General features: G+C 33.2%; 1 protein-coding gene across 1 annotated transcript; it reads left to right on the top strand.

Moving 5' to 3' along the window:
* Positions 1-11799: 11799 nt before the first annotated feature.
* Positions 11800-39224, top strand: LOC118183333 (phospholipid phosphatase 1-like). The gene is made up of 6 exons (XM_035352837.2): positions 11800-12097; positions 12239-12396; positions 14252-14451; positions 18367-18487; positions 24113-24301; positions 34460-39224. Exons 1-6 carry the CDS (start codon positions 12052-12054, stop codon positions 34514-34516), a joined length of 771 nt encoding a protein of 256 aa, XP_035208728.1. The 5' UTR covers positions 11800-12051; the 3' UTR covers positions 34517-39224.
* Positions 39225-64038: the final 24814 nt, after the last annotated feature.

The following is a 64038-nucleotide window of genomic DNA, read 5'->3' as shown; positions in this document are numbered from 1 at the left end:
CTTAAAGGGAAAGGTTTCCGCATGTGATTGAGGAGACTTTATTTGGACGTCTCATGTTTTCATGAGTTCGTATTTCTAGGGAAATAGAGTATTGCAAAGTCTGCTTATTGTTAAACTAAAACTTTAGGAATTCTAAATTTTTTCCCTTTAAATTGTGGTGCAGTTTTATAAATATAAGTACCGGAGCTCATCTTATTTAGGGCTCCGGTGCGCTCTGGCTAAAATTGTAATTTATCTTATCAGGGTCAATGTTCCTTCTAACCTTCTTCGGGAACATGCAAGGACCTGACTCGGAACAGAGAGCTTACTAAAGCTATGTTCAAAACTGTGGGAAGTAAACAGGATACACAAGAAGGGTATACAAAACCCTTTATTTTTCTCTATTTACAATGACTTCCGTACTTCGGAATACACCGACCCGCTACTTGGGGTCAAAACGTAAAAGTATAAAAATAAAACTAAACTCTAATTTAACTTTAGAATAATAAACGTGGAAGATTGGCCTTATAATAACAGGAAGCGTATGTAGTACAGAGAACTGTGAACAACACTACAATACGTTTAAAATTTATCAAGAGGATTAAAACCTCTGGCCTGGAAGGCAACAAGCAACTGCATAACTTCTAAGGCAAGCGGCCTGCTTCGACACACTGATTCCTCTCTCTCGCTTGGCAAAAAGCCACACTTAAATACTTGGCGTTCGCCAGACAAACTTTGCATAAATACCTTCACGCTTATAATTCTGGCCGGAAGTAGAAAATAAGAAGTGATAGTAAAGATTTAAAATAAAATAAACGTTAGTAAAACTTAAGATCCTTACATACTTCCCGCCAGAGTTAATTAGTTTGAAACTGAGGTCTAAAACGACCTTGTTGAAAACTTTTAGCTCTAGAATCTAACGCGAGGCCAATCTTTTACAAATATTTTTTGCTAGAAACTAGAAATTTAAAAGAAAGAAATTTGTTTTTACAATAGCAGCTCCCAGGATACACAATTTTTTTTCATCTGTACTGCATCCAAACAGGAGCTCTTATTCAAATCTGGTTCCTTCCAGAGATCTGGAAGGAAAACTAGTTTAATGAAATGTTACACAATGAAATGGCAAGTAACATGTATAATTATACTTCTCTTAACATTCTTATTTCATTCATGACTATTTTAATTATCTCTCCCCGTGCTCTCTGACATGTGTTGTAAAAGAACACTAAACACGAATGTGTTTCTGTCTACGTGTTCCACACTTCCTCCTACAATCAAAACACTAACGTGTTAAAATTCAACATGCCAAGACCTCGTAACACACCCTAATTTCAACTCTAAACCCTGAGGTACTATTCTAAAAGTGGCTAACTCTAAAGTGTAGCGTCAGAGAGCCTAACTACATCATTCAACCTTTAACACATATTCACCATGATTTAGTCTTTTTACAGTCACACGAATAAAAAATTTTAACATTCACTTTTACCATATCACGGTATTTCTTAACATTTAAAATAACAGTTCACATTGTATATAAGAACATATCAACATGCCGTTAATTTTACACATTTGAAAACATACATTAGTAGTATTCTGTTAACTTCTATTCTTTTCAAAGCAAGTGCCAATTCTTTCTACATTGAATTACTACATTTCAAAAAGTCTTTCAGACTAAAACTTCTTTCTTGCTAGAATGATTTAAATAAAATTTATACAATAACTTTTTACAATATTTAAGTCTTTACACAACGCTATTATACATCAACTTTAGTTTTACGCGCGAGTAATTGGAAAACATAATACCAAAATCGGTAACAACTCATTTCTCGCCCTTTTGGCGATAAAGGTAGACCTCGCATGAGGTAAAACTTCTTGAAATCTGCCACTTGCAGTAAGAATGAAAGATTAACTTAAGTTTGCAAAGTAACATAAAATTTTACTTATCTTTGTGATATTCGGACATCCTTTTCTGGGCCCAGTCCTTAAAGGTATTGCAGATAGTTGTTTGATTTATCCTCCTTCTTGTACGGGCTCGTACTTCAGTGCCTTCCTATGGAAGCTTCCTTTTTTCACCAGTTCGGTCACCCTTGAATACCTTCTTCTTCTCCTCTGCTTGTGGTCTTGGCCGTTTGATGGCAGCTGGTCTTGGCGGAACCGGGAAACTTCTTTCGTGTTCCTGCTTGGACCTCGTTGCTGGCCGTTCAAATTTTCCTTGTAACTTTTCCTCCGCCGCTGATGGCCCTTCCGCAGTTCGGCGACATTTGCTGCGGAGAGTCCTGTCGGATGAGTAGATCTTCCGTTTTAGAGCCGGGTTATAGTTGCCGTCATTTCTCCTGGTTCTCTTCACATCCGTCGTCCTTCTCCTTTCTTCATTCTGGGGGTGTTCGTGAACTCTCTTTTCTGGACGGTGGAACGGCTTCTTTTTCTTGCTACCTTCAATTTTTCCGCGGGGAAATTTTCTTTTCACTTGCTCCTGCCTCTTAATGGCTTGCCCTTGTATTGTCGTTTTTCCACCTCTGGAGCTTGTGCCTGCGGTGTCTGCCGTGCCGGATCCTGCAAAAGATCTGAAAATATTCGCATTTTATTACGATCAAAGTAGGGTTTGATTTGATCAATGTTTGCGGAGCAGGTTTTACCATTTCTGGCTTTTAACACTACTACAGCGTGAGTTATTTTTTCTATAACATATGGTCCTTCAAATCGTGGAAAAAATTTGCAAGTCTTATCTTCTGGTGCTGAAGAAAGTGAATGCTTAATTTTTAAAACTTCATCCCCTACTTTATAAGTTACTCACCGTCGTTTCAAGTCGTAATATAATTTTTGTTTTCTCTGTGCTACTTCAGTATTCTTCTTTGCTTCCTTAATTAGTTTTTCTATATCACCCATTTTAAATTCTGGGGCTCTATGTTGCACATAAAATAATTTATATAACGGCGTTATAATCTTTCTGCCTAGAAATAACTCAGCTGGAGTTTTGCCCGTTGTATCATGTTTTGCGGTCCTAAGGGCGAAAGCAAATTCATTGACATAGATATCCCAGCTTTTATTAAAATTTTTAACATAACTGCGGATAATTTTCACTATATTTCTATTGACCCGTTTCGCTATATTTGATTGCGGCCGATACGAGACCATTTTTAAATGACGTATGCCCAGTTTTTGCCACATGTCTTCAAATACATTACTTACAAATTGAGGACCATTATCCGATATAACTTTTAGGGGCGCCCCGTATTTTAAAATATATTTATTTAAAATAGAATCAGTAACTAATTTCGCGGAGGCTCGTTTTAAGGGAACAATTTCGGTCCATTTACTAAAATGATCAACCATAACAAGGAGATAGCGACTTTTATTTAACTGACTTTTTGGGAAAAGGCCCAATAAATCGATGCCAATTATTTCATTTGGAAATTCGGATTTAATACTATTTAGAAACCCGGCCGGGCGGAAATTAATATAATTAACTGCTTGACATGTTGGGCAGGACTGGACATACGCCCTTGTTAACTTTTGCAGTTCAGGAAAGTAGACTGCCTCGCGTACGCGTTGGATAGTTTTTCGAATACCAGCATGAGAAGCTAAAGGGCTGTCATGGAGCTCCTGCAGGATATTTAATCTAAGACTAGCTGGGATAACAGGTCGAAATTCGTTGTTGGAATTCGTAGTTTTTGTATAGAATAATAGACCATCTATTAGTTCGTAATGGGCCGCCCTATTTCTTATCGCCACAATATCTTGGTGGCTAAAATTTTCAGGATCCTTTAAATACTCATAAATGCTTCCAAACTCAGGATCCTTACCCAGTTCGGTTATTACAGTTTCTCGGGAATTTATTGTACATGCTGTGAGCATTGCCACCTTTACGGTATTACCTTGTTCATCTATTTTAATTCTTGATAGGGCATCTGCTACGATATTTTCCTTTCCGGGGGTATGCTTGGTTACCAGATTATATTCTTGCAGCTTGAGTGCCCATCTTATTAACCTTGGGGATAAATTTTTCCCTGAGTACAATCTAGTTACCGCCACATGATCAGAGTACACTGTTATTGGCGCCTTTCCAAAATAGACTCGGAACTTTTGCACTGCTAACAGAACTGCAAGTGCCTCTCTCTCGGTCGCGGAATAGTTTCTTTGTGTTTGATTTAAAGTTCGGCTAAAAAATGCCACGGGCTGCTGATTTTGCGAAAGTACCGCTCCTACCGCATAATCCGAAGCATCCGCTGAAATTTCTAAATTCTCATCCTTTTCAGGAAATTTCAACACAGGGGCTTGCGTTAATGCTTGTTTTAATTTTTCGAAAGCACTATTGGCTTCGGCCGTCCACGAGAATCTTGCCTTTTTCCTTTTTAATTTCAACAATGGCTCAGCGATAGCTGCAAAATCTTTTATAAAGGGCCTATAATATAAACAAAGTCCTAGAAAAGAAGAGAGCTTCTTTGCCGTGTTTGGAGTCGGATATTTTTGTACAGCGATTATTTTTGATTCATCTGTCTCGATTCCATATTGAGATATTTTGTAACTTAAATATTTTAATTCAGGGGCTGCAAATTTGCACTTTTCGACATTAACTTTTAGACCGGCCTCATTTAATAAAGAAAAACCTGTCTTAAATCCTGTACATGTTGGTCGAGATTATCACTAGTAATAATGATATCGTCTAAATAGATAAATGTGGACTTTCCAAGAACAGGTCTTAACACAATGTCCATGCATCGCTGAAATGTTGCCGGGGCCCCTGAAAGGCCAAAAGGCATACGCAAAAATGCATAAGTGCCAGACTTGGTTATAAAAGCAGTCTTAGGCACGTCCTCAGGCCTAACCCCTATTTGAAAATAACCAGTCGTTAAGTCTAAAGTCGTCATGTATTTGGTGGATTTTATGTTCCTTAGAATTTCTTCAATGATCGGTAACGGATATACCGGATATTTAGTTATGGAGTTTAATTTACGGTAATCAATCGCGAATCTCCATCTTTTCGGATGTGTCAAAGGATAGTCATTATTTTTCTTACATAAAACCACCGGGCTAGCATAACTACTTGAGATGGGCGTTATGATCGTTTTACGTAGCATATCGGTGATATGCCATTCTATAATTTTTTCCTTATTCTTATCATACCGGTATGGTTTTTGGCGAACTGGCATTGCATCTCCGGTGTCAATACTATGGTTAGTAACCTGAGTAAATCCTGGAATATCACTAAATAACGAAGCAAATTCACTTACCACTTGTCGGATTCTTCTTTGCTCGTCATTAGGGAGGTGGTCAAGTTTTAACATCGGCGGTTCGGCCTTTTCTGCACGAACTGGTTTCATTGTCAGCTTAAGGAACGCTTCATTAAAATCCAGTGTTGCTTGTGCGTCTGAAAGAAAATCTATTCCTAAGATTATATGTGCTTGCAGATTCTTTACTATAAAAAACATCACCTTTACTTGTTCGTCCTTGATACGGATATACAGAGGTGCTTTACCTATGCACTTACATCTTTCTCCTTGCGCAGCTAACACTGTCGTATTATCCGAATTATATATGCGATATTTACGAAAATACTTCCTAAAAAAATCTTCTGCCACACAGGAACACTGCGCGCCTGTATCCAGGAGTGCGGTGGCTGGGATATTATTCACCAACACTTCAATCTTCGGAAGAGTCAAATTTTTCACCATTACTGTATTTAACTTGTAGGAAGAGGGGTTTTCGTGACCTTCGGATTTCCGCACCCTCTCGTCAGCAGAAATCCGTTTTAGTTTAAATTATTTTTCATTTCCGTGCTTTCCTTCTTTTTCCCCTGGCCTTGAGACTTTTTTCCTGGATTGCTATTGAACTGTCGACGTTCGCCGGCTGTTTTTGAATGCTCGGGTTTCCTTGCCCACTGATTCGCTTTGCCTCCGTAGCCGTGTGCTTGAGTTTGCTGTTGTCTTGGCGTACCAAATTGGTTTCGCTGTTGATATTGGCGTCTTCTTTCGACGTCCGCCGTTCTTCTACTTACAAACTGGATTGCTAGCTCAAATAACTTTTCCAGTGTAGTCAGATTTCTTAATTCAATAAAGTCTTGCACTTGGGGCAGTAACCTCGGCAAAATCACTTGAATTATTTCAGGATCCGGACGGTTTCCATACAAGAGTTTGAAGACGTGAATTTTTCTTAAAATAAAGCTTGAGAGATTTTCGATTTTTTGCTGATATATACTGAAAAGTTCCGTTTCTAATTTCGCACGATCCCTTACAACAGGGAAGGCTTTTAGTAGGGCAGTCTTGAAATTCTCGTAAGTATAGGTGGGACTTCCTGCTTGACCCAAGAGACTTCTGCCTATACATTTGAACCAGTTAAGCGCTTGGCCCCTCAAAGCGCTGGTAGCTAAGGTAACTTTTTGAAACTCGTGCACGGGGTAGAGCATGAAGTGGTCATCCAATTTTTCCAAAAAACTGGTTACCGGTGAGTTTCCATTAAATGTTGCTTCTGGTTTCATCGAAGCGCGCATGGTCTGGACGATGTAGCCAAATCCTTCCAGGGCGGCAGCTGGCATTTCTGGATTCTGAGCCGTTTCTGCAGGCAGCACAGGTTCTTCTTGAAACTCGGCCATGGTTATTCTTCTTCGTTGGGCGCCACTATCAGGTTCAATGTTCCTTCTAACCTTCTTCGGGAACATGCAAGGACCTAACTCGGAACAGAGAGCTTACTAAAGCTATGTTCAAAACTGTGGGAAGTAAACAGGATACACAAGAAGGGTATACAAAACCCTTTATTTTTCTCTATTTACAATGACTTCCGTACTTCGGAATACACCGACCCGCTACTTGGGGTCAAAACGTAAAAGTATAAAAATAAAACTAAACTCTAATTTAACTTTAGAATAATAAACGTGGAAGATTGGCCTTATAATAACAGGAAGCGTATGTAGTACAGAGAACTGTGAACAACACTACAATACGTTTAAAATTTATCAAGAGGATTAAAACCTCTGGCCTGGAAGGCAACAAGCAACTGCATAACTTCTAAGGCAAGCGGCCTGCTTCGACACACTGATTCCTCTCTCTCGCTTGGCAAAAAGCCACACTTAAATACTTGGCGTTCGCCAGACAAACTTTGCATAAATACCTTCACGCTTATAATTCTGGCCGGAAGTAGAAAATAAGAAGTGATAGTAAAGATTTAAAATAAAATAAACGTTAGTAAAACTTAAGATCCTTACAATCTTAAAAATTGAGAAGTACCGGAGACGGGCTCCGGTGGGCTCCGGCGCAATTTAAGCACTGCATTCAAGCAACTACGTCAATCCTTTTCCTTACTTCTGTCTTCTTTCTTTACTTTTCTTTGTGGAACCCTCTTTTTGGCGATGAAAATAATTCTTTGATGATGTGGGGATAAAGGCAATAAGCTTAAGTGCCTCATAATAGAACCCTTCCTTCGTCTACTTCTGCCATGCCACCATCACCACGCTGCTTTGCTTTCCGGTCTAAGATGCTTACGTCGTATTTTTAGAAACTGTGTACATAAAAATTATCGTATTGAACTGTGATTGGATAAATGCCTTGTCCACCAAGATGATTTGATATTTGTGAAAGTAAAGATTGGGTGATTCCTCAAAATCCAGTTTTCACATCTTCGCCATCTTGCCTTTCACTCTCAGCCACTAGGACTGTCGAATATTAAAAGTACCAGTGTCATCTGCACACTTAAAATACTACATATTACAAAATATTTTAGTAAAGATAGTTCGCTCTACAATCATTGCTCATTTTATTCTGTTTGCAGTATATTTTCATGAGTAAATTTGTAAATAAAGTGTAAAAATTCAATTTATTGAGATACTTTATTGTCGGAAATTTTGAGAAATGAGAAAATCTATAGAGATATACAGTGCTGATCCTAGACCGTCGGCGGCCGATGTGCGAATTAAAATTGGTGGGCACTTTTTAAAGAAATATAATATGTTTGACAATCACTTCGCCGCCTTAAATTTGGCCGCCCATGTGCTGTGCACTATCTTGCCCCCGCTAGTATCAGCCCTGGAGATATAAGACGAACTAGTAAGTAAAAGTCTTGCTACTTTTAGATGTGAATTTGCATAGGTTTAATTTAACAAGGGTGCATTGCCCGGATACACGCCACATGGATACATGTGGAAGAAAACTATTTTTTTGCGAATTAAGAACAGACAAATACATAATTGAATACTATATAGTATTCATAGAAGAAGAAGAAGATTAAGGCATTCCCCGTATCGAGAACTCAATCTCATTCCGGGTCCACTCCCCCTTTGGGCACGTCGTGGTGGTTCAACCTCCACTATTACCCTCCAGGAGAGCAGCGCACCACCTGGGGACGCACAGCAGGCAGCACCGGTCGTCTAATGCTCCTACCAGTCGCTTGGGCGAGCCCGTCGCAGCGGGGCATTACCCAGCGACCCCGGGGGAGAACCCCAGGTTACTAGTACCACGCCGCGCTAGGACGTGCCAGACTCCGGGGCCGGCCAATAAGTGACCTTTCCCAGAGCCTTCAGAACCACCAAGTTCATAAATTTTATACCCCCGTGGCCGAGACTGCCTAGGTACAGATCCTAGCCAGTAGCTTCGCAGAGTTCTCTACGTCGACCCCCGGGGGGGATAGTATTCATAGAAGGCAAACAAGGGAAACTAATATTACTACTTTTAAATATGTTAAGTATTGCTCTTGGATGTTTTACATTATTGTTAGGTTGTTGGTCATTATTTATAATATCTAGGGAATTAAAAACCTCTCTAAATATTGAAAAAATTGCCAACAGTTTCCAAATAGTATTTTCTGCTGCTTTACTGTCAGACATAGGTCCTGCTATTTGCTTAGTTCTATCCGATAAATTTATGCCATTGAACATGTTATTATCCCAGAAGGGCTATTACTCTCAAAACGGCATATTGAGTTCAATACTTTTCAAATTGTTGCCACCAAATATTATCGCCCTGTATTATATTAAAATCTAAATAATGAATAATCTACATGAATGTTTGTATGTTTCTCGCATTGTGAAAAAAAGGGACTTAGACTCTTCAAATTTTGAATAATATAGTCCCTCACACGAACATGGGCACGTGGAAACCCGAATTTGGAATTTGTTTTAGACTCTATTTCATATTTTATAAAACTTTAACGATTTTTTAATTAAAAAACTCAACAATTTCAAAGCTAACAGTGGCAACACGCTAGTGAATAAAACATTTTTATCTCCATCGCGCTAGACTGTATATCGGAAACTCGGAAAAATATGTTGTTTTTAAATATTTATAGTCCAAAGTGGCGTTAGCCCAAATGCTCTCTAAACGCGTATGTGTCTGTAAATGAAAAAAAGGGGGAAAGCTGTGCCACCATCTGGTGACAGAGAATGTGGAATCTCCGATTCGTGACGATTATGATATTTTTTTTCCTTTGCTGCAAAGCTGAATAATATCTTCGGTATCGTCTTGAACGAACTAATTCATGTATAGCTTTGCTGCTTTTAGGATGGTGACCAGCATTCAGAATTGATTCTGCGAATGACTGCTTTTTTTCAGGCTTTTCAATATTGAAAATACTTCTTTTATCATACTTATCCAAATTATATCAGTTGAGCTTTCTTCATTTGATTTTTATGTGGAATCTCTGAATTTCTTAGTATTTAGCTGCATTTCTTCTGTTTTGGGTGGAAGTGGTAGCTTCTGAATTTTTCGATAGTTCTCGAAAGTTTTCTTTGGTCTTCAGGATAAGGTTTACTTTTTTTTTTGTTTTTTTTTTTGTTCGTTTTTCTCACTCGGAAAGATTTCTCGCTCCCTGACTTTTATCTTCTTCACTATGGCATGTCCGCCAAATCGGTAAAATGCGTGTTGGTAGCTGCTGTATCGTTTGCCCCAGATTCAGGAAGGCTTGGGGCTTAGATGTAGTGCATAACGTTTTTTGCGGCATGGGGCACTTAAAATATACGATGAGCAGAAAGCTTTCTTGACTCGTTTAGTAGCAAGAAAAGAAGGATGGGAGATACTTGGGCTCGCCTTCCAGGGTCGTATAGTCACCGATAAGGTATCTAAGGCTTATGCCAATGACAGACGCTATCCTGGGTTCTTAGCAACAATAAATTTCATGGACGTATTCTAATGGTATTGTCAAACAAGTGAGATAAGTTGCAATAATATCCATTACCCAACTGTTAAGTCGTCATCATTTTTGGATTGACTGACTGGAAGTCCTTTCGCCTGCTGCCAATGCTGTAAATTATTACTTATTAATGGAAAAATTATTACGAGCTCTATGAAATTGTATAATTTGGTAAAGAAAGAATGAAGTGTACTAACTAGTACCAACAGTAACAAAAGCATGACTTAGAAGTTTACGATTTGTACGGAGTAATATTTAGTGATCGTTACATACTGTATACACCTACCTGAATACAGTTCCTATTTTGCTTTGTTTCACCCCATAAAAGTACACACACAGATCGTATTTTATTCTCGAGTGTCAAAATGTAGAAACATCTTTTTACTCGACCTTCTGATAAGAATCTGGAAGCAGGAGTAGTGTGGGAGGCGGAAAAGAGAGTCAGGTCCGCGCTAGCGCCGGCGAAAAGGGGGGGGTAATTAAGTTCAGTATCGTTACAAGATGTAGCAGCGGGTGACAGACCACAGAGTCAGTTAGGCGTGAATGAGTCAATTAAAGTTGTAATTCTTATGTGGGTAGGATATCACATGGGTATCGATATTTTTCACCGGGATGCGGGGAGTATCTAATAAGGCTATTACTGTGGTTTTGTACTGAATAAAAGAAGTTGACCGCTAATCGTTTAATATACTCTTGAATAAGTTCGATTTGAAGGTCTCTGTGAATGTAGATGTTTGGAATATACCAAGGAGCATTGATAATTTCTCGTAGAATTTTATTTTGCAGAATTTGTAATTCTTTAATATTGGTTTTAGCTGCATGTCCCCAGATCGGAGCTGCAAAAAGGAGAGCTGGACGAAGTATGGAGCGATATAAAATTAATTTGTTTAGTTATTAAAATTAGTTTAGTTATTATAAATTAATTTGTTAGTAGATAAGTTGCTTCTTCTATCAAGAAGAGGTCGCATAGTAGCTGTGGAGATTTAAAATTTTTGTACTACGGAGCGGAAGTGAGTTCTGAAGGTAAGTTTTTGATCAAGGGTGACTCCAAGGTATTTGGTTTCATTACTCCAGTCTATTTCTTCGTCAAATATTTCAGGGGGTGAAGGATAGTATTTCATGTTTCCCTTACGAAAAATTATTGCCTTGTTTTTATCAGGGTTAATTTTAATCCTCCAGAGGGTGAGCCATTTTTCCAGTTTTATGAGATAGTTTTGGAGTTGGTTTCTTACGGCGATTGCTGTGCAGGCTTTATTAAGTATGGCGGTGTCATCGGCAAAGAGTTAGCAAGGGATTCTATTAGCAAGAGATGTCTTGTGTATAAATATTAAAAAGGTACAGCGAAAGTGCCGACCCCTGTGGGACACCAGCTTTAATTACTCTGGTGGTTGACCAAGCAGTACCGATTTTGATTCTGAATGTTCTGTCGCTAAGAAAAGATGCTATTAAGCGAATAAAATGATCTGGAAAATTGAGAGTGATTAGTTTGTAAATAAGGCCGCGATGCCATACCCTGTCAAAAGCTTTCGCGATATCGAGGAACATGGCACCGGTCGGAGGCTTGCAGTTGTAGCCTTCAGTAGTCATGGTGATAACTCTAAACGAAGTTACAGCGCAACTTTTTGCAATTTACTGGCCACCTCTGTATTAGTTTATTTATCTCTCTTACATAATTTTAGGCCAAAAGATGCCAAGTGATGCAAAACAAGCTAACCGGAAACTTTGTGTATGCAATTCTTAATCGTTTTCCGCATTGTGTTATCTACCCGAAAATGAATAATTCAAACAGATATCAAGAAACAGTTACGCATTTGGGAGCGTGGTTAGATGCTTAAATAATTGTTTGATTTATCGTAATTTGTGATATATATATATATATATATATATTTAATGTTGCTATTTAGAACTCACTTATAATTACTATTTTCCCTGTATTCTTACACATAAATTTAAAGGAAGATGACTCTTAAGTTTACCTTAACACATTTTCCTTTCAGAATTTTTTGTAAGTTTAATGATGAAATGAGTTTTATTTTCTGACTGCTTTAGTGACTTTTTTGTTTCTTGAATTTTTCTGTTAATAAAATCCTTCCAAGTTGATATAAAAATATTTCAGTTTTTTATGCTCTGCTAATTTTATTTTTAGCCTTTTTGTTTCTAATATGGGGAAATTCTCGATATGCACCTGTTGGCAGAGGTGCAGGATTTTACTGTGATGATGAAAGTATCAAGAAACCCTACTCAGGTGATTCTATTCATTTTGTGCAGCTGCTTGCTGTTTTACTAGGAATCTGTGGTATACTTGTGAGTTCATTTTTTCATAAAATAATTTTTGATATTTTATTAATAATTTTTTCATTGTTTTGTCTCTAATTTTATGATTTTCCTGTTAATGCATGATAATATTTTTCTCTTTTTCCCTGTGTTCCTCTAAAAAAATTATGTAAAATTACTACTTGAAAACTTTTGTAATTATATTTTCAGCATAGAAGGAAAGTGAAAGCATTTTCGTAAGAGGTTATGCACTTTTTTTCTGTGACAAGAGTTTTCAAGTTGCATTGAATATTCTATTAGGTGTTGGATACATGATAGGGTCCATTTACTTCTTCCATAATTAATTAAATATCATTAAAATGACACTAAAATCAAATAAAAGTAACATAGAAAAGTTTTAAATATGCTGGAGTTTTTCAACAGAAACGTTTTAGATGTAATAGCAAATAAAAACAATTAAGAAACATCATAGTCATTTGCAAATCAAGTTATGTTTTTAAACCCCTTTTCATTGGGTGCGTCAGTTACCAAACTGCTTTCTTGGGACAGTATGCTAAGGGGATATATTGTCATGTTCTGATGGGCAGTTTGCACTGCTTAGCATAACTTTAGAAAAATTTGCATAAATTTAATCCATGGTTTAATTGCTTCAATTTTTTGGTGAACTATGAGAGGAACATTCACGTAATTGTCAGAATTAATTTGAAAATTTTATTATATTTTTCTTGTCATTTGAAATATGAAAAATGTTTCACTAAATGGTATACAAAATATTTGCCTCACTGCTAAACAGACTCTTAAGAGGAATGAATAAACTCTCTTAAGATAATAGGACACATATATCTGTATTGCCAAAAATAAAAACGAAAGTATTCAGAAGCATTGAGAACAAACCCATATATTTATGTCAACCAATGCATATTTTAAATAAATTAATATCATATCTACAACTGGTATCACTAAGATAATAAAAAATAACAATACATTTTATGTTTATAAATTTAAGAGTATGGTTATGCCATTTCTTTAAAAAATTAAAATGAATTAAAAACACATGTTTTGATTGAATTGTTGTTTGGCATTTATAGTATTAAAAAAACATGTTTTTTCCTTTTTCTGTTAACAAACATTTTAATTTTAGCTTGTAAGTGTAATAGTTTATTTTTTAAAAATTTTATCAAGATCCAAATAGTTCTAGAATTATGAAGTTATCTTAGATTTGTATGCTTTGGCCCCCCTTTTTTTAAGAAATTGCTTGTAAGGGAGAGCATTTGAAGTTATCTGAATTTTATAATTATATTTTAAGATTTTTGTTTTTCATAAATTAAAATTATAGTACTGGTCCTTTTATTCATAATTTTTCTGTGATGGTACTGATTGTTTTCTATTCGTGATCACTACGTTTTTTGCACATTATTGTTTCTTTTTAGTGTTAACTTAAAATTTTTTAATGGAATTTAAAGTAGTTATTTTTCCTTTAATAATAGTTAAGTATTTGTATGAAAATAAAATAAAAAAATGTAATAAATGATCATTTTGCAACTTGGTGATGTGACTGTTTTTGTTTGGTATTGTAATTATATAAAAAGGTATTTTAAACTACTTATTTTTTTTAACTGTGCTTAGGAATTTTATTTATGCGTGTATAAATGATGATTATGGATTAATAATATGTTGTAGTACTTTTATTATTTTTAATTACTTTATGCCTTCGAGCATTTTTTTATCATAATTTGTGTTTATAGAATTTACAATTGTATTAAATTTCGGTAAAAGGTTAAGTAAAGGTTTGATATACAGTAAAGTTTTCTTTAAATATATATATATGTGTGTGTGTGTAATCAAATTAATTTTTTCAAATTATAAATCATCAGTTTTCTTTCAGATTTCTATATCTGAAGTTCTTCTACAAAATTCTGAAGTTGGAATAAAGCCCAGACGTTGCTTATATTTGAAGTATTACTACACTGGAATTCTTTATGTTTTAGCAGTGACTGAACTCCTAAAACTCTTTTTTAGTAAACCACGTCCTCATTTTCTTGACTCGTGTGTTCCTGATATGAGTGGCATTAAGTGTTCTGATGGGTAAGCATGACAACTTTCAGATTGTTAGTTTAGTATGTACTTAATGTATATTATTTTAGTATTTAGTATGTACTTGAGCATTCATTACACTGGTTAATACCTTTTCGATACTTACGTACTATGACGACTACCTTAGCAACATTTGCCGATAAAAATGTTCATTGCCCTTTTTTGGTTTATGTTTATAAATTCTTTTAAAAATTAAAGCCCTAATTATAAAGAAATAAAAACCAAAAATACCAAATATATATATATATATATCTAAACTACATAGTAAATACAAATGAAAAAAATTAAAATTAATGGGTAGAGTTGACTTTAAGGTGCCCCTTGTATTATCGCGAAGTTGTTGTTTTGTTTATCGTCAAGTTGTTGTATCATTTGTGGTAACCTGAGTAATTGAATGTTATGGAAACCCTATTATGACATAATTGTTTGCATTATTCTGGGAAATTTTAAATCATGGGATGTTTTTCAAGGGCTTTTGTAGTGTGTATTGCTTAGGAAGTACATCGCTTGTTTTATTGTTTAGACAGTACAATGGCTGAATATAGTAGAATTAATTTGAAGTTTCTGTACGATTTGGAACGAAAGGGAAAAAGTGCATTAATTGACTGGTGTGTAAATGAAGGTTTACTTAGTATCCATAGTCCGGAACTATGTAGCATATTTTTTACTCTTATTTTTGTGAATTTCTGTGGCGACGCAGATATACGGATTGTAGTTTAGATAGTTTTATAATGCTGTTAAGGAATTTTGCGTGCCACAGACTGAAGACAAATGAATTTCTAAATAAGGTAAGGAGATATTTGCTTTGTGTAGTGCTAAAATACATAACAGTTTTTTCCTTTTTTGTATTATTTTATTATTTGGTTTAAAATGTAGTTTATTGAGATTATGTATTTTTTGTTTGCCTCTACTGTAGAATTGAGTGCTCCTTTGAGTTTTTAATTGAAAATATATTGATGTGTACATGGACAAACTCAAGGGAGTGCGTAAAGCATAGTTTGTGCAATTCGAGGATTTTTTTTTAAAGTGAAAATAGGTCGATGTGTACATGGATACCAAGTTTGTGCAGTTCTTTGACTTGTTATATTGGCTTCCATAGCGGCAATTTTGGCACCAAAAATCACCGCAACATAGGCCAAAATAGCAAATGTATCCATGTACCGCCAAGTTTCGCCAAGGAGTACCCTAAAATATACTTTTACCAAATTAATTTACTTAAAACTGGTTAAAAGAAAACATTGAAGTTAATGGTGAGGAAAGTGGTGGGAAATAGCTTTAAAAATAGCATCTGAATTTATTTGGCAGAAAATATGTTTCCTGTTTTTTCCACCAAATAAATTCAGCTAAATGATGGCAGTTTGTCCCACGTTGTCGCTTGTTCCTCCATTTTGTAGAACCCAGCATCCTTTCAATGTGTTGAATAGGAGTCTGCGTAGATGGGTCAACAAACTTGTATCCATGATTCACCTTAAAATGTTCAAAACCGGCAGCAATGAGCTCCTCTATTTGATATCTAGGCCACGAATCTGACATTATTGTTGAGCCTTCAGCAATATTATTTTAGATTTCATGCATTATTGTTGCCTTCCAGTCTAGAACTCTGACTAGAAATGTTTCTTTTTGTTTCCTGGCAAATTCCACCGAAGACCTACTGCTGTGGCAAGATACAACCATGATTATTCTTTCATTGCTTAAAAAAGGCTTTCGTCAATTTTGACAATCATTCCGGGCCCTCCAATTTTAATATTTCGATTAGCCTCCAAATCCTTCATGCATATAATCATTCCAATCAAAAACAGTCTTATCAGATAAATCCAACTGATATTAGCACCATTTATTGGACAACTGTTCATATGCCCAAAAGTAAATATATCTTAAAGCTTTTAAAAATTCACGTACCCTGTGTAATCTGGCATTATCTTGCTAAAAAATAAGGTCAAGGTACTGCAAAAGGAATGGTAGCAGAACAGATCTCAGAATGTCGTTGATGTACCGCTGTGCTGTAAGTGTGCCTCTAATGACGACCAAAGGAGTCCAGCTATCGTGGGAAATGGCATCCCAGACCATAACTCTGGTTGAGGGCTTGTGTGGCATGCAAAAGTGAAAGCAAGAATGGCACACTGCTTTGGGCGTCTCCAGACTCATCTTCGATGATCGGCCTGATGTTCTTATGTACTTGAAAACTTTTGAATTAATTTAGACTTTTTACTGTTCCAATTAATGTAAATGTTCCTTTTTTAAGAGACATTTTCTTATGAAAAGTTGAGAAACACTTTATAATAAAGAATCCCCAAATTCTCAAATAATGATTTTCAGATAAAATATGTTCTTAATTATAGTCTGAGCATAATAATAATTCACTTAATGAATAATTTATATTTTGCTTTTAATATGTATCTTGTGTTGGAAAACTTAGATGAAATTTCAGATTAAATGTTAATAAGCAATTGACAAATAATTATTTTTGTCGTTTGAATTTGACTTCTATTTTGTGATAGAAAAACTATCCAGATCTTTTTATGTTTACTTTCCTCAAGCACTTGGAATTTTATCATGTTTTTTGTTGTTTTTCTCTTTGAGATAAATAGCATAGTGCGAGTGACTATTTTGGCAATTTTATTCAAAAATTATTTTTCCTGTCCTAATTTTGTTCCAAGTTAAAACAGTCTTTAAGATGATATTTATTGGAATGTATATGTAACTTTTTAAAAATTAACAACTGTTATGAGTATTTTTGAATGTATTGTATAATTTTGAATATTCATATTTATATGCATTTACTACATCTAATTCTCACTGAAAGTTAAGCAATTTTATTAAAATATATTATAACATAAATGTCAACATAATTATAACAACATAAATGTCTTCTTTTTAAATTTTTTTTTTTCAAAAATTTCATTAAAAATTAGGAGGGATAGTGGAAAAATAAATAAGAAGAATATGTAGTTATCTTGGAAAACACTGTAATAAATATATAAATTTGCTGTCAGTGAAACACATACCTATATATTAACTTTGAAAATACTTATAATATTTACAGAATAATTTTCAGGTGGAAGAACTATTCTGCATGCAAAATGGATGATATAAAATTGAAAATCAACTTAAGGCTAAACTAAATGCTTTTTAAATTCTACACCAAAAAAATAGTAATGCAATGAAAGTAGTTGCTTAATTGAATAATAACAGTGGTGATGTGTAACTCATTTTAATTGTTGCAATAATAGTTATGTATAGCTAGGAGATAATATACAAATTTTATAAATCTTTTTTCTGGAAGTTTAAGGAAGTGTTGATGAAACTTGACTTTACAAGATCACATTACATTTCAGTTCTTCAGTATGATCTCGGAGTGTACATCTAAAAACAAAGATTGCGTAGATTACATTATTGGCTTTGATTCTATGGTTGATATGTCACTATTTTCTGTCTTATGTGTTCATGACAAAATTTCTTAGTATTATATATCTGGTGTTAAATCTTGAGAATTGCAGTTTATTTGTCTCCAGATAGTTTTTATTGCAATGACTGGAATAATCAATATATTGAAATGAATAAAAAATATTATTTATAATTTTTTTCTTTCAATAGGGAAGATAATTGGAATGTAGAATAAATTATATTTCCTCTTTACTGAATAAAGTAAAGCATTTCTCTTCTTAGACAAATAGCTTTTGTGCACTTCACCATATTCATTAGATATTTAGTTATGGGTTATTTTACATAGTTTTTATTATTTGTAATTTCATTCAATTACTCTGATATTTAATTATAGTTATTTTATACAAATTTTGTTATCTGTCATTGTATACATTTATTTAGTGTTCTTATTTGTGTACAGGTTAGTTATTACCTCCAAGTGTATGCTGCATACTTCTGATTAAAAGACATCTTTTATTTCAGGTATATTACATCATTTAATTGCACAGGAAAAGGACCACGATGGCTTGTAGAAAGAGATATTTACAAGTCATTTCCTTCTGGACATTCTTCTCTTTCATCTTATGCATTTGTATTTATTGCTGTAAGCAGAGTAGTTTTTTGTATTAATTTTGATTTGTTGATATTTATGTGCCAACTTTGAAAGTTTGTAAAGTAACCTAATTGGCTCAATTATTTCGAAGAAAATTTTGAAAAATAGTGAGTGCTTACGTAGAGCCTAAGAGCTAATTTTTTATCACAACTAGTGAAATACTTCATCATTTAAAGGAGAACATTTTATGAGAATTTTATTTTTTTAATAAAGAATTGTGAAGTAACTAATACATTTTAACTGAATTTTTCATTACTTTAGTGATGAGCTGATAAAAAAAAAATTCTCTATAGTAAATAAAAAAAAAACTATGTAACCAGGTTTTATAAAATCATCAAAGAAAGATAGCCATGGTGTAAAACATTACACATATTTAGCTTTTCGTGAAAATCAGGGTATGTTTCAACTCTTTTCAATAGATCTGAGCACAAAAAAAAAAAAAAAAAAAAAAAAAAAAGGCAAATACAAATGATGTTTTGATGATGGATATTCTTTTTTATTATTAAAGATGTTATTCAAATTATGTATTAAAGTGACTCCTTTTACTGATTTTTATTTGCCATCACTAAAAAGTAAATGGATTGCACTTAAATGTACAGGGTGTTTCAATACCAGGGTCACAAACTTGTGGGAAGGCTAGGGTGCACTCAAGTAACTAAGAATCATATGGTAATGCAAGGTCAAAAATGCTTCACTAATATGGTATACTTATCTAATATGGTAGTCCGAGCATTCTTGCAGGGAAGCTTCATTTCACACACGGATGTAAAAGTTAATGGGCTGAGTGATAATGTAAAAATGAAGCTTATAGCATCTGGTTAGCTGATATGCCTCTTGTAAATTGGGCTGCTTAGACATAACGCTTGACCAACAGTGGATTGAGCATGACTCTTGGGTGCACTGACCAGCTCTATCATTGCACCTATCATGCCTTTGATTACTTTTTTGGGTATATAAAACAGAAATGTATGGCACTCCTATTGATATCACCAAGGAACTGATTACAGATATCACAGTAGCTGTGGAGTAAATTCCAAAACATGCTTGAAATCTTGCAGAATATTTTGGATACCATGTGTCAAAAATATAAGCCTTTCATTGCAACTGATAGAGGAAGGCTTCATTGACCTCTGTTACTTTTGTGAATGTACATTTTGTGAATATACATTAAAATGCATATTCTTTTACATGGCATCCTTTCATTTCAGTGTAGACTACTGCTTACACATGTCATTCCCTACTTTTAGCCGCCTTGCTACATGATTTTGAGTTGCGTGGATGTCCTTTACCTCTCTTATGAGATTGTAACCCTAGTTTTGAGACAGCTTGTTTATACAAATTACTGTAAGGGCAATTGTATCATTTCTTTTAAATCAGTATTTCAATGCTGCTAGTGATCAAGTGGATAAGACCACTCCTCTAGATAGCTCAGCCCAGTTTCAAGTTCCTGGTGGATGGTTGACTCAGTGGGTATTTTTGTGATTTCCGTCATGAGTGACATAAACACAAATTAGTTGAAATATTCAGTTAATAATCATTGCTAATCTTGAGCCAAAATTGTCAAAATTTTATATAGTGGCACAGTTTTGCTTTTTGATCTGGAATATGAGCAGTATGGATGAGGATTGGCAAGTTTCTTCCACAGAAAAAAAAAAAAAAAATGTTTCTTCCACTTTAGTGGAAAGCATCTAATTTGATCTTCTGTATGCTTGTAATTCTCTCTCTCTCTTTTTTTTGGGGGGGGGGGTGGTAAATATGTATATTTACATGCATTTTTGTTCACTTGCTAGAAGATCTCTTTTACATCTGTGAATTTTGAGATGCTGAAACTGAATTTCAGTTCATGTCAATAACAAAAATGACAAAATAGCAATTATGCAGAAATAATAGCAAAAAAATTTGAAATAAAAAAATTAAAACAAATTTTAGAATTGAATCTGTATCATAAAGCAGAAGATTTTTGTTTTTTCATGCACTATCCTATTTTAAATGGATAAATTCAAAAGAAAAGAAAATTTGCTTCCATTACATTCTGTTCATGTGAAATGATGCATTCTTGTCTATCATACTAGATTTAATGTATTGCAAATGGCACTTTTTAAAATAAGATTTTGGAAATTTTTCGGTACAGTTAGCAAGCTTCTTTGGTGTGGTGAAAATTAATCAGAAGAAATTGTTTTCTATTTCATTTTATTATATTTGTATTTTATTCATATGTAACACTATTAAACACTATTATATTACTAAGTAATTTAAATATTTTCATTATATGTATAAACTTTATTTGTATGCCTACAATAATCTTTTTGGTTATGTATATACATATAAACATATAAACTTTTTGTTCATTTTTGAGTATATGCATAGAAGCTTTTTGTTCTTCCTAAGACATCTGCTTTCACATCTTTGAATTTAGATGGATTTTAAAACTCAATTTCATTTCACAACAGCAGTAAAAATAGAAATTTCGGATATTTATTTAAAAAGAAGAGAAAAGAAAATTGAATTAAAAAAAAAATCTAAAAGGTTTCAGATTTTAAATTACATCCAAAGGTTTGTTTATTAACATTTTGTGTGTTAAATTTGTTTATTAAATATCATCTTCTATGTACTCAAACTATAAAATTCAGTTCAACAGCAATATCGCAAATTAATTTAAAATGAGCATGTCATTAGAATTTCCGATACAGAGTGTCGTATGCTGGAAATAAAAATGTTTTTTTTTTTTTCATATAGTGTTGCCATTGCTCACTTTGAAATCATTTAGTTTTTTAATCAAAAATTTGTTGAAGTGTTACAAAATCTGAAATCGATAATAAAACAAATTTCAAATTCAAATTAAGCCCATATTCTATGGAAATTAGGCCCATATTCTATGGAAGATTACATTATTCAAATTTTGATGGCTCTAGGTACTGTTGTTTTATCACAATGCGAGAAACATACATACATTTATGCAGATTCTTCATTATTTAATTTCTTTAAATATAAGATAGGGTGATAATATATGGTGGCAATGATTTGAAAAGTGATGCAGCCTTTTAAAGTTTTCGATGCAAAATGCCTAAACGAAATTAATGGTCCTTCAGGGCAAATTGCCCCTGTGGATTAAATATCTGATCTACACCATCCTTAACAGAGTATGTAACATATTGCAAATAAATGAGAATTCTGAAATTTTCACTGAATTCTTTTATGAGAAATTACTTAATTTTTTTAGTGCATTTTGTTGCAGAAGTAATCAACCTTGTAATTTAAAAAAAAGCAATTATTCATAATTTTGTCCTGTTTAGAAGGTCCTGCAGAAACATCATAGTTAATTTCTTCCACACTTCTCGAAGAAACATCATTCTGGTCTGAATAGATGAACAAACACTTTGATTATCACATTTAATTACTGTTTGGTTATAGTGTAACTTAACTAACTAATGGCAACTTCTGGAGTGTAAAAAATGAGGAATTCATTATAAAAAGGGGCATACTTTCACAGTATGTGAAAACAGGGTAAGAATATGTATCATAGTTACAGTTAATTTAATCGCATCTAACAAATTTCTAATATAAGTACCAGGATTTTCAGATAGCTCAATATTCTTTATGATGATAACAGCATAAGGTGTTGAAACAATGTGTATAGAACAAAAAAAAAAAAAAAAAAAAAAAAGAGGTTAACAGTCTTTAAATAATAACAGGTGAACAAGCCAATGCCCTCAATAGAACAGCTGTTTCAAGTTCACCAGTGAAAGGATAGCACTATAGGTGAGATGTAAAAGTATCTACTAGTCAGAATAAAGATTACATTTCCAAATTTTCTGCATGAATTGGATGTTTTATGGAAAAGAAGGATGAGACTTTTACAGAAGCAATGTTATAAACCCATGAATCTGTGTTACGTAGAAAATTCTTGTACTATGAAAGCATTAAGCAAATTTTGTCAAAGCCATATTTATGAAGCAACTAAATAAGAACTGGTTTTATTTCTTCGATAACAGTCTTTGTCGCCTGATGCCAAGTGACTGTAGGGTTTAGGAGATATGTCTGAAAGTCTCCTAGAACCCTGGTTTTTCAGAAATCTTTCACCCTTAAAATTAAAATTGTATAGTGTAGCAGCCACAAGCAGTTCTTCAGCACTGTCTACACAAATGATATGTAAATCAATTAGTCTTAAGTAATTTGGATATAATTTCATCATTTCTCATAATTTTCTATTCTTATAATCTCATTCTTCTCCAATCTAAGACTGATGGATTTCTGGCTATGAGTTTATCTGAAGTCCAGAATCTTCTGAAATAATTCCTGTACACTGAGTGGCTTAAAGGAAAATATGATGAAGAAAGTATAGACTATCCTAGGTGATATATGTGTAAAATATAAAAAATACGATGGCTTTGCTCTCTGCAAACAAGCCACCTCTAATTAACTTTTCGCAATTTCAGGATCTTTCCCCTAGACCAGTACTTTCGAGAACATTCGAGCATATTAGGTAACCACTTCTATAAATCAAGAATTCACGCCATTTTGATTCAGAGACCACTTTCTCACTCTACTGCTGTTAAGACCTATGCTGCTGCTCTTTTCATCTGTCTCCCTTTGTTCAAATACTACGACGTAGTGAATTTAACGTTAATCTTATTTAGTAAAGAATAATGATCTGCCTTTTGAATTGAATAAAGATATGGAGCTATAAATTTAAATCCTTCTGTGTTGTCATTGGATGCCGCCTTACACTCAGCCACAACATCATTGTTGTCATCTGGTCATCCAGAATTCTGATGTGACCAGATTGCCAAGCTTCACTCATGTGCCCGACTGCCAAAATATTACATATATATATTGCTGCTAATACCTGTGTTTTGACCAGTACTCATTAAAAGTAAACAGTTCATCTTTACTTGTCTTCTTTAATTTTTTATTTCCTTCATGATTTATGTTATTTTTTACTTTACACGCACCATTTTAAGTCTTTGTACTGTTTACTTTCATGTAGAATCTCATGACATCATGAAATCATGGTGTTTGTATCAGAAACTTTTGAAATATGATTGAGTTAGCTGTGACTCTCATAAGGATTAGATTACTGTTTTCGTATATCACAAACATGTCACCCTGATTAATTTTGCAAAAGTTGCAAGAGGTTTCTTGCTTTCCATGCTTCTGAAATCATCTTTTATTGGTCAGGTAATTTTATGACCACTCTGTGCATAAGGACATCAACAATCTAAGTAATATGTTTTGAACACTTAAAACCCATATATTAAAACTATATGCAGTGGGGTATATGATATATATGTATTTGAATATAATGGTTGAAGAAATTAAACTGAGTAAGTAAATCACACTGAGATATAGAGTAATGTTTAAAATACTCAGAATATGTCACAGTAAAATTCTTTTTAAAATATATTTTTTACATGTATATAAAAAAACAGAGGATAAGTCTGTCTTCGCTTTGCACAGAAATAAAAATAGTAGTTAATAAATAAATCATTTATCACAATATTGTGGTAATTTGTTTTGAGAGTATACTGGAAAGAAAGCATCAAATATTTTAAATTATGTTCTTCATTTAGCAAGTATTTACTTGCTATTAAAGGCTTTTCTCTCTTTTCATTCTAGATGTATACTTATTCAAAAGCAGAGCATTGCAAAAATACTCCTTTGTGTACCTGGTGGATTCGATGTATTCCTCTTTTGTCTTTAATATGGACCATAGTCTGCTGTATATCAAGGATTTTGGATAACAGACATTTTTTGCTGGATGTATTAACAGGCTTCTTTATTGGTGTCATTGGTGGTTTAATAACTGTAAGATAAATTTCTTTTCTTTGTGTTACTTTATTTTTTGATTCTTTATATAATAACTATGCATTGGTTAATTTATTTTTAATTCTTTTCCTTCTTTTAATACCTATTATTGATATGAATGCATTATTTTATTCTGTTATATATTCTGTTATATGCATTAATAGAGGATTTGAAAATTATTTTGTTATTTGATGAATTAAAGTGAGCTCAGTAAGGTGCAGTAACTTAGGACTTATTTAGAAATATGTCTCATTTTGTACTTGCAAATATTTTAAAAGGTACATTGTTTTCTGGATACTTTATGCTGGAAAATAATTGATGACATTGAAGTATACACTCTTTTCTTTCTGAGTGCCCTTCCTCTTAGTGCAGTGTACACTTAATTATAAAAAGAACATCAACAGAAAAGTTAAAAATATCTGCTCATCCGTTAATTATTAGATGAATAAAAAAAAAGAGAAGTATCTTAATGTTATTTAGGTGTAACCATTATGTACCTTTGATGTTAAATTTAAACACTGATTAAAAAGTGTTTAAATTTAACAGGTGGGGGATATTATGATTTTGCACATACACTGCGGATGAGGAAATGTTTTAGTGATTGATACATGATGTATAAGTGTTATAAGATATGAGAACAAAAAAGAAGAAACGAACAAGGAATAATTAAATTTTATTGACAATATTTTCGGTAAACAAAAAAATGCGTAATTTATGCATATTGTACAAACAAATAAAGAATATGATTTTTGTGATGCAAATGAGTTTCAATAACAAGTATGGTTTCTCCTGACTGAAAGCAGTGTTGCACCCCTATAAAGTAATTAATCCATGAGGTTATCAGTGAGGAAGTGGAATGTCCTATAGAAGAGAGCTTTCAAACCGTTTAATTGTTTCTGCAGGTGATAAGTGATTAGCAGCCCTTTGTCCTTGAATGTCCCAAAATATTCTGTTGGGTTCATATATTGGGGACCTGCTGGCTAGTCCATTCAAAGGATTCCTTCGTCAAAAAGGAAATCATCCACTAGCTGAACACAATGTGGCCTGATGTTATCATCAATGAGAATGAATTTATCCTCGACTTCTGTAGTGTAAAGGATCACAATAGGTCTGAGGACCCTGCATTTCTGAACCATTAGTGCTCCATTCCTGATAATATGCAGGTTGGTGCAGCATTTCATAGAAGTACCAGTCCAGACCATCACTTTGCCTCCACCAAATCAAGACACTTTCAGGCAAAAATGCAGGAGTATTCCATGTACCAGGTTCCTTCCAGATGGGAATTTACCTATTGTTAAGTTGTACACTAAAGCAGAACTCATCCGTGAAGAGCATATTACTCCACTCATCTCATCCCTATCCGAGGTACCCCTATGCCCACCTTTTACAAGCAGCACAATAGCCCTGTGTCAATGAAACACAAACCATAGGTCTGCGAGCATACTAGCCCACATGCTCACAGTCAATTTCAAACAGTTTGAGTACATTTGTAAGCTTTTGTAAACATTATAAACTCTGGTACTAGTCGCCCTCTAAATGCGTTGTTGCTAGAAAGTGGTGTCATGGTGCAGTATCATCTGTCTGTTAGCGTTAAATGCCAATCCTTATTCTGTTGTTGCAGGTGTACAACCTTGTACCAATGGCTTGTAACCTTGTGCCAATGGTGAACATATACAGTTTCCAAAAACTGATTTCATAAACTGAAAAATGACAGTTTGAAAAATTCCCATCACTTCCGCTATAACACATTCAGAGTTGCCAACTCTCCCGATTTTTGACCGCTCTCCTGCCAACCCGATTTACAATATATTTCTCCCGACTTTTTCTTATTCTTAAAATTTCTCACGATTTTTATGGAACTTGGTTTCATACTTTATTATATGAACAAAAAAGGTGATTTTGGATGTCTGAAAGCAATTGAATTTTCTCTAGATTATATCTAAAACAAAACCTTGTGAATCAGATGAGAATTTCTGCTTTGTGAGTGAGAGCATACATATCCAGAAACGTCGTTCTCCAGTTCACCAATTGGCATCGAGCTCCACTGTGTGTCATCTGGCATATATAGCTAATGAGCACAAAGCAAGAAAGCTGTTGTTTGGATGTTCTTTTAGTAATTTTGTTCATCTTGTCCCGAGTTGTGTGAGTTTGCGTGCCTTCGGGAACTAGTTTTAGAAATTATCATCTTTTGTTATGTCTGCGAGAAAGGTATAATACTCGTGTACGTTTCAAAAATAGTACACAGTTGACTTTCCTTCCTTTATTTCCTCAAGGAAATGTAATAAATATGCGATGTTTACCGTCTGTCGTTGCGATTTTTCGATTTCGCATGGTGGAAGGGTAGATGTTCTCAAACAGGTGCGAACACAAGGACAACATGAGTTTTTTTGAAAAAAATGAAAAATTAAACTTTTCTTTGGAAAGAAAAGACCAAAAAGTTATTAATGAAGAATTTCTGTTCTCTGCCTTTTTACTGGAGCCTTTTTTCTTGTAATTCTATATATGATGTGATTTATGGTGAACTAGAAAATCAGAAGAAAGAGGAAGATTTGGTAATAGGAGCTGCAACTACAAAAGTTGTAGAAGAACTTTCAGAAGAAGACAAAAATACCGTAATTTTGCACGTATAGTCCGCACGCAAGATTTTATATAAAAAAAATTTAAAAAATTGTCAGATAGTCCGCGGACTATATGTCCGAAATTACGTTTTTTTAATACGGCAATATTCCCATGCTTTTTAAACACATCCTTTGTTTGCGCCAATTTCTCACCGCTTTCTCGTCCACTTCAAAATAACGGGGTAAAATCCTAGTATACGGTGCAGCCTTGGCACGACTTTGAAAATTATCGCCAACACCAAAAATGATCCAAAGAACGTCTATATATATACTATGCACTATATACTATGTGTGTATATACATAGTATATATACTATATATGTAGTATATACTATGTTAAACTATATATTTTTTTTAAATGACCCGTTAACTACTCATCGTATATGTCCCATTTTTACTGCTCATCATAAAGTCGCCAAAAGTAGCCAAATCCCGTGTGCACCGAATACTAGGATTAAACCAATAACGGCCCGCTTCTCTATTTCCATCTTTTCCCCGGTGATGTTTCATCAACGTTATCGAAGATGAAAGACAAAATACTGTGCAACGTGCTATACTCGTCATAAGTGGTAATGAAATTTGACCTTCGACCCCACTCACTCGGTGTTGCCAAACCACCGAGTAAACGAATCACGCTTTTTTTTTTTTTTTTTTTTTTTTGTACTCCAGGTACTTGCTACTATGGCTCCTAAAAACCGAGCTGACGCATCAATTACTTTTTCCCCTCCCGGCAGTTGCGCTAAAGCAGTGCGAAGGATACTGGGATACAAGACTCTGGTTGCGCTAAGTGAGTGCTCATACAAGACTTTCTTTGGCTCATATCCCGGCATCGCTTGATGCGCCAGCCTGGATTTTAGGAGCTCTACTTGCTACTACTCATTCGTTCTGCACTATGCTCAATGGTTTACTATCGATACGATACATACGAATGTTTTCTTGGAATCTCGCGCTTTTTTTATATTTGATCATCGGCAGTTCACGACAGCGTGTTTTTTAAATTTCAACGATTTTAACCGTGAACAACCAGCGTATTATCCGCACTGGTGGATAGTCCGCAGCTTCAAAAATTCGCATTTTAAACACAGATAGTCCGTGGACTATACGCGCGAAATTACAGTAAGTTTTATCTTTATGTTAGAAGTTACTTCTGTCGAGTATGTGATTACATACTACATAAATTTCCAGTGAACGATGAAGTGATTTTGCATGCTAAAGTTGCTGATGTTTCTGCTCTAGCAAGTGCATATTTTTCTGATATAAGTTACTTTTTAAACAGATTTCCTGTGTTACTTCATTTAGTCATGAAAGATGATGATATTGATGTTGTCACTGATAAATATTGCGGTCGCAAGTTTGCAGTTTACAAATAGAAAACTTGGATTAAGTTATAAAATCAGCTGGATTGGCATTTAGTGGAGTTTAATTTGAAAACTGAAAGGTGCTGATGGAATTTTAAAATATAGTAAACTGCCTAAAATTATGTTGGCCATCTTAATTCTTCATAGTAATGGAGAGTATGAGAGGATTTTTCAGTGTTGCGATATGTCTTTGTAATTGTATATTCAATACGTAAGTCTAATATTAATGTAAAATTACTATGTAAATGTCTTGGTAGGCTAGCATCCGATGCGGGCCAACTAAAAGCCCAGCGGGGTACAGTAGTGCGGCGGAGCAACACCTGTAAAAGTCACTGACGAAGTTCTGGTGCTCCGTCCACTTTTCCCTGTCCCTGTCCCTGATGACACATTAGAGAAACTTTTATTAGCGAAAGCAGGCTTATGTGACAGTTGCTATGAACAAAATTATGAAGTTTTTCCCTTAACGAAAGCAAAATATGCCACTGTTCATAACATTTGTACGAAAACTGATTAAAATGTCTTTTTTTTTTTTGTTGTTTTGTTTTCTTAAACGATGCAAGTAATAAAAATGGTTTTATGTGTAAGGTATTTTTGTGTTGCTTGCATTTAAGAATTAGTAACTATTTAAAGTTAATTCATTATTAAAAACTATATTTTTATCATTTAAAAAGTCTTTTTAACATTGTGAAAAATGTCCTGATTTTTGAGTGTCATAGGTTGGCAAGTATGCACATTGCATTTGATCTGCCCCTAAATGATCGATGGCCCTCCAAGCTACCAACTCTGTTAAATCATTTTGCTGAGACATCCTATTCACTGTTACAAAACATTCAACATGTGCTCGTTGTTTTTAGTTTCCTCCTACATAAGGAATGCCGCAGGTTTCTTTTCATTCCCAATGCATAGTTTTCAATGTCACTGACAAAATTTGCATATTACAGATTGTGTAAACATTATAATTTTCTCTTTTAACCTCTTCTATTTCATTTTTGTTAAAAAAGTTGTCGATTATGTCGTTACTTCATACCAACTTACAGTATCCCTTAACTGTTTTGAGTAGTGTATTTTAGAAATACATTGAAATGAAACAAAAACATGCACCTTGATAAAGTAAGTCATGAATAAGTGAGTTTAATTTTGACTATCATGTTATCAAGTATTTGCCAGGTATAGGCAACAACCAGGCTGAATTTATTAGGTCATATCTTTTTTCTGAATATTGTTGAAATAAGTGCAGCTATGAAAATACTTGCTAATTTCTATTATGCTGAGGATAATGTAAATTGTAGTCAATAATATTTTATCCAAGTTAGTTTCATCTGCTACATAATTTTCTTATATTAATTATAGGAATAATGGAATGAATGTATGTTTTTTTTCCTATCATATACAGCAAGAATTTTCTGATGCAAAAATTTTTATCTAAGATTAAATCATGACTAGATGATGTAGTATTAGATCATTTTAATAGTAAGTTAATAATTTAGTTAATAAATTTGAATAAAAAATAAGTTAAAATTTACATAAATTATCTTTTATTTACTTTTTAATATCTCTTATATGAATGTTAACTTGTAATAAGCAATTCAAAATAACAAAATTAGTGATATCTGATGAAAATTTAAATACTCACAAAGTAATAATGATGATAATTTAGATATTATTGCTGTACCAGTAACATAAGGTTCAGTAAATATGTTCATTAAATAACATCTTAATAAGAAAATTAAGGAAGTCTTATTATAGCAAAATTAATATACAAGATACAAAATGAAACAAAATGCAGTACTTTCCGATTATTTGCTTCCTGTTACAAATTTATTGATTACTTTGGGAAGCGTTTTATGAACACATTGGCAATTAATTTTTTGTCAAGTAAAAGAACAGGTGACATCCTAACAAATCCATATAACAATTAATCAGTAAAAATGAAAAAGAAACATTAATAATAAATCAGTATTCCCCCCTATTTTTTTGTGCTCTTTTGTCCATGTAAACAGCAATTTATTTTCACTTAAAAAAAAAAAAAAAAAAAAAAAAAAAAAAAGTCGGAGACATGCACAAACTCAGCTCTGTGTAGCTTCTAAATTATGTACGAGAAAAATAGACACATGCTATATACATACCCAGGTTACCACATTAATAATTTTTAGCAACATTGAGGGTTACCATATAACTTAGTTATAATAAATATAAATAATATATAATATAGTTAAACTATTTTGACAACATACTTTGCTTGAAGAATACTTTTCCACACCTTTTACATTAATATTTTTTCACTTCTTTTCTGTGGGAATGTGGATAATTAGAAAGGACCCTAAAACATTTTGTTTTTTCCCTATCATATACAGCAAGGATTTTCTGATGCAAAAATTTTTATCTAAGACTAAATCATGACTAGATGATATAATATTAGATCATTTTAATAATAAATTAATAATTTAATAAATAAATTCGAATAAATAAATAAAAAATAAGTTAAAATTTACATGAATTTTATTATCTTTTATTTACTTTTTTAATATCTCTTATATGAATGTTAACTTATAATAAGCAATTCAAAATAACAAAATTAGCGATATCTGACTTTTTCTAGTAGTGCATAAATTTTGGTTGTCTTTAGTTATACCATTTTTAAAGGCCCTTATTCTGTTGTTCCTGAGTTAAACTTGTTGATGAAAGCCTGCACCATATGCAAATGTCAGTGTAGTGTTTTCCTTAATCTAACACCAAAGTAGATTGTCAATGTTTTCGGATTTTACGTCATCTCTTTCTAAATTTACATCTGATAACCTTTTTTAAAATGTTTATATCACAAATAAACAGGGGTAAATTATTTTCATATAAATTTAAGTTATTTTTAAGACTTCATTTGTTTCTGAAAATTTAGTGTGCATCCATTTATTTGATACAGTAGTAAATAAAATCCTGTGGGACTTTTAAGAGCAGTCTTAATATTCCAGTAATTCTGTGTTCATCCATTTATTGAAATATGTTTTAGTGATTCACAAGTAATTGATTAGGATTGAATATGCAAGTAAATAAACAAACGAAGTTACTTAACTGCAAGTACCATATGAGCTATATTTTTTCTAATATTAAATTAAGGTTTTAAAAAAATTAACTTTGCTATTTTATTTTAATGTTTTACCATTGTCTGCATATTATAAATGTAAAAGTTATTTATGCATCCTTTTCTTTCATTTCTAAAGACTAATTAAAATGAGGCAGATTCTCTTGAGAGCCTGAAGGACTTTGTATAGGTGCTGCCAAATAGTAAAGAGATTGTAGTTTATTTGTTGTGTAACCTGATGTAGCCTTTCTCTTTTTGTAATGATATCTATAATATAAATTTCTCTTCTCTGTGAACCCTAATATAAGTGATATTGTAACACAGTATTTTAACTTGATTAGCTAAACTGAAGATTTAAAAATCCAAAAATGTTTCTTACTGTTCTTTTGAGAATTCTCTTGTGGATCTTCCATGCTCCTCCCAAACCAGATTGTTTGGGGTGGTTATTTTTCTTCATTCACATATTCGTTCTAAAGCAAATCAATGGAGCAGTAGAAGATACATAGTTTTTTAAAATTTCCTTGATATTACTCACTTAAATAAGGCTAAAGTTTAAGATTAAACCAAAACTATGTTTCTGTTGTAATTGAGAAGGAAATCCATTTGAGGTAAACATGAAACATTTAGGAATTATTTTTATTCCTGCTTACTATAGTGACACTTTTGTGCATGCTTGCAGAAGAAGATTTATGATTAAGTTCAACTGAACATTTTTGTGATCTTTCTTTGTGTTTTTCAGAGGTGGGGAAAACTTATAAGGCAAATCTAATATGTTTATGTTAATTTACATCAGTCATATGGTTTATAAAATTGGTCAAAAATTGGTTAAAAATAACATTCATAAAAAATAATTTTCTGTTGCTTCTTGGGTTTTATGAAACCTCAGGAAAATTATTGATGTATAATGTAACATATGCAGATGTAAATTTTTATTTAATATTTATCTATAAATATCATTGTTCCTTTTCCCCTGTATTCTTATAATTTTAAAAATAATCTTTGGTATGTAATGTTATGTATTCTTGTAATTTATTAAGAATTATATTCTTTGTGAGATACTTTTGAAAAATGTTTCCTGATTATGTATTACTAAAATTCCTTAAAGATACAAATCGTATATATGATTATTACGTATATATAAAAAAAGTAGGAATTAATATCTAAACTTGCAGGTCAGGCACAAGTTATGATTACTATCAGAAAACAAAATAAGAATGTAACTATTTTTAATTTTACAAAGTAGTGTAGGCCAGCCAGCTAGTACATTTCATCTGCACTCAAATATATTTGTTTTGATTGACATATTTAGCTAAAATCTGACCTGCCTATCTGCATGGTATTTCCATTCAAACTTGATTTTGAACATCATGATGTTTACAGTTCCTATGCTGTGCATAGTGAAGTGAAACAATATCCAAATAGTCAGTACAAGCAGCATGTTATTATTGTCAAACTTTTAATTGCAGTAAAGTATCTTCAGTAAAAATTCATGGATGAATTCAAGCTATTTAGTGATGATTATGATGGAGAAATTGGAAAAGCAGATTTGAAGGACAAAACATAAAGTAAAAATTCTGTGGAAGAGCTTCAGTGCAAACTTCTTTCAAGTTTGTATTGAAGAACTGGTCTACATGTATGACATCAAATGAAAAGAAAGTGCTGCCATATTCTAAGAAAAGAATGGCATACTATTTGTGTTCTTGAATTCTACAAGTTTATGTCAGATGGCTATTGTATATCTGTCTCAAAAAATGGTGGAAGGAGTTTGCAGTTTTCAGGAATTTTTGGAATGCCCTGAATATGATGTAGGAAAAGAAGAATATTATAGATAATTAAACTTGAGTTCACAATTATCATTTTGAGAATGAAAAGAAATCCATGGAATATTTCCTGAAATGTCACCTCAAATGAAAACGTTTAGCACAAGAGCCTTAACTGGATAGACCTGTTGATAGTTTTATGGAATTTTGAGTATGCTATTCTTGCAGAGATCTTCAAAAAGAAACTTCAGTAAACTCTCAGTATTGCCTGGAAAGCTGCATTGGAGAAAGGGAGAATCAAATGAATTGAAAATACTTTCTCAAGATGGTAACACATGGAATTCAGTTGTAATATAGAGGTGAAGTCTGTAGTAAGGATATAGTTGTAAAAGCAAAGCCCTAAATTTATTGGGAATGAACTTTAAAACCTAGAGGAGTATTGATAAAAGTATTTGGTATATGTGTGAATTCTGTATAAAAATAATAATGTAGTTTTAAAAATAATTGATGCTGGTATAGCTCATTTTTTATTTCACTGATATGTCTTCTCATTTTCATTTTTTATTTCAGTGGAGACAATTTTTCTCTCTGTATGTGATGAAATAATTTTCTAAACAATGTAATAAAAAGGAAATATAATGTCTGGGCCTTCCCCATAAGGAAAATTACAAGCAAAGTGTTTGTTGAAAAATACTGCACAAATCCATCGATCTGAATGCTTTTGGCATAAGCAGGCTTTTGTGATTTTGCATAAAGCACTCTTTTTCCATTCTCTCTTTTCACCATTGTGCTTAGGGATGTATCTTGTTTTATTGCATTTCAAACACTTTATATAAATGAATTTTAGAAGCTGTTAAATTTAAAATTTTATTTTCATATAATTGTCTCCAAAACATTGGTAGACTGTTTTAGTAAAAATGAAGAGAAAAAAACTCTTATGCAAGTACTTGATTTTTGTATTTTAATCATTCTCCCATTCTTCTAAACCAGAGTTTCTTAAACTGTGAGTTGCAACACCAATTGGGATCGCAGGACTTGCAGTAGAGGGTCGCCAAAAATTTAGCAACTTTGAATTTCTCTAACTTATTATAATAATTTTATAATTACCAAATATTTTTTTCATAATTTATCTGAAATTAGAAAGATAAGACTATAAAGACAAAGAAACAATGAAAATGTTTTGACACATTTTTTTTTATAATAGAAACATTCATTTTATTTTACTTTAAAAATTAAAGTCAATGACCTAAATTATTTCATATTGAAAGTTAATAATATTTCTTTGCTTATTATGCTAGAACTTCTTTTGCGATTACACATATTATTGCATAATCTTTTTTTTTTAGGTGAAAATTTGTTTAAAGAGAACATCACAAGCACCTTTAGAGAAAATTTCTAAATAAGAAATGGTGTCAAACGTGCGAATTACGGCGCAGTGTGTTCCTGGTGTTTGCATAGAAATTTCTGCATTATCATACATAAAATATTTGATCATACCCTGTGATTTTTAATGATTTTTTTTTTTTTATTTAAATTCTTTTTCAGTGGGTGTATCAGAAAGATACAATATTAGAAAAATGAGTGATAGAATCATGTATATAAAAGAACTGTAACTTCCAGAGAAAAAAGAAACTCTTTATGAATGGTTCACTTTTGATGAGAGATTAGTTCTGAAATAAGGTTTTAATTAAAGATTATATATCAAAATGTGTAGAAAAAGCCTATTAATGCCTATTTCAATACTTAAAATTATAATAAGTGCCTTTATAAAGCATATAAATGCTGTTTTATTCTAAAGTGTCCACAATTTTCCATTCTTTGTCAGTAAATTGCAACTGTTACAAAATAAATAAATAAAGAAAGAAAAAAGCTTTTATAAAAATATTTTTTGTAAGTGCACTCAGAAATATGATATGAAAAGTGATGTGGCTCCATTATTCACTGTTTATGCTTGTGTACTGTCAAACTTGGTTACAAGAACCTCTAGAAACCCAACAAAGTTTAATTATTTTAATCATTATTTAGATCTCATTCAAGTATTAAATCTTTTTTCACTTCTTTTATTCAGTAACTTTATAAATATATATTCAAGATGTAAAAATATCAGAAAAAATGTATACTTACCTGTATGCTGTTCATGTTAATATGCTTGGACTATCACTAAATATTATATATCCTTAATTTAAAATCACATACAGTTGAAGCTCATTATAATGCCTCTTCATTATAGTGACTGTTTCGTACAGTGATCATAAAGAGTCCCCTTCTGCATTCACTGTAGAGATTGCTTATTATAATAACCTTGCTCTTGAGGATGCAAGGAGTCATTAAAATGTGCATTGAATTGCACTTACTAAGTTGAGTGTTTTCTCTGCTTTGAAAGTATTAATAAGAAGAAATTTTGTGAATGTTTGTAAAAGCGATATTTCTTTGAACTTGATGATAAATTATAATTTGATTTTGGTGCAGTTTTTAAATTTGTTGTATAGATTAGCAAGTTAATGTGTTAAAAAAAAAGTCTTGCTATGCATTAAGATTCAAAACTTCTAAACATTAAGTTTATCATTTTTCTAATTTATGCTTCCATAAGAATTATGTGCATAAGAACTGCTATAATTTTAGTGAAATATAATGGCAATGAGAAATATCATTTTTGCATGCAAATCACAGATTATCATTCTTTTGAAAATACTGAACAACAAATACAGTAAACTTGTGTAACATTCACATAATCTTTGAGGGCATACGGTTATGTAATTATGGTAAAAGATAAAAATGCTACTTAGAAGTAAAATACATATTTTCATAGGAAAAATGGCATGTATAAGAATGTTGTTAAGTTGGCATATCTAAGTTGACGTGGGTGGAAAATGTTGTCAGTTTTATCATAGAGGGTAATAAAAGGCTTTGTGTGTTTGCGGGATTGTATCTGTTGTCAGTTATGTTTATATTTAGATGAATAATTTCCGAGGAAGAATTTGTACATTTGTGTGTATTTATAAGTGAGCTGTTATTATACGATTGCTGAAACTTTCTCTTAAACTGATGTGGCTGTTGTCCTTGAAGCTCATAATACTAATGTATCATGTATAATTTTTATTCATTTGACATTATACAATTTTTAATCATACCCTTCATTATTCTTTACATATTTAGATTATTACTTAATTTATGATACAGTACAAAGTCAGTAATACGGACTCCTCGGGACTTCGGTGATTCCAGATTATAGATCATAAATTTAAATCTGGTAAGATAGCATGCAGAAATTATACAATTAAAAATATGAAACCGTAATTTATTAAATAAAGAGCTAATTATTAAATAAAGAGCTATAATCTAAAGGGTATCAAATTTTACCAAAAAAAAGCTTAACATTTATTTGTTTACTTTATTAAACATTTCTTTCAATGCGCGCATGCGTAAAACATACATTATGTATGCGCGCCCGTTCTTTATGTGCATGCGTAAAGCATACAAAAAAAAGTTTGTGGTCCGGTTGAGGTCCGGATTATAGATCATTCCGGATAATGGACGTCCGGATTACGGACTTTGTACTCTATACATGTAATAATGTAGAAAAATTGATTTGCATAGATGTTGATCTATAATTAACAGCAACTTGGCAGCTGAGACAGATTAAATATTAATTTTTATTGCAGCTGACATTTGTGCCCACAGATAACTGGGCACTCTAATCGTGCCTGTTTTCAGAATATTTGTGTGAGATATAAAATCTAACTCAAAATTTGCAAATGTAATATGTAAATCAGTTTAAATTAGCAATAACCCCTTAATTTCTCTTTTTAATTTTGGTATTTCCTCTCTGTATTCAAAAATAGTAATGGGTTTTTTTGGGCTGTGTCATTTTTAGATTTATCCATATCCTATGACTTGTACATAACATTGGTTACATAGCTAATTTGAAACTTAAAACTTTTGAGAACCAAAATATTTCTCTTAATAAGCTTCCATGCCAGATAATTACACACTTTCTTTTTGCACCTCAGTGTAGCTAAACTGCTGCTTACTGCTTCTCTTTTTACCCATAATGCTATAAAAAATGTAAATCTAACATGAATCCTGCAGATATCTTGAGATTAGAAAAACAGCTGCAAGCATACCTGAGATGACATAACAGAGAAGAAAAGCTTTCAGATGTGGCCATGATTATGATTCAACATGGTTTTATTTCATAACAAAGCAATCCTTGATATGCATGAATAGATTCACATATCATCATTTATGGGTGTACTATACACCTCATAATTTGCACAGCTTATAATTTTTTAGCCAAAGAGTAAAATGGAGCAGCAAACTATACATGGCTAATAGAAGTAAGGCCAAGTAGAAAAAAAGGTTATAAAATTAGTAACAGTGTTATTTATAGACTTAGTATCTTTGTTTAAATTTTGATCTGATTGGATGAGAGCTATTTGCATTGCAGCATGATAACATAAGAAAGTACGAATTGGATAAATTTTCAGATGCAGCAGTCCAGAAAGTTATTGTAAACAATTTATACTTTTAGCACAGAATGGGGAAATAGCCAAATAAAAATGGGGAATAAACAGGACTATTGCTAAAATTAAAGTTAATAATTTTCTTTCATATTTAATATGTTACATATATGTAGCTCTAACACTGCAAAATTGAACAGTTGCATCAAAATGCGTATAAATTATAACATATTGTTCAATGCAGTTTTATCTTGTTATCGTAATTATCGTAATATTAATGCTAAAATTCTTTTATATGAACTATGATTTATTCTTCAAGTATTATTTGGTAATTTTAAGGAAGAATCAATAAATTTTTCTAAAAATGGGTCCTTTAATATGGTACCGAATTAGTAAAGTTACTCTTATTTACTTATCACATATTATCTTGAATGTATATCTAAGTATCTTGCAGCTAATTTTGTATTCAAATGATATGGTATATATTTTTCAGTTTCAAAATTTTTTAAATAAGAAACATGCAAATAAAGCCCAGTCACAATATGAATTAATTAAAATTCATTAATTTGTGAAAACCTTTTATACTGAATAATAAAATTACTGTAATCGTTAATGAATCAAGCTAAAAAAACTAAATAATAAATTAATAGTTAGTAAAAGAATAAACAAAGAAAGATTCAGCCTAGCTCTTTCTCAGAAGGCCAGATTTAACTGAATAAATCTTGAAGTCATTTTTCTAACATCTCATCTCACAAAAATCAATATTATAACTTTTATTTTCTGATATATATATATATATATTGAATTATTGGTTTATTACTTTGCAGCTTTAGCATAATTTTTAGGCTTTTTAATTTACTTTTTAATTAATGTATTTTGTATATATATACACACACATACATTTCATCATACTGTGCCACTATTTTCTTTTCTTTTTCTTTTTCTTTTTTTTTTTTTTTAATATTTAAATGTCTGAAGGGAACACATGAAGATACAAACATTTATTTTATATTTATTATACTATTTTTAGTACTGTAAAATTTATGTACGTAAATAACATAAAATAAAACTGAGTGAATTTCAGGGTTAGTATAAATTTATATTTCAGTCCAGTAGAGGGAGCAAATTTATTTTGTGTATTTTTTAAGTATAGTTTTCTTTATATAATTTCTGTTTTCAACAGAATGCAGGAAATGAAGCCCAGAATTATATGAGCAGCTTAATTCTAATCTCTTACTTTTTCTACATTTAATTAAAATGTTGACATACTACATGTCTATAAGTTTAAGATACTTAAATACTATTATTATTTTGTATATTAGATATGAAAACTGTAATTCTCTTTGTTGCATCTAATAATTAATTAAAAGTAATTTTTTTTTTTTTTTTTTTTTTTTTTTTTGCTTACTAGATTGGAGTAAAAATATGAAATGATAATTTTTTTAAATCAAATTATTTTTATAAAAAAGTGTTTTAGAGAGAAGGTTTTAAATAAGATATTGTTATTGAGTAACTAATATATCTGTGATATTTATTTTTGAATGTGAATTGCTGTTAAACAGCATCCTTTTAGTATTTAATATTATATGAACAAGTTGAAATTGTATAACTGAAAAGCTTAAACTGTAATAATAAAATATGTTATTAATTCCTGGTTTTTTTCTTCTTTTTTCCTATAGATATTGTTCTTTTTCACTCAGTTTAAAACTATCTATGCTGTAAAAATATTCTTTTGTAATATTTTCCTATATTTAAATATTGGGATTTTGCCTGTGCTTAAGGATTTCCAATCAATCAATTTATTTAAAATCCTAAATATAAAAATGTAACATGTTTTATGATTATTTTACATTTTTAAATAATGTCTTTGGGATATTAGTCGCTATAGAAATGTTAAACAAACTAATTAATCATTCATCTGTGGAGTCTAGTCATTAAAATTATGAACTTTTTACTAAATGTTTTTGAATTCTGAGGTAGTTATAATGTTACAGGTTTTTAATCTAATCCGCAGTAATTTCATATATACATAAAAGTATTGTGTACAACATTTACCGCATGTTTTCAACTAATCATGAAGTTACAAACATTTATTTTATTTTTGTTACACTATTTTTAGTACTGTAAAATTTATGTATGTAAATAACATAAAATAAAACTGATCAGAACTTAGTGAATTTCAGGGTTATTATAAATTTATTATTTCAGTCCAGTAGAGGGAGCAAATTTATTTTGTGTATTTTTTAAATATATTTTCTTTATATAATGTCAATTTTCAACAGAATGCAGGAAGTGAAGTCTAAAATTATATGAATAGCTTAATTCTAATCTCTTAATTATTATTCAAGATTATAATTGGACAAGATTTTATTTTTAACAGTGATGATTTTGCATTACTGAGATTTAAATATTATTTAGTTAATTTTGAAGTATTTATCCATTTAATTATTATAATTAAATTAATTTCTAGAAACCAAAACATAATTTATTTAATGTGCATTTCTAAATATTATTATATCATTAACAGGCATCAGATGTTATCATGATAATTTTAAGGTTAGGGTTAATTAGGAATAATATAGACATAGCTTGCTAAGTGTTGCTTTGGATAACCATATAAAGAAAAAAAGCCTATAACCGCCTATTTCAAACACTGTATGTGCCTAAATAATAATAAAAAAAATATGCAAATATTTGTAGAAATTTATGGTAGTGCATGACAAATAGATGTTTACTTATTATTACAGCCTCATTATTTAAATGGCACCAAGGTTGTCACTAAGTTTAAATTAAGACAAATTTAAGAACTTACATATCAGACTTATTTGCTTCTCTTAGACAGTTTATGGCCTGCTATTTCTATAGTTGCTTTTAATAAAAGACCATAAGCATTTTCTAATCTGAGGGAGTTCTGCCATGCAGTGCTTAAACTTATAACTATAAAACTACCTAATTATCCATTTTGTTAATAAACTGCAACCTTACTCAAAGTTCTTATGACGGATGGACTGTATATGCCTGTGGTTAAGATTGCCAGCTGTTTAGCGATGGTTTAATAATGGGAGCTTTAATAGTAAGGAAATACCAACAACTATTTATACAAACTAAAGCAGCAATATTTATTTTCCTACTACTTTATCTCGAATAGTAAATAAAATATCCCCTTTTTTAAATTATTGCATAGACAGGTTCAAATACCTTTTTATATACAGAGAGTATTTATACATTTTTAGAACGATTTCGGTGCCGTTTATTTAATGTTTAAAATGTACTTGTAACCTGTTTTCTGGGCTGTAAGTCTGCATCATCAATTTGATATAAAAGCTTTTTAAAAAATTTTCCTGGGTATTGATTCCATTTCTGTTTCACAACTTTGTCCAGTAGTCGTGGTGGATTTGCAATCCCACTAGCGGCAACGTTGCTGAACACTGGTAGTTCGACCTGTGATCGAATTTCGGCGAACGGGGCTGCATTTTTGGTTTTCGTGGTTTTCTGCATATGTAACGGAGATACCAACCAGTTTCACTTAAAAAGTCCTCCACGGAGGCATCCCTCCTCATAGGCAGACATGCCTCCTCTTATACAGAACTGTGGTGTCTTTTGTATTATGTACCATGTAAAGTCTGAAGAAGACGAAGCTGTGTCGGAAAAATTTAATAACAGGGGCAAGCCTATTTAACATGGAGGTAAATGGCTCTTTTGCTAAATTGACAAGATATCGCCAAGCTGGCGATCGTTTTGGCAACTAATTTTTGTTGCGAAATTTGGCAAGAAGTCGCCAAACTTGGCGATCAGTTGCTGACATTTTGGTCCGGTCACTGTACAAGAGTAACTGAATAACTGTGATTGAGCCCTATATATAACTCACCGTATCCGTCTCTTAGATGTAACTTTAACCGTACATGCATTCTAGTAATTTCCAGAAATAGAAAGTATTACAGATTTCTTGGCGGACGGGAATAAACTGTATAAGGTCACTGAGTTCGGAGTATTGTTATATTAGTGAAAGTTTCGCTTTTTAGATGCGCTTTGCATTGCGCTGCGTTTCACGTTCTTAGTAGTAGTTGCCCGTTCGCCGAAATTCGATCACAGGTCGAACTACCAGTGTTCAGCAACGTTATCGCTCGGCCGCTAGTGGGATTGCAAATCCTGAACATGTGACACTAACTAAAGCAACATGTTTTAACTGAACTAAGTTCTAACTAAGAACAAATTGTACTCTGTGAAACTGAAAAGAGCTGTGCGGATATTTTTATGGATTGTTCCAGAACTATAAAGCTTTTCCTTTGGTAAAAACAAATTTTATCAAGCTATCGTCGGCTCTGTGTGCATTCGTTCTAATACGAACCCGTACGCACGTAACAATATTCATATGTTTCACATATTTTAGAAATGGCTGGAGAACAATGTTAAAAAGATATGACCTTCTAAAAGCAGGTATCTGGTAAGCTTGTTTAGAAAGCGAAAGAATAGGTTCTAATAGGCCATTTTCCTTTCTATTCTGTGCAGAAAAATTCTAGACAGCCATTTTTCTGTATATATATTTTCAAGTATGTCCTTACAGCGCAACAAATTTTATCTTATAGACTCGTGCAAAGGCGTACTTTTGCCAAGCACCATTTATTACAAAATCTTTTATATACGAAACAATTATCCAAAACCCATAACATCGAAGAGCGATTGGAATAGACGTTTCCTGAATGTTGAAACGTGGCGATGTCCAGCCAGTGCAAATCACCCGAGAGAAGAGGGGAAGTGAAATCTCCGACCCATGTACCGTCGACAATTCTATTCAATTAAATGTTCCAAAATAGAACCTATTAGCAATGCTGCATTTCCTTTTTTGTGCATAACCAGTAATCATCTATATTTTTCAGCTGTGCCTACTGGCGTTGTGTGTTGAATTATAAATGCATCTTACCCTGCTATGCATGTGCAGAATGTAGAAACTACTGTCAGTGTTAATTCGGCTCCTGTTTCTTTTTGATTCTTTATTTATTGAACATGCATGCATTTTTTGGCCAATCATCTCGGAAGAATAATTTTAGACCATTTATCAAACACACATACTCGACTTACAATTATGTGGTTTCCGCTTCTTCCTTTCGAATGATGGTTTTACAAGCCCTTCGTTTCATATTAAGTACTTGGAATTGTTATGCATAATATAAGCAAGGATGTTCCTGTCGCATTTTCCTGTGAATTTTAAAGCAGCTGATTGACTTAGATGATTGGTTTTCATACATAATACATTTATTTTCATTGTGTGCTAAACTTCAGATTGTAATCGTATTTCGAGAAAAGCGTTGATACTTTATTCAGATACATCGCAGAAAATGTTTTCCCCTTTTCTGTAATTATAATGATGAACATAAAATAAAGGTTGCTTCTGACAAACAAATTTATTAATAAAAGCTTAAGATGTGCACTGTATTCTTTCTTCCGACCCACTGACTTTCAAGTAAGAAATCTATTCCCGTCGTTCCAAATTCGGTCTCTAGATCTCTGCTTGTATTGATGTACTCCTCAGGAATTACTTTGGAATTACTTACAAGCTTTACTTATTTTGTAGAGCCATTAGGATTTTTGATGCTGGACTTGGACCTCTCGAATACGCGCCTCATGTGCTACCATTACACCACGAAGGCATGCTGGAAGGAGGGAGAAAATACCTTATAACTTGCATATAAAGTTTAATGTATTGGCCATCGTATAGTTCTATATGATGAATAATTTCCAAAGTAGAAAATACAAATTATTTGAAGGAACATGATAATTTAGAATTGGAGACAATACAAATTGCTAGAATTCTAAGCGAAGATAAAGGAACTTTCTTAAAATTGTTTCGGATGTATAAGTTTCTTGTAGAATGCAGTACAAAATAAAGCACGGTCTTTTCAACAGAATAATGTATTATATTCTAACAAGCAAAAAATTCCATTAGTCGAAAAGCCAGTATATTATAATGGTTGGTAATTCCATATAAATTACTTGGTATTTATAATAAAAAACAAGTATGCGCAAGTATCGACTTAAAAGCTTTTTCTCTCTGCATTATGCTTACTCCAAATAATGAGAGCACAATATTTACTCTCATAAAAGTAGTAATATTACTCTAAGTAAAGTTGTAAAAGTAAGTCATAAAAATAATAATATTACTCTAAATGAAGTTCAGTGATTTGTTTTTAATGAATAATAGAGGGAATGTGAGATTTTATTTCAATTTTTTTAAAAAAATAAATCGTAAGGTGTTAAAAAAAGAGGGGATTTTGCATTCTCGGGTTTCATAAGAAAAGTTTCTCATTTTAATTACTTTCCTATCAACTAAATTTCGAATTTCTTTCTATAAGAAAATCCGGGCTGTTATTGACTTAGACCAAGTATTATATAATTTTTCGAATATTTTATTTTTTATATTAGTATTTAAACATATTTAAAAAAATTACAGTATTTGAACATTTGTATTTCAAAATAACGTTTTTTTATTTATATTGTTATAAAATTTATGCTGTATTTTATATTATTGAAAAGTTACATGTGTCATTTTAATATCTAGTATGCCGTCATTTAAATAACGTAGTTTTCACAGTCGATATTTAACTAATACTGCTGGTATTACTGGTTTAAAAGCCTTTAAAAAAAATCGTTCTTATGTAGTAATTCTCGATGGAATTTTTTTAGCATATTTCCTTAATTGTCCAAGTTATTAATTTTGTTCGCATTTGTTCTAAATGCTGTTTATATTCTAACATTAATTAATTAACTGAGCTGTTTGCAAATAAAGGTTTTGAAATGATTTCCCAGCATCTTCAAATTTTAATACTTTAAAAGTCGTTGAGCTGTTTTTCCGCTCCACATTCCTTTGTTCAGGTGTATTTAAAAGTCCAAATAGTAATTGCTTTGTTCAGGTGTATTTAAAAGTTCAAATAGTAATAAATAATAATAAAGTCGCCATTATTATTTTTCCAAAAGTAATTTTACGAACCGTGTGTCATTAGTTTGCGTTAATACTTGATTGGGTTTTTATATCTTGAAATTTAAAGCAATTCTAGAAGGTTATCTTAAACTGTTACTTGTAGTAATAACTATTTATAATTATATTAATTTCCAGGAAGTTTTCACTTCATTTAACGTGTTTGGGTTCAAGTTAACTATTATTACGTGAGAGCTAAGAATAATGATATCATCAGCGATCAGCATGGAAAGGCTACATCGTTTAATTGTCTTTAAAACTTATTTTTGCGTGAAGATAAATATATTTCATGCATCGTTTCACTGATAATCTTTTGTTGAAAATTTAAATTGAATTTTGTTGAAAAATAAGGTTCAGTGCAGTAGTGACAGTTATAATCCGAGCTCTTGAGATGAATAAGCAAATAGGTTAAAGCAGTGATTCCCAATCTTTTTCTATTGACGGCTTACTCAACTCCTGCAATGTTCCGACTAGTGATTTGGATTTTGAATTATTATCGAGTATATTACATTAATAAGATTAAGATCATAAAGTATTATGAATATTATATTAATACTCACCTATTTATCTGAAGGTTGAGAGAGTTTGATATGTTCATCTGGCTTTGTCGAAATGTGTTCATATGCTCAGTACACATTAAGAGATGGGGTTATTCAGGCGAATAAGCCTGAGGCGCTAGGCTTAATGAGATGTGTCAACAATTAATTTAAGCATAATAATAGAGGAATTATTTTATTGACGCTGAGCTATCAAAGGGCTTTGCCTATGCCTACCGGTCCAAGAAAATGTCTTCGACCAGCCCTCTCGTCATGGTAAGCAGGCCAACACCTGACTCATCTCATCTGTCTGTGTTTAGTTTGGTCGTTTTAAGTTTTTTCATTTCAGATACTACTATAGGATATTGAAAGCTCAATAAAGATTTATTCCCTTGTTTGGTAACCTATATACATATTGCCCATAAATCTTTATGATGGAACTGAGGTATTTAGAATTTAGTTCTTGGGTAGAATCGCTCAATTTACTATTAAGTGGAAAATGCTAAAAACACTGCTGGCTATCCAGGATGTCACGCCATGAACAAAGCATCCACTAGGCTTGAAATCTATACCATGCAACTGATTAGCGTTGCAGCACATATGCAGATTATGGAAGCCAGTAATGCCACCTATGAGTACCATAAACAGGGAGAACAATAGACTGTTTTAAAAAGTGAAATGGTGTGTTTTCCCGTTGTTCCTCTGCATGGAAAGCTTCAGTGCGTCTCTTTGGGAGAGGGAACAGTAGTCTTTCGAGCAAGTCTCTAAGTTTGAAAGAGGAAGAACTATACAAAGATCGAAGAATATTTTTCCGAAAAATCTTGTTGGACGAAATCAAGCCACAGAGATGCAAATATGCAACCGATTAGATGTGGGAAGAATGGACCGATCGATGGGAGTGTTTACACCATCCTTCTCTCGCCATCGAATAAGAGGAAGGAATGTTATGCTCATGGCATTGATGGATTGCGCGCAATACCAGAAATCCTGGCGCAAGAATTAGGTTCCATTTCACTTGTGTCAGCTTTCGACGGTATCTGTAGAGCAGGGGAATCTTAGCAAGGCACCTATTGCTTCAATCACCTTTGACTACACTGCAGGTGTATACGGTTCCAATGGTGATGCACGTTGAATAAACGAATGACACGATATTGACCTTTGAATGAATCTCAATTCTATCTGCGACACCATGATGATCTCATGCAAGGTCTATCCGACTCTGGCGGCACCGCCGCTATAGATGTCATAGACCTTGCATCATGCATTTTATACCAGTCCGTCATCTATGGGTTTATCGCCTAGTGTGCCTTTGGATTTTATCCCGCGATCAGCTGATATGCATTGTCGGCACATTCAATAGCCATTGCTACATCTCTGAAGTTTTAAAGCTGTTATCTTCTTTTATCTTGAAGGCTTCTGACAACTGTGTTGCAACCGGACAATATGCGACCGCCTGTTGCATAATGCTGGTTGCAGCGTTTAATAGTTTTTCATTTCCAACCAAGTCGCACTCTTACCTTCATCCGCCCATTTTACATATGTCGCTCATCGAACATATCTGACTGATGATTGACAAACGATTTACCCAGCATACACCACCTGAAAATACACCAGATTAACTTTGGAAAAGTATGGAAGCAGGATGGAGCAACATATCCGAAGCATGTACCGAAAGCTTTTGCCTTTCAGTTGCTGAGACGTTTTTAGGGACTATTGCCAGTTATGACGAATGAACAAAATACTGGCTAAATAAATTAATTTCGCAAGTCTGGAAGGACTGTAATTTTAATTTTTCACATTTGTATTTTATATTATTTGTTCGGCAAATTTTTGATTTTGATATGCCTTCATGGTTGTTGCAGATGTTAAAAAATTTGGAGTGAGTGAGAGATTATGGCGCAAAACCAAAAATGATTATAGTGCGCCAAACACGTGATGGGGTGAGTGCAATTGATGAAATTAAAATACAATAAATAAAAACAAATAGACAAATGTACCAAATCCAGAGGATGAAGTCATATAAACACAAGTTAAAACCACACATTTAAAATTCAAGATACAATCTTTAAAACAAATTACATTAGGTGATAAAAGCCAGTTTCTTTCAAATAATAAAATAAATTACAATTGACCTCTCTTCCGATTAAACGGTCGAGAGGTAAGTCACAGCTATTAAAATATTTCTGGCGAAGACTATTAAAACATGGACACTCAATTAAAATATGACGAACAGATAAACAAACATTACAATTAAAACAAACAGGCTCATTTTCACCTTTGAGAAGATAGTTATATGTGACTCTAGTGTGACCAATTCTAAGGCGAGTCAAAAGAACTTCCTCCTTACGATTTTTGGTTGATTCCCAATGCTCAATTCTAGGTTTTACATGTCTTAACTTGTTTTGAAGCTGAACATCCCAAATTTGCTGCCATTTTTCACGGACTTTTCCCTTGATGACACAGCAGATATCTCTAAAAGGGATAAGGCGACTAGTCAGTTCATCAGCAGATTTGGCTGCAATATCTGCAAGCTCATTTCCCTTTATTCCAGCATGTCCAGGAACCCAGCAGTACAGGACTTCATATCCGCGAATCGTTAAATTTATATGAATTTTCAGGACATCTACTACTACAGGATTCTGAGTTTTGGGAAAAGCTTCCAAAGATTTAAGAGCACTATACGAGTCTGTATAAACTATGAACTTCTTGTGGCAGAGTTTCGAGATGTACAAAAGAGCATAATATATTGCAGTTAGTTCAGATGTTAGGACTGAGCAAGCATGGTGTAGGCATCTGCCCTCAATGTAATCTTCAAATACAAAAGCCATCCCGACATGATCATTTGACTTTGATCCGTCTGTGTATATCGGATAATAACTGCTATATCTGTGCCTGTGCTCAGCGAAGAGCTCTCTGTAAACGATCTCGTTAGTGCTCGCCTTCACGTGATGTTTGAAAACATCAAGGAGCTGAATCCGTGAATTTTCCCAAGGTGGAATTTCAAAATCCTGTACTGCTTGGGGGTGCATATCAGAGAGGGAAAATTTCTCAATGACAGGGCGAACTCTTAAAGGAAAAGTAGGAACAGAGGATGGACGTGTTTCAAATAGTGTGTTACATTCATTATCAAGTAAGCACAGCTTATTGGGATGTTCAGGTTGGGATAAAATATTAAAATATTGTAAAAGGGACAATTGCTCACGCCTCAGATAAAGTGATGGTTCGTTAGAGTCAACATATAGGCTGTGTACAGGAGAAGTCCTGAAAGCTCCTGAACAAATCCGCAAACCCTGATGGTGAACAGGATCCAGTTTTAACAAAACAGATGAGCGAGCGGATCCATAAACAGCTGAGCCATAGTCCAGTCTAGAGCGGATAAGCGCTCTGTAAATGCGAAGCATGGAGCAACGCTCTGCACCCCAGGAGGTGTTCGCCAACACTTTTAAAATATTTAGTGTTTTGAGACACTTCTTTCTCAGGTTTAAAACATGAGAAAGGAAAGTCAATTTCTGGTCGAACGTCACTCCTAAAAATTTTACTTCGGGCGCAACTGGAATAATTGTACCATTTAGATATAACTCAGGTTCAGGATGGAGACCTCGCTTCCTACAAAAGTGCACGCACACAGTTTTCTGTTTCGAAAAAGTAAATCCCTGTTTGTCTGACCATTCTTGGATCTTATTCAGAGCCATCTGCAATTGCCTCTCTATGTATCTCATGTCTGCTCCTCGACAGCTAATCTGTAAATCATCTACATATAGTGATCCCAAGATGGTATGAGGAAGTTCTTTTAATACAGAATTTATTTTTAAACTGAACAGCGTTACACTAAGCACACAGCCTTGAGGCACACCGTCTTCCTGTTGAAAAACATCCGAAAAAAAAGAGCCAATCCTTACTTGAAAAGTTCTAGCGTTCAAGAAATTCTGAATGAAAATTGGTAGGTTGCCGCGCAAGCCACTCTCGTGAAGATCCCGGAGTATACCGTATCTCCATGCCTTATCATAAGCTTTCTCAATGTCGAAGAATATTGAGACAAGGTGACTTCTTCTGACAAAGGCTTTTCGAATAGATGTCTCTAATAGAAGCATATTGTCTACGGTCGTTCTCCCCTTTCGAAAACCGCTCTGATAAGGCGATATAATATTATTCTTTTCCAAGAAGTAGACTAGGCGGCTGTTTACCATCTTTTCAAACAGTTTGCAAACACAACTGGTAAGGGCAATTGGCCGATAGTTCGAGGGATTCCTCGGGTCTTTCCCTGGCTTCGCAATAGGAATGACAACAGCTCTCCTCCATGCACTGGGAAATGTACTCTCCTTCCACACTCTATTGTAAAGTGTGAGAAGGGCACTCAGTGACTTATAGGACAGATGCTTTAGCATTTCATAATACACGCCATCTAGACCAGGACAAGACCTAGGTGTCTGCAACAAAGCTCTCCTTAATTCAACCATAGTAAAGTCTCTATTGTACGGCTCAGATTTGGAAGAGTTGAATGCGATGGGATTTATTTCAGAGTGTTGCTTGATAGAGAGAAATGCAGGTGAATAGTTTCTGCTTGAAGAAACGGCAGCAAATGTCTCACCAATAGTATTTGCAATTTCTTCTATGGAGCTAATCACTCGGCCATCTTTTTCAAGAAAGGAAAGTGAGTGGTCTTTATACATTCCGCATGCTTTTTGAACTCTTTCCCAAACCCGCTTACTAGGCGTAGAGGATGTTATTGAGGACACATATGAAATCCAGGAATCCCTCTGGCTCTGCCTTCTTACTTTTCGTGCATTTGCTTTGGCTCTTTTAAAGGCTATGAGGTTTCGCAGAGTAGGATATCTACGAAAAATATCCCATGCTTTTTTCTGTTTTTTCAGTGCTTCATGACAGTCGCGATTCCACCATGATTTCGTATATTTAAGCATTTTTCCTGATGTTCTAGGAATCGAAAGCATAGCTGCCTGAATAATAGTATTAGTAACAGCTTCCACAGCGTCATCGATATGCACATCTTCTACCATTTCCTCTGTGAGCTCTGCGGAGGAAGAGAAGAGTTCCCAGTCTGCCCTGTCTAGTATAAACAGAGGGAGTCTCGACATGGGGTTTGCTCCTCTTCGTGCAAGAGATACAAAAATGGGATAATGATCGCTGTTGTACAGGTCATTTCCGACACTAAAAGTGCAAAATGGCAACAGAGATGGTGAACAGATGGCAAGATCGAGAGCGTGGAATGTCCTTGAAGGCTCATGGAAGTACGTATCTTGCCCATTATTTAGGAGACAAAGGCTGTGATCTTTGATTATCTGCTCAATTTGTCTTCCTCGGCAATTTGTATCTTTGCTACCCCAGAGTGGACTATGGCCGTTAAAATCTCCTATTATGATAAAAGGCTCAGGCAGCTGCTCTATTAGATTATTTAAATCTTGCTGATAAATGCGCTCATTTGGAGGCAAATACAAAGAAACAAATGAAACAACAATATCAAAATTGAGTAGCGACAACTTGGAGGGATGTCGTCAAAGGAAGTACATTTGAGGGATAATCCAGTGAGGAGAGGAGACCCACTCCTCCACTGGCACGCTCACCTGCAAGGCTATCCTTCCTTACGAAAGAAAACCCCCGAAGTTTTGCATGGTGTTCCGGTTTCAGATTTGTTTCCTGTATAGCTAAGCACACAGGATGATACGCATTTATAATAGATTTGATGTCAAGCAAATTTCGGTGGAAACCGCGACAGTTCCATGACATGAGGGTGGCCATTATGAATGATTTTTGTTTTTTCTGTGCTGTTCTTTTGTTTTTCGTGGAAGTAGATGCCTGGGAACTTCTAGACCCTCTTCTACTTCCATAAAGTCTGAATCCGCAGATTCAGAAATCATCTCATCAAGAGAGCTATTGCTGCGACTTCTATTTTTATTGGATATTTTATGTGTAGTAGTTTTGGGCTTACTTTGAATAACTGTTTCTTTTTTTTGTACTATATGGGTTGCATTTTCTTTTTTCTTGTTGGATGTAGACGGGTGGGTTTTATTTGGTAGGGTCTGTGTGCCTATTGATGTTTGGGTGGCAACTGTACGAGATGATTTAACAGCACTGTCGTATGATGTATTTGGTCGAAGCTGTGTGCTCTGGACTAATCTTCTGGCTTCGGCATATGAGATGTTCCTCGTAACCTTTGCAGTCTGCACTTCTTTTTCCAATTTCCATTTTGGGCAGAGGCGTGAAAATGCTGGGTGCTCACCCTTGCAATTTATACAAAGAGGCGCAGCGGTACAATTTTCATAATCATGGCCAATCTGTGAGCATCGGGCGCATGTGAGGTTGCCACGACAAGACGTCTTAGAATGGCCGAAACGCTGGCATTGGAAACATCGCATAGGGTTTGGAATATAAGGTCTTACAGGAATATTTAGATATCCGGCCTTAATATTCTTAGGCAGATCAGGCGTGTTGAAGGTAAGGATCACGTGTTTCGTGTCTATCAACTTACCTTCCTTACGCATCTTGATCCGCCTTACACCGCAGACATTTTGTTCGGAGAGCTCAGAAGCGATCTCTTCTTCAGAAACATACAGAAGGTCGAATTCTGAGATTACACCCCGACAATAGTTGAGTGACTTATGTGGTGTTACAGTGACATTCGCTTGCCCAAGTTTAGTTATCTGAAGTAAAGAAGCAGACTGGGTGGCTGAGTTTGTATCAATAAGCAAGTCTCCGGAGCGGAGACGCTTTATATTTTTCGGCTCACCAATACAAGATAGGATATATTTGTTTATTACGAAAGGAGACATCTTATGCATTTCGCCAGAAGGACTAGAGATGACTAGGAAACGGGGACTATTGTTATGATTTTTTTTTATTTGAATCTGTACGTAATTTTTTTGCAGTAGACTTTTCAGAACTAGGTTGAGTGACTGGTTTAGCAGTAGATGTTTCAGAACTAGGTTGAGTGACTGGTTTAGCAGTAGAAGTTTCAGAACTAGGTTGAGTTACAGGAGTGACTTGAGTAACTGGAGTGACCTCGAAATCTTTAATTAAATATATATGTGATGAAGCCATATTGAAGAGAAGAAAGATTCGGGTCCGACGGCCCCGCCCACCACGGAGCCCAACAAGGGAACACAGATTCCTGTGTTAGGGCTAGCCGGACCTATACGCAAACTGAAGCCCCACAGTCGGCTTTCCCGAAAGCAGGTACTCCCGAGAGCTTGACCCCAAGCCACTGACACAAGGACTAGTGACCAGCCGATTGACACCCGTGAGGACGACTAAGATGCCTCCCGTTTAGCTGAAGCAGAGGCCAAAGCAGTGTGTTGGGGACAGTACCTCGCCCCTCAACTACCAGGACCCTCCTTTCCAGCGACACGGGTCTCCACGCACGGCAAACACGTGGGCAGTTTTCTCGCCACTCGAGAACTAGAGACAAGGGCTGTTCCAGTTTCCTGTGACGAGCCCCAAACTCCGTAGAGAGAAACCACGAGGGAGAAGGGAAGGGAAAAAGTACCAGCCAAGAGGAGAGGAGACGGAAAAGAGGATAGATCACTGGGGCTCCAGGATCGTGACACCCGTCTCACCAAGAAGATGATCCCCTGAAGGGCTAGGGTACCTCGGGATTGCCACACCCGTACTCACAAAAGTAAGCCCCCTGAGGGGTAAAAAAATTTGGAAGCTGTTCCTTTATAGCCAAGGAAAAAGAGTTAACATTGTTGCAGTTATTGATAGGTTTCTTACTGTCTATCTGATAATAGATGCATTAATGTATTCTGTTGTTGCATATTCTTCCTGTTACGTAAAAAGTGAATGAGGTCCAAAGATAAAAATTTCAATCACTAGTAGAGAATTTATATAGAGGTCAACACTGTCAAGACAAATGCAAAGAAAAGGACGTTGATGTCTTCATGGTTTAATATATACCGGATTTTTGTGAAGAGCCTTTCTGAGTGATAATAGTAATAATGCATGTTTAAATTCAAGAATTTCGTAATATACCTCGTGAGGCATTGTGACACAGCAATATGCCGCGTTGCGCAGGTTTGTTATATTAATTGTGTTAAGTTCCTTGAGAAACACTGTTTCTAAAAACAATCAAGAAATCTTATTTGCTATTTACTATGTCTTACGTTTTGTTGATAATATAGCATTACTAAACATACATTTCACTGAGACCTCAGGTTAGTTTGTGGATATAATATTAGAAATTATTACGCGTCGAAAAAAGGAAAAATATTTTAATCATTGTTAACAGTTTTTCTAAAATCCTCTTTTTAAACATTTATGGATAAGTTTTGATTTTATATACGCTTATTATATTGACTGTCAAATTTTGTATTAGGAAATTATTATTACTTAAGATTATTTTTTAGTTTTCCACGAAATTATATTTATTGAAGTTACAGAAGATCCTAAGTGAAATAAGCAAGGCTGGATAAAACTATTAAACAATATAAGCACGTGCTTAGGCCATCAAGAAAAGAGGCATTACAAAAAGGTCCTTAGGTATTCAAGAAAGGACACACACACAAAGAAAAAAAAATTCTCTTGCGGGTTTTACCATAGAATGCATGGTGCAGCTCTAACAGAGAGGAGAAATGAAGAAAAAACTGGCGTAAACGTTAAGTTCCGTGAGAAACACTGTTTCTAAAAACACAATCAAGAAATCTTATTTGCTATTTACTATGTCTACGTTTTGTTGATAATATAGCATTACTAAGCATACATTTCACTGAGACTTAGTTTGTGGACATAATAATAGAAATTATTACGCGTCGAAAAAAGGAAAAATATTTTAATCATTGTTACCAGTTTTTCTAAAATCCTCTTTTTAAACATTTATGGGTATGTTTTGATTCTGTATGCGCTTATTATATTGATTGTTGATTCTGTATGGCTTATTATATTATATTGATTGTACGTGGGAGTACCAAAATCTTTTAACTGCTTAATCCGTTCCTGGAAATAAGTATATATTGTTCTTGGAGAGAGCTGAAGTTAAATATTCCAAATGTTGTGAAATTCTGCCACAGACATATTGCGTGCCACTCGAAAATTATATCAATTTAAAAAATTATTTAAAATTTAGTATCAATAGACCTTATGCACATAAAATATGCATATCATGTAGCTCGGCTAGTGCCAGAAAGGTTTACGAAGACACGAGTTTTTCTTCTTCATTCTGGTTCTTGACTACGCCTAATGTAAATGCACTAACCTTATTTTCACTTGCTTAACGACTGCAATTCTTTATAGGTTCCTAAAACACCAAAATTATTTAAAAAACAATAAATAAATAAAAAAGAAATAATTTGTGGATGAGGTATCTACATTATCTTATAACGTCTCGTACATTTGTAATGCAGAAACCAACTAGACGTTAGCAGACGGTAGGGTTTCCCTAAGTCTTAACTACGACAAAGTTCAGAGAAAGGGTGTGTGAAGAACCCTTTCTTAATTATTATTCACAGATGGCACCCACTCGTGCTTGCAGAAGCCAACACTTTTGGCTTAATTCAAAAGACAATGAGTAACTTAAAATTAAATAAAATTAGCCTCGCGGCTTTTGACACGTTACTTAAACCGCAGGCAGGCTTTGGCTGGTAAAAGTCGGTGGAAACTAACCTAATGGCTAGAAGTGCTCAACGACACAGTAATCTAATCGCTAGTAAATCAAAGATAAGATAGCAACGTGGCCTTAAGACAGGTAGATCACGCTAGCCTCAATTCACCTTCCAAAACCATCCCTTAAATACTAAGTTCTTTTTTCCTCATTTGAATACACGCGCGCAAACTCATTTACATTCTGGCAAGAAAGTGTGGGATGAAAGTAAGAGCGATAGAAAAGGTTGCTTCAAAATAAAATTAATTGTTAATTAACTTACATTAATCCCCACAATTTTTATATACTTCGACTTGAGTTAGATATCATTTTGGATCTTTATGAATTAATACAGGTGGCAAATCAATGATTTCACAGTAAGATAATGATTTAGCTTCTGCTAGTTCTAAACCAGATCGCTATGATATCGTTGGTCCCTTGCGGAGCGTTCTGTATCAACATATGTATTTTACTTACAAATTTGCTTAGAAAATTGAGGCAGCTAAATTTCTATTTATCTAAAGTAAATCAGCAACAGTTTGTCCCAGGGACAATAAAAATCGATTAATAATTATTTTAACATAATCAACTCAGTGTATATGTGAATCGAATTCGGTTAATGGTTTATCATCATTAATTATTTAATGGATCTGCAAGCAACGATAATTTAAGCATTCAATACAAATCTCTTTTATTATTCTCTAAATAGTGAAGTTACAAGACATGCCACTAGTAAAATGCAAACTATCTAGCTCACTGATTTAGTAGTTAATAATCTATAAACTGAAATAGGGAAAGAATAAATATATGAAAAAAAAATCTGAAAGGTTTCAGATTTTAAATTTCGTCCGAGGGGTCTTTTTTTAACATTTTGCGTGTTATCTTTATTTATTAAATATCATGTTCTTCGCACTTAAATCATAAAAATCAGTTCAAGAGCAAAATCGCAAAATAATTTAAAATGAACATATCTTTAGAATTTCCGATACACAGTCTCGCGCGGAGGAGATAAAAATGTTTTTTCTGTACAACGTTTCCATTGCTCGCTTTGAAATCCTTGAGTTTGTTAATCAAAAATTCGTTAAAGTTTTACACAATAGTAAATAGATAATAAAACAAATTTTAAATTTGGGCTTCCAGATGCCCATATTCGCAGGAGAATTATGTTATTCAAAATTGGATGGCTCTAGGTACCGTTGTTTTATCACAACGCGAGAAACATGCGTATATTCATGCAGATTCTTCATTATTTAAGTTCTTTAAATATAACACAGGGTGATAATATTTGGTGGCAACAATTTGAAAAGTGAAATGAACATTAAAAGTTTCGGTGCAAAATGCAAAAACGAAATTAATAGCCCTTCTAGGCAAATTGCCCCTTTGGACGAAAAATGTATTTAAAATAATCTGATGTGGACACCACATGATTTCCTTGTATAGCCTATAAAATTATACTCATTTTTTTCTGCATTTCAATTAAACTTATTTTCTAGAATTTCATTAGAGATTCTCACTTCACGGCAAGGCAAAAATACATAAAAATTTAAAACAAAAATTGTAAAATATAGAAAAACATAAAACACCAAATACAGTTAAAAAGTGACTCAGTGACTTTTTTTATATGGACAATAGCATAGAAAACATAGAAATTTAGTGTAACTAAATTGTTGTCCTAGTAACATTCCAGTTACTTTCAAGTCGCCACATAAAAGAAAAGCCATTCATGTTTGTTGTAATTCTCCTTCTCTAATAAAAATGCGGTGATTCATATGTTAATTTCAAATAAACACAGTGTGCCACTGGAATGGAAGAATATTGGTTTCGATTATTCCCTTCAAATTTGGCCTTTATATGGGCGGACATATTGATCAAGGATCTCTTCTCGATATCTAACACCGGTCAAAGTTCCTGCATGGAACACATGCAGGTCAGTGTGATCACGGAGAGATATCCCAGTCGAAACCATTATTTCATCATCTCTTTAACTGTATCTTTCCACAATGTAGGATTGGTTGCATCTGGTGCGTTGTTCCCTCTAGAGAAGCTGATGACTTGAATCACTCTCCAGTGTGAACTTGTACTCGTTTGTTAAGAGAACATACACCTATTGTTGACTGGCCCAGCAGACGTATTCTCTTGCCCCACATAAACTGGCACATCTGTATCCTTCGGGACACAGACTGTGTCTTCAAAGGGACACAAATAACTGGTCGTCTTGCATACAGACCTGTATTGTGCAGGCGTCTGGGCCATGTAGTAGCTGAGAGTCTTGTTATTGTTGCCACTAAATGATCTACCATGAGCTGCAGTATAGTAATGTTGCTGCTCCTTCGGGCCTCCCGCAAGTGTTGTAACTCTAGGTCTGCCTGGAACATGTGTTCTAGACACAGAATCCTCGGATTCGAATTTATTCCATAGTCGGTGGACACACGACGAGAGACAATGAGACGTCTAGCAGCATCAGCTTGTGACATCCCTATTTCCATCCATTCGAATGCCTGCCACCTCAACGAATCAGGCAAACGACTTCTCCTGGACATTGCTAGACTCTTCTGGACCACAAAACTATAATAACATCTGGAAGATCAACATTCTCGAACAAAAGTTACAATTTTTGCATTTTTTCTCAATCTCCAGTATAAGTATTTATTTCTATAAAATAAAAGTGGTAGCTATTGTTTTTGAATATATTTTCTTAAACTTCGTTACTGTTATGCATATGAACTGTGAATTTAAACGTTACTGACATTTTTGTAACGGTGAGCTTTGAAAAGCATACTGTTCCTTAACTTTTGGAGGGCAGTGTATTTTTCATATTAGCTTGAGGAAGAGGAACAGGAAAATTTGCCATATGACGTATAGGTCTCATTGTTGAAGGTAGGTTTGGATATACAGTACCTTCTTTATTTTTTTGCATTATAACCAGTAACATTTGTCACACAAAAATAACAATCATCATAATGATTCTTTGGTTCCCTCCACAACATTGCAATTGCAAAAAGCATTGAATTTTTCTGACATTTATTCCACAGGCGCAAAGCTTCAACACAAGTTCGACACACTTTAGCCCACGCCTTGTCTTGATCGCCTAATTTAATTCCAAAATATACAAAGTATGCATTTTTAACAAAAATCTGGGATATTTTTCCTTTGTTTTACTGATGCATAATTTCTACAAATATAACAGAATATGTCGACACCATTCACATATTTGCGGGAAGCCATACTTCATTAAATGCTAATTAAAAGCACTGAAAATAACTGCTTGAAACTTAGCAAACGAATAATTTAAGGCTAAGAAAAAGAATGACAATTTAAAAGAGTCAAGTGATTTAACTATTCTAAATAAAGTGCTGCCATTTATTAGAAAGAAAATTAACAACAAATGGGTATTTTCCATATAAACCGTTCAATTAAAAAGAGAACCTTGTGTGATAAGCAAAAAATATTTATATTTCTGAAATCAGCATCAAAAATACTTCTCGAAACAATGTAAAATATAGAGACATCAAAAATAATGCTGACTGGGGATATTGTTTGCTGGTAAAAAGAGTTCATTGCTAAATTACATAAATTTTGAGTGAGTGGATAGTAAATTTTTTCCCATTTAACTCTTCCAATGGAAATATTTTTCTTTAGATAGCATTATTGACATTCATCTGCAAATTTCTTTCATCATTTACACATCAAATAGTTCATACACTAGTCAAGGATTCCGGCAAGGACATTCAAATCACTTAGCATAATAACTAATCATTTACAAGTTTTATTGAGTGCAAAGCTTCCGCCGATAAGAAGCAAAAAATGCTCTTGAACATTATTTGTATTGCCACTGATTACAGCTTGCGGTTTTTCTAATGGTCCATCATTTTTGAAAGTAAACGTTCTGACAAGAAAAACTAATAGCTTAAAGGTTCTTCTTTTCTTTTCTTTTCTTTTTTTTTGGGGGGGGGCTAAGTACTCGAATTACAGAGTGCTAAAAAATTAATTTCAGTATTCTGAAAGGCGCCAAATTACACAGCAAAGTATTGAAAATGGAAGACAAGAATATTATTATTAATAAACCAGCACATTTGACGATGTATCACCATCATCATAAGTGTAAAAGATTATACAATGACTCGAAACTCTTACAGCAGCTATGAATTGATAGAATACAACCTCAGTTTGAATTTAATTGTAATGGAAAGAAGCTCCGCTATTTTTTTTTTTTGGTAAAAAATCTGATGTGGACACCACATGAATTCCTTGTACAGAATATTAAATCATACGAATTTTTTGCTGCATTTCATTTAAACTCAATTCCTCGAATTTGATTAGATATATTTCTCATTCAATTAATTCAGCTCTCATTTTGCGGGCAAAAATACATAAAACCTCAAAATATCTTTATTAAAAATTGAAAAATATAGAAATATATAAAACATCAAATACAATTAAAACAATTTATACATTTAAAATTAGAGTTTCTACTCAAAAGCAAGCAATCGGCCAGACTTGTACAAAAGGCTTAGGTGCACAAAGGCTTAGGACATTATTCAAGGTAAAGAATGGACTGCTTATGAAAAAAGGAACGAAGTTAGAAAGTATTAAACCGAAGTTAGAAAGTATTTATACAGATATTGAAAATTTCATCTTAAAAAGGTTCTCAACTAAGTTTAGCTGCACATCTCTTTAAAGAATGGAAGAATGAGATTATAACTCAAAACAAAAAGAAAATTGAAAAAATTCAAGATTTTAAAGGAATTAAAAACTGGAAAAATTTGATTCTGAAGTTTTCACAATTAAAAAAGCAATTTACCATACCCAAAATTCATAAAGCAAACAATAATTTCAGTATTTTATGAAAAAAATTCTACAATAATATAATTGGAAATGAACTGGAAAATTCTTTTACCTACAGTATCTGCAAAAATAATTATAGAAATGTTATTAATAAAATTTCTGCTTTTCACAATTTTCTGCTTTGCATGGAGAATTTCTCTCTTCACTACAAATAACAGATTTGCCAATCTTCATGTCGTGTCAAAATTTCATATTAGTCCTGTCAAATTTAGATTTATAGCCAATAGTACAAGAAACTTCAAGAAGAATTTGATAACATTTTTACCAATCTACTTACAACTATTTGTAATATAGTTTTTGAACAAATTAAAACCGACAAATGTTTTGCTGAATTATTTACAACAACTTGAAAATCATTGAAGAAGTTAGAAATCTTAAAATTTAAAATATTAACTGCTATGACTTTGGAAACCTCTACATGTCTCTACCACTCAAAGAAATCTACGAAAGTCTATACAGTAACTATATTAAACATTCAAACTTTCTTTGCTCACAAGCACAAGGAATTCCAATAGGAAGGTCATATTCTACTCATATTTGTAACTTACTTCTATTTTCTTAAGAATTCAAATTCCTAAGGGCCTTTCTGATAACGATTTCAGTAAATGTGAACACATTTATAGATATATCGATGATATTATTACTTTCAACAATTATAATCTCATCGAGAACAGCAACATCTACCCAAACTGTCTAAAACTTAGTCAGACCAATAAAAACCAAACAGAAATAAATTATCTTGATCTAAGTATTCATAATCTAGCAAGAATTAAACTTTCTTATAAAAGAAAGGATTTAAATTTTTCTGCTAATAATCTTATAAACTGGAACTCCAACATTTTAAAAAAGTTATTGCAAATACTATCATTAACCAAATTAGCGGAATTAAAAATGTTTACACTGAAACAGAAACACAAAAAAGAAGAAATTCTAATTCTCACCAGAATTTTAAAAGAAAATTAAATTCCTTTAAAATTCATTAATAGTCTATTCAAGAAATCTGGAGTGGTCTATACCCTATATTACTTTTTAAAAGTATGAATTTTTTATTTGAAAGCTCCAAAATAAGAGAAGGATAAAGAAGGATGTTTAAAGGGCTTATAGGATTATTTTTTAATTATTTTTATCTTTTTATTTATTGTTCTCTTACTTAATATTCTATTATTAATCAATTATTAATCGTCACCAAAAAATACATTCAAATTCGTCATGAGAAACCCTTGACGTGAAGACGTTTTACTTTTCTAACAATAGTTCCTTTACTTCCTTTTTCAAACTTCTTCTTTAATTTTAAATAACAAAATTAAAAATTCTAAAATTCAACTCTATGCATTTTTTACTCATATCTACAAAACAATTATTAAATTTTTTTACGACTTTTTGGGCACCTCTTTCAGTCTACTACTTTTAAAAAATAATTGATTTTAAAATTTAATTAAAGTTTACACTGAATGATATTCTTTATTACAATTTTTGTTTTAAAAAAAGTCAGAATTTACTTAAATCTCATTTTAACTAGTAAAGTAATTGTTTTCTTTGTCAAAATTAATATTTTCGTAAAAGTGTTTAAAATTTTTACTTTTGGTTTCAAAATTCCATCTTTTGTTCCAATTTTTAGCCATTTTGAGCGATTACTTTCTCGCCAAGGTATTTTAGTTTCGCCAAATGAAGCCAAAATGGCAAACCTATAGGTTCACTACTATAACGATCTTCATAGTTTCGATTATGCTCGAAGTTTTTAATTGCTTCTTGTGAGTTTTAATTAAGTCTTTTCACTAAAAGTTTTATAATTTCACTTACGTTTTAAACTCTTTGGATTATATGCTATTAGTTTAAAGGTAAAATTTTTATTTCAATTTTTCACTTTTTTCACAAGTCTTTTATTATGCCATTTACGTTTTCATTCTTTAACTAAAATTCTCTTTATTTAACATACTTTTGGTGCAGCCGATTGCAACCAGAAAGGGAGGTGCAAAACTACATGCTATAGCAGTCCTATATACAAAATTTCAACGTTCTGAGGCTACTCGTTTTTGAATTATGCGAGATGCATGTACACACACATACGTTCGTACGTATAGACGTCACCAAAAAAGTCTCTTCTGAATCCATTTTAAATCCATTTTGCGACCCGTTTAAGGAAAAAAAGAGCCTTTTGTTCTGTCCTTATGTACAGATGTGACGCAAAAACATCATTAAATTTTATCTGATAGCGGTCAAAATAGATATTTTCGTTGAAATATTATACCTGAAAATTTTCGCGATTACAATACTTCTTTTACTTCGTACAAGGAAGTAAAAATGGTTCTGGGCTCAAATTTTGCTTCCTAAGAGACTGCTCACAAACTGTTATCCAATTAAATGTACTGAACCTGTTTGTATTATAAGAAATTAAGTTTGCATACTTTAGATTATTAAGCATCGTAGTTTATCAACTGAGGTCACAGTATATTATAACATTTATCAGGTCGCGCAAGTCCCAGTGTCAAGATAACCCGCATTCCAAGGAGCCGGCAAATTGTTGACTAATTTTTCAAAACAATAAACATACACTGTATCTTATGACAAAGGCTTCGTGACAGTTTAAGTAAGATGAACTTTACACTTCTTAAACCCGTCTCATACCATGCTCTATATTTCTGGATCGTATTTTCTTCAAAAACTACGATTATTTATAAATTAGAACGAAGACTTTCGAGAAAGTGTGAAATCCTATTTTACTTTGCTGATTTTGCAGTCTGTTGCGTTTGGTTGGTTGGTAACGGAGGACGGGGAAGCCTGATGTCTAACAGAGGTAAACAGGCATGTGTCCCGCGCCCTCCACTAACCAGGAACAACTCCCTGGGGCCTCAAGAGGCCGCCTCGGGAGCTATTTAGGATGTTAACAAGAGCATTTACATGGCCATACAAGGGCAGATTGCATTCGTTTTACCGTTTTGACATTTGTTGTTGCAGTCTGTTGCGTTTATACACATGTTTATTTCATTATTCAACATGCAACGGTTCTAAACATAAACTTATCCTCATACATTTTTTGGTTGGCCCACCAGCGGCCGAGCGGTAAAGACGATGAACACCGGTAGTTCGGTCCGAGGTTCGAATCCCGCGAACGGGCTGGCTGCATGGGCGTTTTCGTGGTTTTCCTCATGTGTAACGTGTATGCGAGCCAGTTTCCTTAGAAACTCCTCCACGAAGGCATCCCTCCCTTTAGACAGATAGCCTTCGTGTGCTTGCTATAATTAAATAAGCCAATCCAATCCATATTTTTTTTGTTCTTTTTCCAGATACCAAAGCTCAATGAAACTCCGGCGCGTAGTAAAATCGTGACTTAGTCATGAGCAGCATTATCTATCGAGAGGCCGGACAGAGCCTAAAGAACGTGAAGCAGGTCTTTGCATTTTTCTTGTGACTGTGATTTTGCGAATTACCATGCTTCTTCTCCCCAGACTGTAAACATTGAAAAGTGCTTTGTGGCTTCTGAGCAAATAACAGTGCTAGGTGAGTAGTAGGAAACGGAGAATTCAGCAACAGGAGGCGGTGCGCGGTGCAAATTCAGAGGCGGTGCAAATTCAGATTGCGAAGGCGGATTGCGGATGAGCCAGCACCCGGAGGCGCAGTAGATAAGGAGTGTCTAAAAATTCTTCATTTAACTGATAAGATGACGTCACCCTTTCATAAGAGATTAGCTTTTATTGATTTTCCGGAGGTTCTTTGTTAATCCATGTTTAGACTTTATATTTTCCTTTGTATTCCAGCTATACTAAGTATATGATGGTTATTTTCTAGGTACCTTTAACGACGATTATTTTCGAATTTAATGATTAATTCAGAAGGCCTTAATTTTAGATGTAAATTTTTTTAAGACTTCCCTATATACTCAGAATTTTACATTATTTCCTAAATCTTCTGTTCATAATACCAGATTTACTTTCCGTAAGCTTAATTACATTACTCATTTTTAGTATTAAATTAATTCTACCCAGAATTCCTTTTAATCAATACTTTTAACTTATCTATTATATTTTAAAAGTGTAATTACTAAAACACGCTTTTTTTATGTGTTATTTTATTCAATGTTAGATGCAATTTGTAACATTTTTTGCTCTTTTAAAGTTAGCGATCTTCAACATACTCTGTATTTTAACTTATTTCATGCATTTTGATCATATAGATGACCTTTACTTTATTTTAGATGTTACATTTTTAGCTTGTTTTATACATTTTAACCTTCATAATTTCAAATATACTTTTAATTTTAGTTTAATTCCTATATTTTCTGACCATATATATTAGTTTTATTTCATTTTAGATGTAAATTTTAACTTGTTTCGTACATTTTAAACCTTCGTAATTTTTAAAATACTCTAATTTTGAACTTGCTTATTACATTTCCCTACCATATACCTGACTTATTTAATTTCTAGATGTAAATTTTAACTTCTTTTTCTATTTTTTATCATTTTTAGTTTCCAACATACTAAGAATTTTAACTAATTTGTTATATTTTCACATGACTTTCATTTAA

This window comes from Stegodyphus dumicola, chromosome 3 (assembly GCF_044657685.1).
Source record: "Stegodyphus dumicola isolate Sdum_Otavi_A_Nest chromosome 3, ASM4465768v1".
Classification (NCBI taxonomy): domain Eukaryota; kingdom Metazoa; phylum Arthropoda; class Arachnida; order Araneae; family Eresidae; genus Stegodyphus; species Stegodyphus dumicola.
The sequence above is the reverse complement of the archived record's forward strand: the minus strand, read 5'-3'. Positions and strand labels throughout refer to the sequence as shown.

What these genes read in the sequence shown, in the direction of transcription:
- LOC118183333 (XM_035352837.2), top strand. Translation starts at nt 12,052, where the DNA reads ATGACTCTTAAGTTTACCTTAACACATTTTCCTTTCAGAATTTTTT. An exon ending in TAGGAATCTGTGGTATACTT is followed by an intron (nt 12,397 to 14,251) that starts GTGAGTTCATTT and finishes GTTTTCTTTCAG; the next exon opens with ATTTCTATATCTGAAGTTCT. An exon ending in GGCATTAAGTGTTCTGATGG is followed by an intron (nt 14,452 to 18,366) that starts GTAAGCATGACA and finishes CTTTTATTTCAG; the next exon opens with GTATATTACATCATTTAATT.